The sequence below is a fragment of the Pygocentrus nattereri genome, chromosome 9, assembly GCF_015220715.1.
Source record: "Pygocentrus nattereri isolate fPygNat1 chromosome 9, fPygNat1.pri, whole genome shotgun sequence".
NCBI lineage: Eukaryota > Metazoa > Chordata > Actinopteri > Characiformes > Serrasalmidae > Pygocentrus > Pygocentrus nattereri.
In genome coordinates this window covers 39,865,802-39,936,872 of record NC_051219.1, presented here as the reverse complement: position 1 = coordinate 39,936,872, position 71,071 = coordinate 39,865,802, and the positions used below count along the sequence as shown (strand labels likewise).

General features: G+C 40.5%; 4 protein-coding genes and 2 non-coding genes across 12 annotated transcripts; 5 read left to right on the top strand and 1 right to left on the bottom strand.

Annotated features, from left to right (window-relative positions):
• The first annotated feature begins 5,376 nt into the window (after positions 1-5,376).
• rnd1a (Rho family GTPase 1a) lies at positions 5,377-18,669 on the top strand. The gene is made up of 5 exons (XM_017710926.2): positions 5,377-5,632; positions 5,917-6,004; positions 13,573-13,682; positions 13,783-13,917; positions 14,425-18,669. Exons 1-5 carry the CDS (start codon positions 5,513-5,515, stop codon positions 14,668-14,670), a joined length of 699 nt encoding a protein of 232 aa, XP_017566415.1. The 5' UTR covers positions 5,377-5,512; the 3' UTR covers positions 14,671-18,669.
• Positions 18,670-34,470: 15,801 nt separating this feature from the next.
• Positions 34,471-45,372, top strand: prim1 (DNA primase subunit 1). Its single transcript, XM_017710936.2, has 13 exons — positions 34,471-34,706; positions 38,717-38,874; positions 38,972-39,078; positions 39,790-39,863; positions 40,075-40,211; positions 41,332-41,390; positions 42,637-42,746; positions 42,935-43,026; positions 43,482-43,617; positions 43,789-43,858; positions 44,503-44,609; positions 44,753-44,851; positions 44,966-45,372. Exons 1-13 carry the CDS (start codon positions 34,598-34,600, stop codon positions 44,983-44,985), a joined length of 1,278 nt encoding a protein of 425 aa, XP_017566425.1. The 5' UTR covers positions 34,471-34,597; the 3' UTR covers positions 44,986-45,372.
• A 60-nt stretch (positions 45,373-45,432) lies between these two features.
• tfip11 (tuftelin interacting protein 11) lies at positions 45,433-58,498 on the bottom strand. Of its 2 annotated transcripts, none has more exons than XM_017710934.2 (14): positions 58,412-58,498; positions 57,316-57,525; positions 56,620-56,773; positions 55,556-55,712; positions 55,351-55,478; positions 54,478-54,633; positions 54,013-54,204; positions 51,265-51,579; positions 51,071-51,177; positions 50,143-50,311; positions 48,151-48,394; positions 47,903-48,045; positions 47,240-47,405; positions 45,433-45,985 (listed from the first exon to the last, which is right to left on the bottom strand). In XM_017710934.2, the coding sequence occupies exons 2-14, from the start codon at positions 57,519-57,521 to the stop codon at positions 45,615-45,617; spliced, it is 2,508 nt and encodes an 835-aa protein (XP_017566423.1). In that variant the 5' UTR covers positions 57,522-57,525; positions 58,412-58,498; the 3' UTR covers positions 45,433-45,614. The 2 variants fall into 2 exon arrangements, with proteins under 2 accessions (XP_017566423.1, XP_017566424.1); XM_017710935.2 differs by having other exon boundaries at positions 58,318-58,448.
• On the top strand, positions 58,433-68,465 carry naca (nascent polypeptide associated complex subunit alpha). Of its 6 annotated transcripts, none has more exons than XM_017710930.2 (11): positions 58,433-58,578; positions 59,741-59,817; positions 61,517-61,864; positions 61,979-62,983; positions 64,134-65,897; positions 66,835-66,914; positions 67,190-67,267; positions 67,350-67,496; positions 67,803-67,931; positions 68,065-68,187; positions 68,357-68,465. In XM_017710930.2, the coding sequence occupies exons 2-11, from the start codon at positions 59,748-59,750 to the stop codon at positions 68,369-68,371; spliced, it is 3,759 nt and encodes a 1,252-aa protein (XP_017566419.2). In that variant the 5' UTR covers positions 58,433-58,578; positions 59,741-59,747; the 3' UTR covers positions 68,372-68,465. The 6 variants fall into 6 exon arrangements, with proteins under 6 accessions (XP_017566419.2, XP_017566417.2, XP_017566416.2 ...); XM_017710928.2 differs by having other exon boundaries at positions 61,517-62,983; positions 64,134-64,598; positions 64,668-65,897; XM_017710927.2 differs by having other exon boundaries at positions 61,517-62,983.
• LOC119264116 lies at positions 67,623-67,697 on the top strand. The gene has a single exon (XR_005130778.1). It is a non-coding gene; the product is annotated as a small nucleolar RNA SNORD59 (small nucleolar RNA).
• Positions 68,222-68,288, top strand: LOC119264117. Its single transcript, XR_005130779.1, has one exon. It is a non-coding gene; the product is annotated as a small nucleolar RNA SNORD59 (small nucleolar RNA).
• Positions 68,466-71,071: the final 2,606 nt, after the last annotated feature.

Below are 71,071 nucleotides of genomic sequence, written 5' to 3'. Positions count from 1 at the left end.
CCTGATAACCTACTACTATTCTAAAGATGACTCATAAGGCAAAAGACACTGGGGAGGAGAGAGAGAGAGAGAGAGAGAGAGAGAGAGAGAGAGAAAGAGAGAGAGAGAGAGAGAGAGAGAGAAAGAGAGAGAGAGAGAGAGAGAGAGTGAGAGAGAGAGAGAGAGGTGGGAGGAAAGAGCTGACAAAGGAAATAAATAAAGCTAGTTACATAATCAATTCCCTCCCCTCAGCTTCACACACATAAAAAATGGAACATATTGTACAAAATCGGTGAGACGACGTTACATCCCATGGACTAAATATAACATCACTAACCTAGCTTGGTTCTAATCTCCAGTCACTGATATAACTACACAGGAGAGGAGAAACACTGCAATCAGCTGCAGTGTGATATCCCCAATACTAGCTAAAGCTCAATTTACCGGCATGATAACTTGATTTATTTGTTTATTTGTTTGTTTGTTCTTATTTTTGTCCGGTGTTTACTCCATCTGCACATGTATTTGCGCTCCACTGATCCGCATCACATCCAACTGAAGGAATCAAGCCAGTGTGATAGCAGGGAAAAGGGGTGGGGGGGGGGGGGTACAAGTGTTACACAATGTGCAGTCAATAAAGCCATGGTAACACTTTTCCTCAAAAACAGCGAATATACAGGCTCGAACAGCATTTCTTTAAACTGTAGATATAATTATTTATATATCTATGTTTTATGTAATCCCAAACCTACAGGCTTCATATGGGCTACATCCAAGAACACGTACCATACTATACTATACCATAACATACCATACCATACCATACCATACCATACTACACTATACCATACCGTACCATAACATACTATACTATACTATACTACAGGTGCTGGTCAACGAATTAGAATAATTTGAAATAGTGCAATCATGAAATTCTTTGAATGCATTTTTTGTGCAGAAAGCAAATCAGGTGTTCACCGCACCTGTCCTACTCGTTAGACTAATCACAGAACTCGTTACCTGTAGAAAATTTGCTCAGCTGAGCTTTCCAAAAGGCCCATTTAGGCCATTTAACTGTGACACTGTTGTTTTATTGAATTAGAATAATGGAGAAACCGTTTCATTGAATTAGAATAAATGCTCGAATTTTTGTTTTCTGTGAAGAGTGTTCACTGTGCAGTATAAAGTCAGGGTTGAGTAGAATTTCTAAGTTGTAAAATCAATCATGGGTAAGCAGCGCGACCTCTCAACCGGAATAGTGGCTCAAATTCAAGCCCTTCGCCAACAAGGCTTGACCCAAACTAAAATTGCTGAGCAGCTCGACATCAGCCAGTCTTCCGTCTGCAAAGCTCTCAAGAAAAACTGCAGCAAGCGCACCAACTGTTCCGGCGTCCGAAAAACTTCTGCTCGCGACAACAAGCAGCTGAGAAAGATCGCAGTCAGCAACCGGTTCAAGTCCACTTCCGAGCTCACCGACTTGTGGAACAAGCAGACCGGCGCTGACGTCTCCAGATCAACCACTTACCGTCGTCTGCGCGAACTCGGCTTCAAATCTCGCGTTCCAGCAGTAAAACCGATGCTGAACAAGAAACAAATGGAGAAACGGCTGAAGTGGGCCAAAGAACACAGCGAGTGGACTGCTGAAGACTGGCAGAAAGTGGTCTTCAGTGACGAATCACGCTTCTGCATCTCCTTCGGTGACCAAGGTCCTCGTGTCTGGCGTCGTGGTGGCGAAACCTACAACCACGAGTGCGTGAAAAGATCCGTCAAGTTTCCCCAGAGCGTTATGGTCTGGGGATGCATGTCCGCTCGAGGTGTAGGGATACTCTGCTTCCTCAAGAAGACTGTCAATGCTGCCGTATATCAAGATATTCTGGAAACGTTCCTGATTCCGACTGTTGAGGAACAGTTCGGCGAAGAAGACTTCATATTTCAACAGGATCTTGCACCGGCTCATGCGGCAAAGTCGACCAAAGATTGGTTCACTAAAAAACAGCTTGAAGTTTTGGCATGGCCGGCCAACTCGCCTGACCTCAATGTCATTGAAAACCTTTGGGCCATCGTCAAGCGGAAAATTTGCGATAGAAAGCCTACTACGCTGGACCAACTGAAGCAGAACATCGCCACTGCCTGGGAAGCTGTGAGTGCGGAAACTTGCGACAAGCTGGTCAAATCGATGCCGCGGAGACTTCAGGCAGTCATACAAGCCAAGGGGGCAACCACAAAATACTGAGAAAGTGATGATTGTAATTATAATAAAAATTATTCTAATTCAATGAAACGGTTTCTCCATTATTCTAATTCAATAAAACAACAGTGTCACAGTTAAATGGCCTAAATGGGCCTTTTGGAAAGCTCAGCTGAGCAAATTTTCTACAGGTAACGAGTTCTGTGATTAGTCTAACGAGTAGGACAGGTGCGGTGAACACCTGATTTGCTTTCTGCACAAAAAATGCATTCAAAGAATTTCATGATTGCACTATTTCAAATTATTCTAATTCGTTGACCAGCACCTGTATACTATACTATACTATACTATACTATACTATACTATACTATACTATACTATACTATTCAAATACTAATTTCAAGTGTTTGTTAGTATATATCTATGTTATATGTAATCCCAAACCTACAGGCTTCATATGGGCTACATCCAAGAACACATACCATACCATACCATACTATACCATACCATACCATATCATACAGTGGGTTGCAAAAGTATTCAGCCCCCTTGAACTTTTCAACCTTTTGCCACATTTCAGGCTTCAAACATAAAGATATGAAATTGTAATTTTTTGTGAAGAATCAACAACAAGTGGGACACAATTGTGAAGTGGAACGAAATTTATTGGATATTTTAAACTTTTTTTAGAAATAAAAAACTGAAAAGTGGGGCGTGCAATATTATTCGGCCCCTTTACTTTCAGTGCAGCAAACTCACTCCAGAAGTTCAGTGAGGATCTCTGAATGATCCAATGTTGACCTAAATGACTGATGATGATAAATAGAATCCACCTGTGTGTAATCAAGTCTCCGTATAAATGCACCTGCTCTGTGATAGTCTCAGAGTTCTGTTTAAAGCGCAGAGAGCATCATGAAGACCAAGGAACACACCAGGCAGGTCCGAGATACTGTTGTGGAGAGGTTTAAAGCCGGATTTGGATAGAAAAAGATTTCCCAAGCTTTAAACATCTCAAGGAGCACTGTGCAAGCGATCATATTGAAATGGAAGGAGCATCAGACCACTGCAAATCTACCAAGACCCGGCCGTCCCTCTAAACTTTCAGCTCAAACAAGGAGAAGACTGATCATAGATGCAGCCAAGAGGCCCATGATCACTCTGGATGAACTGCAGAGATCTACAGCTGAGGTGGGAGACTTTGTCCATAGGACAACGATCAGTGGTACACTGCACAAATCTGGGCTTTATGGAAGAGTGGCAAGAAAAAGCCATTTCTCAAAGATATCCATAAAAAGTCTCATTTAATGTTTGCCACAAGCCACCTGGGAGACACACCAAACATGTGGAAGAAGGTGCTCTGGTCAGATGAAACCAAAATCGAACTTATGTTTGGCGTAAAAGCAATACAGCTCATCACCCTGAACACACCATCCCCACTGTCAAACATGGTGGTGGCAGCATCATGGTTTGGGCCTGCTTTTCTTCAGCAGGGACAGGGAAGATGGTTAATATTGATGGGAAGATGGATGGAGCCAAATACAGGACCATTCTGGAAGAAAACCTGTTGGAGTCTGCAAAAGACCTGAGACTGGGACGGAGATTTATCTTCCAACAAGACAATGATCCAAAACATAAAGCAACATCTACAATGGAATGGTTCACAAATAAACGTATCCAGGTGTTAGAATGGCCAAGTCAAAGTCCAGACCTGAATCCAATCGAGAATCTGTGGAAAGAGCTGAAAACTGCTGTTCACAAACGCTCTCCATCCAACTTCACTGAGCTCGAGCTGTTTTGCAAGGAAGAATGGGCAAAAATTTCAGTCTCTCGATGTGCAAGACTGACAGAGACGTACCCCAAGCCACTTGCAGCTGTAATCACAGCAAAAGGTGGCGCTACAAAGTATTAAAGCAAGGGGGCTGAATAATATTGCACGCCCCACTTTTCAGTTTTTTATTTCTAAAAAAAGTTTAAAATATCCAACAAATTTCGTTCCACTTCACGATTGTGTCCCACTTGTTGTTGACTCTTCACAAAAAATGTCAATTTCATATCTTTATGTTTGAAGCCTGAAATGTGGCAAAAGGTTGAAAAGTTCAAGGGGGCTGAATACTTTTGCAACCCACTGTACCATACCATACCATACCATACCATACCATACCACACCATACCATACCATACCATATCATACCATACCATACCATACCATACCATACCATACCATACCATACCATACCATACCATACCATACTATTCAAATACTAATTTCAAGTGTTTGTTAGTATAAGGCATGGTTCTTGTTAGAGCCGTATGCTGTATATAGAATCATTCCATGTCTAAATGGTTCTTCAGATTGAAGGAGAATGCATTGTATATTTTACTTTCTGAAAATGCTTCTATATAGCACCAAAAAGGGTTCTGCTATTGTTGTAGGCTTGACATTGTACCAACAGAAGAACCCTTTTTGGTGCTATATAGAACCATTTTCAAAAAGGTTCTATATAGAACAACATAAAATCACAAAGAACCATTTAGGCATGAAATTGTTCTACACAGAGCTCAAAGTGTTCTAAATAGAACCGTTCACTTGATTTTAAGGAATGGTCTTTAATAGTGTACACTATACCACACAACATATACACCATACATACTGTGCCAAGGATTGCACTACTCCGATCTACTGTTTGGTATAATCATGTGCAGTTCTACAGCCTCTGTTTTTAGAGAGCTCTTTAATTCAGCTTTAATTGAGGATTATGAATTATGAAACAGTTTGTTCGAGCCTTTAAAAATGTTCACTTTTGCTCGAAAAAGTTGTTTAAATGTAGCCTACTTTGCACCTGATCCCCGTCCTGCAGAAATAAAGTATTCAGTGTAAGTATATACTTGAAGTAATGCGTTACTTACTGCCCAGTTTCTAGAACTCTGGACTCATTGAGCCTTTCCCACCCGTTTTCCGTCACGCCCCGCCCTCCTGCGTTATGATTGGTTAATATTTCAGACTCATAGGCGCAATATGTGTGTAACTTACTACCAGCCAATCCTACCCATCCAATAATGCGGACTGCTAGCGGAACTACTAGCCTATACGAATTCACGGGGGCGGAGCTTGTCGGAACACGGGTGGATTAAAAAAAATCCACAACAACGCCTCCGGGACGCGTCTCGTAATTGCGCGCTCTGATTGGACGCCTGGGCCGTATAAAGAGCCGCACTCCCGAAACTCTTCCTAGACAGCTGGCGGCTGATCTCGCGCACACCGATGCTGACCTAACGGGTCTGCTTGAGCACGTGAACGCCAGATCACCCCGAGTCTCTACTCGCCTTCACCCCGCCTCGGCCAACATGAAGGAGCGGAGGGTGAGCCAGCCTCTGGTGGTCCGCTGTAAACTTGTTCTGGTGGGGGATGTCCAGTGCGGGAAAACAGCGATGCTGCAGGTGCTGGCCAAGGACTGTTACCCAGAGGTAAACACACACACACACCGTGCGCGGATGTCACCCGTTTACGTTACGCAGAGTCAGATCAGTGAGTGTCCGCACGTGTTGGCAGCTCGTGCCTGAACTCACTGAAGATCAGGTGATTGTTACATTGGCTGTGCGCGCACGCACGTGAACCGGTCTGTGCGTGGAAACAAACCGTGTGTAAAAGATCAGTTTTAGCGCAGCCTGGCTGGCGCCACAGCGGACACTGCGCTGGTTGCGGTCTTTGGTGTTTGCGTTAGAGTCTGATGTGCTGCTCTTGTCCGCAGACTTACGTCCCCACCGTGTTCGAGAACTACACCGCCGGCCTGGACCTGGAGGAGCAGCGTGTGGAGCTCAGCCTGTGGGACACGTCAGGTGGGAAAGCGGTCTGTTCTACTACTGAACTGCTATATTTAGCCGTCAGTGTAGGGCTGCGCAATACGGCGATGTATCGATGTATCGTCACAGTGATAAGTTTTGGCACAATGCAACACAATATCGAGGTTATATATCCTCGGTACTTGAACACTGACCAGCTGCAGGTTTCATCATAAAGAGAGCAAAAATAGTCCTGTTATCATGGATTGTAGCCCAATATTAAATGAAAAGCCTTGTGTTCCTGATCGTGTTTTAAATGTACCACCTCTGGTCCTTTTTTCTCTGTTCCAAGTGATTGGATGTCCGAGAAACTAACTGTTGTGACATGTCACACGTCGTGAAACTTCTTTTTAGTGTTGTTGTTAGTTATTATGCAGTATTATATTTTTCTCATTTTGCCCACCTCTACTTCAATGAGCTCTGAAGAGCCTATAGACAACAGGCCTATAAGGTGACTGTGGGCAGAAGCCTATAGGCTATAGACCTATTGTCTATTGTATATCTATGTAGCTGTAGTAGTAGTAGTATAATATAGTATATATTATACTACTATTATAGTATAATAGTAGTTATAATAATAATAAATAAATAGATAGATAAATAAAAATAATAATAGTAATAATACAACTACTTGTATTGCGATCATGATGGCTTTTTGGTAGCAAAGAGTGCAGTGTTCTTGAACTTATTACCCGTTGAAGAGGGAAAAAAGATGCAACAAGTCTTATTGTTTTCCTTGGATAGATTGGTTTTGCATTTTACTTGATGGCTGAGAAGTTCTTTTAATTAGATTATAATACATAGTCAATATCAAACTCAATAACAGTCGTATATTGAAAGAAAAATGTATTCTGAATTCAAATTGCTTTTAAATAATTACAGTAAAGTTGCTGTAAATGTATAGTCAATTTGACAGTCATTTGTTCATCATTTTACTGCTAAGTGCCTTAGATTGACAAAAAAGGTGTTTATTTATTTATTTATTTATTTATTTATTTATTTATTTTACATTACTGTTTACTGACGGTGACTTTACAGCATGGCTGTATTTGTGTGAGAATATCAATAAAATGCAAACCGTGCAAACAAAAAATGGTTTACATTTGCATGTAAATGTACTGTAGAATTTTGTCCCACCTGACACGTACGTCACAAAAAGGGTTAATGACTGCAAATTTACAAAAATCCCTTTTTTTTCTAGCACTTTATAATCAAAACCCATGTAATTTCTCTCTCTTGCGCTAAAAAAATGCACAGACCGCAGTAGGTGTGGCGAAAGTATCTAAAATTTCACTAAGCTACAGAAGACCTTGAGATTGAGTCTCAGCAATGCCAGTCCTGGCCAGTAGACGAACAGATCATGTGTTAGCGCAGTGGTGAGATCTAGGAAGTACTAACGAGTAGCTGTGAGTCGACTAAGTTGGGAGGGAAAACTAGGTAAATGGTTTGGTAAGTAAGTGAGTGTTGAGTGGCTATTTTACATTCATTTAGTGTAGAACAATTACATGATATCATGCAGTTTTAATGAGAATCATTTAAAACCCTGTTAAAATGGACCAAAGCAGGCCCAAGTAGACTTGTGTTACTTTCCCACCGTTATCTGTGTATCTATCTCTCAATCCCTCATGCGCTATAACTGCTGACAAGTGACACAGTTATGTAGCTCAGTGTAGTTGCTGTAAATGTATAGTTAATGAGTTTGTCCATCATTTTACTGTTAAGTGCCTTATTGGTCAAAAGATAAGCTTTTTTGTACATTACTGCTAAGTGATGGTGACCTGACAGCATGGTTGTATCTGAGAGCGCTGTTTATCTGATGGTGAGAGTTATTCAGAGTGAGTAACTGAAGTGTGGGCTCACGTGCAGGGCTTAAGGGGTTAACTGTATACATCTGTTTGTGTATGTTTTCCTTGATTGGTAGTAGGGCAGTAGGCCACTTGTGCTCTCGGAGGAATCGGCCGTTTCCCTCACAGAGATTAGCGTACAGAGCACCTGAGGCGTGGGTTTGAGCTCATGATTAGGCCTGTGAAGAGTAAGGAGTAAAGAGTAGCCTACAGGGGAGGGAGAGTCTGATATGGCAGGCTAGCAGAGACAAGCCCACAGCACCTGAGACCCACCTCTGAGGCCGCCTGTACTCTGTGCCTGTTCTTTATTTTTCCGCATCAAGAAAAACATGGAAACATATTTAGCAGAAAATGACACAAATTAAACAACTAAATATAATATATTCCCAGACTGTAGTGTGTTTAACTGCTGCCTCTGTTACAGCTTCTATTCTCTTTGGGTAGCTTTCTGTTTGTTTTTTTTTTTTGTTTTGTTTTTTTTCTTTCTAAATCCACATGGATATTTTTCCACGCCATTGAAGTCTTCGGAGTTGGTTACATTTTTTATTTTATTTTATTTTAGTGCAGGTTTTTTTGGCCACTTCCTTTTCTCAGTAACAACTTCTTGAAAGCTTCACATCCTTCCAGGTCCAAATCCACTGGCGTTTGGTGGACAAACCCCTGTGGATTTTTTTCAGATCCGAAACAAGAGTGGAGCTTGATTTTTCTCTCCATCTCTCAAAGATGAATGCTTTAAGTGCTGTTTATCTGATGGTGGCCTGCCAGGCCTTGCATGGTTGTTAGGAGTCCCAATTTCTCTGCCTCTTTTGATTATTATTACTATTATTATTATTATTATATGATATCCAGTGTTTTTATTTCATTTCCTTTGACAAGTGGAGTGTCTTGCATCTAATCTCCCCAGAAATATACTGAAAACTGAATAACGTAGTTAATGGCTGTTTTGTGTGTGTGTGTGTGTGTGTGTGTGTGTGTGTGTGTGTGTGTGTGTGTGTGTGTGTGTGTGTGTGTGTGTGTGTGTGTGTGTGTGTGTGTGTGTGTGTGTGTGTGTGTGTCTGATTTGGCAAGGAAAATATAGGCCGTAAGAGTCTTGGACGGAGGAGAGCTTTAACTCTATTGTGTGTGTGCCAGTAGGCCTCTCGAACCAGCTATAGGCTTTTATTTAGATCTCTCTCTCTCTCTCTCTCTCTCTCTCTCTCTCTCTCTCTCTCTCTCTCTCTCTCTCTCTCTCTCTCTCTATCTGTTTGATTCAGATTTGTCCAGAATTTGACTACATTTTCTCAGTTGTTGAAGCTGCTCTGTCCGCCCAGTCTGTGTACTGGGGTTCTATGGGGTCGACAGTGCTATGCATTGTGTAATGTCAGTGATTCTGATGAATCGGTGTTAATTATCATGCCTGATTGCTCGAGTGCACTCTTGCTTTCTAGCATGAATGTGTGGGTGTTTTTTCACTGTTGCAGTCAGTCGGTGATGGCTGGGATCGATCTGCCATGCCATTTCTTGTTACGCAAAACTTTCACCACTGTTGTTTTGACTGATATCACATGATTAAACTGGAATTATCACATGACACTTGGACAGTTTGTAACAAAAGATAATTATGGAGTTGGATCGCATGATGAATTGGTGAAGGTATGATGAATCTATGCTCCGCCCAGAAATGTGTTCATGTATAACTTTTGTGAGATTAGACACATGATGCTGAGATTAAAGTCTGAAAAGCTCTGGAACTGGACCATGTAGCTAATTGTAACTAGACAGTAACAATAACGACACGGTACTCTTCACTGGATTACATTACAAAAAACTACACCAACAGAATGGCCTTCCATGCTTACAAAATATCAGATGAAAATAACAAGTTTGTATTTAAATATGTGTTTTCACAGAAGCTGAGTTGTAGGAAGGACAGCCCAGTTCTAGGACTCTGTATAGGACATCCCAGAGCAAGTTTAAGGGGAACCTAGCCACTTATTTCTCCCATTATATATAAGCATGACTGTAAAAACCAGGTTGCCCATGAGGCAATACTCAATGAGTGCGAATGAATGAAGCTAAATGGCTGAAAAAGAAAAATTAAACCTGTTTCTAACCGTTTCTGCCCAGACCTTTCAGTTTTGGAAAGAAGGATATGTAAAAATAAATAAATAAATAAATAAATAAAGGAAAATGTATCAGCATTTCTACAGAAAATGTTTTGTGGGCACTATGATGCTAGCAATACTGCTACGAAGTGCTGAATGTTTGGTGTGCTGATCAGACTCATGCGGTTCACACTCATCGACTACATGAATGTACATGATGCTCTCTTAAAAAGTCCTATAATGTTTAAAAAAAACATATCAGCAGCGTTGAAACATTTTATGCTATTTTGTGTTTAGAAATAAAATGATGAATATTTGTCTATTTAAAAATGATTTAAGCATTTATAAAATAGGATTTTGCACAAAAGCTCAAGGAGCCCTGTCATTTTGGACTAGCTCGTGAGCGCCCTCTAGCATCTGACAAACCCGGAGGACTTTAGGGTCAGTTCTCCACTATACATTCTCTAGACACTCTACCAAAGCTGGAAGTGCTTCCAGCCACTCAGATATACCGGTCTTTATTTATCAAAGTTACATGGAAATGATTGCAGATCTGACCCCCCTGAATGACCCGCAAACCACTCTGCATCTGATTCATTGTACACTGATGAAACAAAGAGGTCATTTGAGCAGATGGAAACAAGTGCCTGCACAGGAGGACTTTATTTACATGCCCAAATCAGCCCTCACACATCATACATGACCTCAAAAGGATAAATAGCAAAGTGTGAAATGAACAAAATGTCATTGCCTTTTATTTCCAGATGTTAGAATGATATGATTGTGAATATTTTCATAAATCACTTGCTGCTTCAGTTATATTATTGCAGTATATGAGGAGCTTAGTAATAGTATTTGTATGTATTCTGTGTTTTTCAGGAGGTGGTTATTTACTGTATCAGCAGTGTGAGGCAAAAGTCTTTACATGGCATATTATTTTCAGTTTTTACTGTTACTGTGACCATTTTGATGATTTAACAGGGTCTGATTATACATGTATGCCAAAAAATGCATGCAATCATTTTACAATCAGATTTGACCATACGCAACTTATCTATATGTCTGCCTCACTTGGATGCACTAAAAAAGAAGAAAGCCTTCATGACCTTTTCTGGATTCTCTCCAGCTTCAGTACTGAACTTTGAGCTGGCCACATACACACCAACACACACACACACACACACACACACTCATTTCCAGATCAATATTTGTCCAGAACATATGAAAGCTGTATTCAGATGCCCTTCCAAGTCTTCAATAAGGCAAAGAGCTTCATTAATTGTGCATTGCTTCATTAAGAGATGATGAACTGGAGGATCTTTGCCAGACTGGTGATCATGTAAACACATGCAGACACGCACTCGCTCACTAATTCTAACTAATTACAAATTCTTAATTGAATTTGCTCTTCTGTCTCGCTCAGCCTTAAACATCTCTCCATAAACCCTCCATATCAAAGTGAATGTAAGATGAGCAGCTGCAGCTTGGGAATGCTTTCATCTGGGCTTAAATCTTGAGAGCAATACATAGTGTTTTAAATCTGTCCACATGTACAATAACTGAAGTCTAATGTTGGGCCAGGCTGATAGCACTTTAGTGACCAATCTTTCTGCAGATTTTCCCCACAGTATAATCAATTTGAACGGCTTGGTGTCCATCTTTAGTTCTGCACTGAACAAAAAGCATTTTTCAACCTAATCTGCATCTGTAGCATATGACTGATTGGCACAAGACTGATTAAATAATAATTGTCCCATATTTCCCTGCGCTTGGAGAAGAGCAGAAAAGCCATTTACTAACACACTTATGATAGAAGCAAATGGGCAGATGCCTATTTATATACTGTCAAAGTATTTCCTGTATTCTGTATGCGATCATCCATGTGGTACAGATGTGTCAGGCAGAGATTAGGTTAAAAATGCTGGTGTACCTTTAGCTACAGGTTAATTATCTTCAATGCATTTTTATTTTTAAACTCATGTTAGTCCCATTTAAATGTTTTTCTATTTTAGTAATGGCTCAAAACTCCAGACTTATTAGTCAATAATTAATCTTATTATCCATGACTTGTATGCATCACACAAACTTATGAAGCACATATGTAAGTTGTGTAGTTAAATCTGTGACAAACTAAATTGTGGACTAAGATTCAAGTACGTTTTTCATTGAAAGGTGTTTGAGGACCACTTTCATGATTTTTTTTTCTTTTTCTGTTCCTCACATAAGTTGTTGGACTTGGGCTTTACATACATGAGAAATATCAATGCTTTATTGTGACGGATATCATCTTTACTGCAGAAATACAAAGACTTTTATAGTTTTTTTTTTTTTTTTTGATGAAGTACCTTTTATACATCATTATTCTTCTCAAACCTCCTTATATCCATTTTTTTCACAATGGACAATGAGACTCCAGTATAACTTCACTTCACTTCACTTGTTTACTCTGTGGTAGGGCTGAAATATTAAGAGTTTTTATATCAAAATCAAAAAATACAGTGCAATTTTTATGAAATTATAGCCTACACTCTTAAAAATAGTTCTTCAAGGTTCTTAAAGATGGTTCTTTAGTAAAGACTGTTACTATATATGGAAGCATGAACATGCCGACCCATTTGCATGTACAAAAAGTTCTCTGCATGGTGAAATGGTTCTTCAGATTGATGGAGAATGTGTGGTATATGGTTCTATGTCGCACCAAAACGGTTCTGCTATTGTTATGATGTCAAGCTTGGAGCAATTAAAGAACATTTTGGTGCAGAATAGAATTCCATACAATAACAGTGCTATATAGAACCCACTCCATCAATCTAAAGAACCATTTCACCATAGTGAGAACTTTTTATGCATGCAAATGGGGAGTGTTTATACATAGAACCAATGCCTTTACTAAGTGTGTAATTGTGTAAGTGTGTAAATTAGTAAATCAATGTTTTAAGAGAGGAAATTGAACCTAATAAGAGCTTGTGAGCTGTTTGTAGATGAGTTGGACCAATCAGTCCTCCATACAATAACATCACAGCTACAACTCAATGGCTGTTTGGCTGTTCAGGGGTCGAGCCTTAAGCCGAAAAAGGTGGATATTCTGGTCTTCTTGGCCAAAAATAAATCGGACCTAAACCTCAATAAAAAAAGTCGCAATTTTAAATGGCAGTCGCAATAATGTTAGAAAAAAATTGCAGTTCGATTATTTTTCCCCTCAAACATTCAGCCCTACTCTGTGGTAGCCTATATTTTACAGCTTATTGGGATTGATGGGGCTGTATGTTTACAAACAAGTGATAGAAAAATAATGTGATGTTTCAAACTATGCTTCTTAATTGGGCTATAATTGCTATGGCTTTTTGCATCTATCATATATATGCAATATGCTTATATGATGCAGCCCTGCAACCTTTTTATAGACTCAAACAAAGTAGCTGGATCTATTACACCCCTTAATATGTATTATTAATGTATCATTAATTCTAGCATAGAGCACCTTTGTCACTGTACTGTGACATTCAGTTTGATTATAATGCTTATGCTTAAAATAAAGAAAAATTTTTTAAAGCATCATTTCAGCAACAGTATCAGATGATTTCGGTGATGCAGAGTATTTTGGTTATTAATGAGTATTGTGGCATTACTCCTACAGGTTCTCCGTATTATGATAATGTCAGGCCACTCTGCTATAGTGACTCAGATGCCGTACTGCTCTGCTTCGACATCAGCCGACCTGACACTGTTGACGGCTCACTGAAAAAGGTAAGAGTTCAAAGCAGCTGTAAGTGGGAATGCCGCCTGTATGCTAACTAACCGTGTTTAATATAAAGGTGTCACTGTGATGCTGTCTATCATTCTGCAGTGGAAGACCGAGATCATGGATTTCTGTCCCAGCACACGCATCCTCCTAGTTGGCTGCAAGACAGACCTGCGCACGGATGTGTGCACGCTGATGGAGCTGTCCAATCAGAAAATGGTGCCCATTTCTCATGAGCAGGTCCGCCAATTGCTCCTATTATAGCATAAAATCTGACCACTCATCTCTTTCTACCCCTAAACACATCAGCAGGTCCAGAGTTCGTGTAGCTACATAGGTTAGGTAGCAGTCTCTTAAAAGTTAAAGAAGTCCTTTCACACATTTTCCTCTTTCCCAACTTGTAATCAGTTTGGACTTGCCTGGTGTTTAGAGTTTGCATTATTACTTTTACACTGAAGGAAAAAAATATATGGAATTCCAAGCTTCACGATGGCTATTACTATTGTTTTTAAACTGTGAAAATCAACAACTTGAGTGCTTTAAGGCAAATGTATGGCAAATTAGGCGTGCACTTACACAAGCTTCCATTAGGCTAACTGCTATGTAGGTCCAGTTTAAAAATAAAACTTTGTAAAGAAAAAAAAAAGGAAACTTTGGACACCAAATGTCTTGCCTAATCAGCTACATAAATATATACCTAAACCTTAAGTTTAAGGGATTAACTACTTTTGGATCTGTCCATTTTAGGGGTCTTCATTAGCGAAGCAGGTCGGAGCAGAGGCGTATCTGGAATGTTCGGCGTTCACATCAGAGAAAAGCATCCACAGTGTTTTTCGCTCAGCTGCGCTCGCTTGCCTCAACAAGCTACAGCCGTCAGTCAAACCCAGCCCGGGCCGACGACTGTCCAAACGCCTGCTGCACCTGCCTAGCAAGGCCGAGCTTCTGAGCTCCTCCCTTGGCAAGGAGAGGACCAAGAGCTGCTGCATCATGTGACTATTTACAGTTGAAACAGACCAACAGAAGGGCAGTTTTGGGGAGAGAAGAGGTTGTGACCTTTGCTGGCTCCTCGTCTCCCCCCACCACACTCACGTTTTGCCTTCTCCGTTTGAGTTACTTTCAACGTCCTCCCTCTTCTGCTTAACGAATGGCAGCTTCTGCTGAACTTTCCCTGTGTGGAGTTTTTTTTTTCCTAGCACATTTCTTGCTTACAGAACTTCATATGAACTTAATTTTGTATTTAAGGAACCTGGTTTGTTCATTTATGACTTATAACTAATTGTTGTGTATGTGTACAAGAATGAGTTTTGAACTGTGAATGCATTTGAACTGTATGCATTTGAACAAAAAGGCTTCCTATACATGGTTTGCACTTTAGGGTGTTTACTGGATCTCTGAGGTACTGCATCATTTTGTATTTTGCAACATGCCCAAATGAGGACTTTGGCTATTTTTGTCTATGGGGAAAAATGAATGGTGCTTTCAAAAATTCTCTTTATATCCAGTTGTAAACAAGCCAATGCATTTTGTCCTGAGTGGTTTCCCCTAAACCTCCCCAAGTCTCAGAATTATGAGACCTTTAAGTGAAAATAGGAGTAATCCAGAAATGAGTATTTCTGTATACCAGTGGTGAACCGTGATCATTAGAGCTAGGTCTTCAATTCAGGTAATAAATGTCAAAACAGGATTTAAAAACCCTAAACAGTGATCTTCATGTACATGTTTGTCAGTTCTAGATTAAAAACAGATGTTTGAAGCTTCTGAAAGACATTCTATGTTTTTCCTGAAGGTTGTGACAGACAAATTAGGATATATTTTACCTTGTAGAGGACTGGGATGGAGCTGCTGCTGCTGCTGCTGATGCTGTTTTCCATTTAGGCTGCTACTGGTATTCAGTCATTGATGTATCTGGGATTTCCAGAAGTGATCACAAAATTGGCCCTGTCTACTGCAAATCAAAAATGATTGGTTAATTCCTCTGTCACTTCTTAAATTATGCAAATGAGCCATCTAATGCCAGGATTTGCTGGCATTAGATACCACGTAGGTATCTAATGGCATACGTAGGTAGATACCACGGAGAAAATCCTAACTGGCCAATTTTCCGCTCAGCATTTCAAAAATAAAATGCTTTTGTTTCCACACAATATTCAACAATGAAACAAATGTAGTGTTCATGCATGGTTTTAAATATGTGCCAGCTCTTTTACTGGCCATCCCAAATGTCACCCCAAAAACTGGCTTCCAGCTCATTATGGGGCAGGCGTTTGTGACTTCAGATGAGAGCTGGTTTATTATCAGCAACTGGCAAAACAACTCTCTCTCCAGTCCTGCACATTTAACTGAGAATCACTAAGCTACACCAACCTATGGCTACTATTGTAACTGTACACTGCAATACTTTCATACAACAACACTAGCTTTTCATATTGTAGCCTAGAATTGCCAAAGCCACTTGGGTACCACAAAGCTTGCTAGTTTGTGTGGGATATTCTGGCGAGATTGTCCGTTTTATGATGCAACTTGAATGCACGAAAGTGTTTGTAGCATACATGTAGCAAAATTCATAACCACTTAACGACTCCACAATTCAAAAAATAGTTCTATTTGGGGGAAACTTAACCAGGACACAATGTATTGTTGGTTAACCACAGCACTTTTTTTTCACTGAGAAAAGAGGCTTAGAGTCAGGGCTTGTCTGGATGCTAAAAGTGAGCTACAAAATGATGATGAATCCTCAGGAGTCTACAGGAAACCAGATCCAGTGATTACTGTGGACTTAATACATGAGACAGGCCAAAGTATGATTGCTGTTTGATTAGAGGACGCCAAAGGGTAAGGGGAGGAGCCGGAGGTTTATCTCCCCTCGAAAAAGGAAAGAGCGGTTATAAATCTGACACCGGATAGAGCATGCAATCACATGTAGGGAGTCAGAACGTGTTTAAAATGCTGACTCGTGTTCTATTTCTCTCTTACTCTCTCACAGATACACGTGTTTCCCTGCTTCATCTCATGTCTGTCCATAAATCTTAGCCAGTGAACCCTTCAGAGAGGGACCAGCCTGGCCGGTTCCTGAAATAACATAAACGAGCTAACAGTTGTTCAATGTGAATGTTGCCTGACCCCACAGCTACTGCGGAGTGCAAAGCCTGTTCGAACAGGCTTAGGACAGAGGAGACGGGTTTAGCTGAGAAGACAGGAGGCCATTTCAGCCCAGCTCAGTCTGATGAGAGGTTAGATAAGAAACAACCACACTTTCGTCCTTTCTCTAAGACCGCCTTCCCTTTGATTTTAAATGACTGATTAACTCCTGAGTTGCTGTCCTTACATCACGCCTGTAATTGGTTGATTGGGACTCTTTTGTTAGAATATGATTATGCTCTTGCCTGGTTTGAACAGCATTACTCCTTATAATTGATTCTGTTTGGAAGGCTGTTTTGAGATCCCTTTCAGGGAAAGAGTTCTGATCCGTCTTTAAACCTTATTTGGATGATCTCTCTCGCTTTAATCCCGCCACAGGATTGCGTAACTCGGAGAAAAGTGAATCTTTTGGTCATGTAGCAATCACTGGAAAGCTCAAAGCACCTCAGTTGACTCTGCGAGATATTGACCATTAATTATTATTATTATTATTATTGTTGTTGTTGTTATTATACCCCACTAACTTAATTCATTCATTGATAATAATAAATATTGTTCAATATAAATCATTATTAAATTAAGGAAAATGGTTCCAATTCTTACCCTTGCTGAGAAATTTTGGATTATATTTACTTTGTGTAAAGATACAATCAGTACATGGTTTGGGATTTATTAGTATTATTATTATTTTTTTGTAGGCTAAGGATTCCATACATATAGACGTATTCTTCTTTCAGATTGAACCTTTAACTTTTTAAAACTTTGACATACAAGAATCTTTCTCCTCCCCAAAGAAGACCTCATTAAACCATGCACAAAGGTAAACGGTAACTGACTGAAACCCATAAAAAAACACAAGTGATTTGACAATTCCCTTTGAAACCTGCTTGTAAACCATATATTGATTTTTCTATCAATTTAACGAGACAAATGGGTTCCCGACTCAGCTTTTGCCAACAGTATCAGATACTGTCAGAATAGCTTGTTGTGGGGTAAGTGTAGGCCCTCCTACTGGATCACGCAAGTGGGCTTCGGTGTATAAATCTAACAGGCTGGTCCTGTCACAGTGTCGCCCCCACCCCCCAACCATCTTTGAACGTGCTGTAATTTTGTTTCTCTTTACTTCGTCATTCTCTCGTGTTGTGTTCCGACTCTGCCTGCCAGCATTCCTGTCTTTTGTCTATTGGCGGGTGGGGAAATGGAGCCTCTGAAGCTGTAGACTGAAGCTGTAGACTTTGTGAGTTTGATATGCACACAGCCTTGTGCATCACCCTACACGCACTGCGCTGGAATTCGACGGTGTTGCCTAGCAACAGCCGATGGGGATGGCATGTTTCAAGGCTGCCAGATGAAGAACAAGAAGTGAGGACAGGTTCCCTCATTGTAGCATTACACATTGTCCTACTGCTGTGGCCTTGGCTATGAAGAAAACTTGTGAAATGAGTTTATAGGCTGCCGGCCTCTCCCGCACACATTCTCACTAAGAACACTGTGTAGTACCACACTGACTTTATTATGGCCCGAATGACAAAATGTTTACATCAGTCAGGCTCTAATTTTACACACACCTACTAATTACCCCCCCCCACTCCCGCTCCTTTGGATACTTGGTCTGGATGTACATATCTCAGTTTTGTATAATAATCTTTGTACAGCCCTCGACGCAATATCTGCAAAAGAGTTAATACCTGCTGGACATTTACGTGTGAAATGCAGCCTTAACGTTGTGTGCTTTGTAATTCTAATTTATTGAACAAATTGATGTTGTGTTTACTTCTGCTTTTGTCCACGTTTTCTCTCCTCTGATAAGCTGTGGTTCTTGACTTCATTAAAAAAACGGTTTTATACTGTAAATTTTTATTGGGCGTTTGTACAGACTGCTGCGGTAGATGAACAGATCCCCCCTCCTCCACCAGCATGGTCTCTGAGAGCACTGTGCACACCCTGGTTTTGCGGGCTGATAGCTTTAGTGCGATCTGCCTCTACGTCTTACTCCTTCAGTATGACATTTCCTCTCTCCCCAATTGCTCCCTGGGGTGCTTTAAAATGGTCCTACTGTTCCCACAATATTACTGAGATTTACAGTTAAAGCCTGCACACACTGAGCTTTAACTGCATTGATAATACAATTTTCAAAGTTATACAGCTTTCTCAGTCATTTCTGGAATAATCCACAGTACTGTTCCCTATTACGCACAAAGCTTGGGTCACATTTTGATGGTTCCTTATAGATGATCTACAGATACTTAAGTTATTAACAAACTTTCTTGCTATAATTGATTACCAACATCATTATGGTTAGAGTTCAATTTAGGAGAAGCTGTAGGTTTTGTATTGAAGTTAAGGTTAGGTTTTATAGAAACCTTCGCGCTCAACCTAACGTTCAACTGTATTTAGTAGATATTTGGGCCGGGCGAATATCGATTCTTAGATGCATCGCGATGTGGACGTGGATGATTCTGAATCGATTCACAAATGTCAAAAAAACGATAAATTTGAATTTAAACTTAATGTTGTCAGAACGCAAAAGGCGGAGCCTGGAAGTGTGGAAGTGCAGCGCCCGGACAGTCTGTGAGGTGCAAATAACAAAAACACACATGGATGTGCGAGAAATCCGACCGGCAGCCTCTGCATTAAAAGCCAGGTTAGGTCAGGAGTCACAACCCAAATGTTAAGAAGAGCCATTTTGTCCTTTCAACAAAAATCAAACCACCTTGGAAGCCACAACATTTAATGTCCAGCATGTTTCAGTGTGTGCCGATGTCCTAGTATAGGCTAAAAAATATAAACGAAAAGACAGACTTACTTTGCTCTGCTTTAAGCTTTAGCTGTAGCCGCTTTCCTCCCATCTCCACCAGGAAACTTTTCCTCAAACGTTGAATAGTTTCTTGTAAAATGTCTCTGAACGTTCGACTGTTTTACGAGGCTCAAATCAATCGAATTCCTTCACCAGCTTCTTGTTCGAATGTTCCCGTTCCACCTTAAATTCTGACCGAGATGCCAAATGTAGATGTGGCGCCATTTAAGGTGGAACGGGAAAATTCAAAAGAGAAGCTTTCAGGATGTCATCTTTGCAACTTTTTAGTGTTTGTAAGTCTCCTATTGCAGATTTCTCTTTGCCTTTCCGTTCGCTACTAGCTAGGCGATTTGTTTTGTGTTACTGTATGCCAGTTTGTTGAGAACCAGAGCTCTTGCGCTCTGTCGCGCATGTCCTGTCTCGAAGATGTTTTACTGATACAGCGATCCCCCAACTCTCTACCACGGGACCAAAACCGAAGTTATAAAATCACTAAAGAAAATTGGATGTTGGATATATTCATTATGAATAATTACAAATACTTTGCTTTAAAAGTACCAAGTCCTCACACACTGAGAAAAAACTAAATCCTTTATAGAAAAAGATGCATCAAGATGCACCAATAATCATTTTATAATCGCATCGCAGCCTCTGAATTGTAATTGAATCTAACCATGAGGTGCCTAGAGAGTCCCACCCCTAGTAGATATGTAGAATGTTAGTTAAAGACAAATGAAGCATCTACAAAGCCTCTACAGAAGACTTACAAAATGTTTCAATGTAAAGAGATTTTATTCTATTGGTCCATGCATCATGAAATTTTCACACAATGTAAAGGATAGCCAGTGTGCTGAAATGATAAATATGTATGTATGTACTGTATATATATATATATATATATATATATATATATATATATATATATATATATAGTATTCATAAATCTTGACTTGCTTACCTAAGAAAACAAAAATTAAATTCACTTCCAGTTTTGTAAACCCTACATATTTCCATCAAAATGTCCATCATTGTTATTGAAGAAAAGAAATGCATAAAAACAAAAATGGAGACCCTCCAAAATAAGACAAAATTGGCCGCTTTAATGAAGGATTTAGGATTGTAGAATTATTTGCAATTGCGATCTGCAATTACACCATTTTTCTATTATTAAAATCATTGACTTCAGACTTCTGGACTGTAAAGTATGCACAGTGAAATGGCAGAAGGTCAGTGGTTTAGTTATGTGAACGTGTTCCTGCATGACTGTGTTATCATGAATATACTTAAACTGCTGAAGTTCACGAGTTTTCCTGGTGCCAAATACAGTGCTTCATAACATCAAGTGCACAGATTTGTTCCTTTTCTTACTATATTATTGACTTAACTTCCCATAAATGTATGTCAGGCTGCTGCTCCTGTTCTGATCTAAGCAGTTCCTGGTGTGAGGCTGTTACCGAAACGGCATTAAAGCCCCTCTTTTTAATCTTCTTTTTTCCTGGTAACACGTGCAAACCACTCGTAACTCACAGTACTCACTCTGATTACAGAGCTGATTTAGTGTCAACAGCAGGCAGGGACTAAAAGGTAAAAGAGTCCCCAAGCATTTTATTTTGAAGCATGGCTGCGATATTCACACCCAGCACACACTCAGAGGCTTTCAGTGGTTTAATGCTGCATCAGTATAAACGGCAAAAAGGGGAAAAAACCTGCACGAAGCATCAGCAGGAGAGAACAGGATACTGTTTGAGAGAGTTGAGATCTTGGTGAATAGAAATGGGAAATAAGAGAAAGAGAGAGCGAGACAGACAGACAGACAGAGAGAGAGCAAGAGGGAGAGTGAGCAAGAGATAGAGTGAAAGAGGGAGAGCAAGAGAGAAAGAAAAAGAGAAAAGAGAGATGGAGAGAGATGGAAAGAGTGAAAGAGAGCAAGAGAGAGCAAGAGAGATAGAGAGTGAAAGAGAGAGAGAGCAAGAGAGAGAAAGAGAGAGCAAGAGAAAAGAGAGATGGAGAGAGTGAAAGAGAGAGACAGAGGAGAGATTTAAGGATTTTTCTAAAATCTCTCTCTCTCTCTCTCTCTCTCTCTCTCTCATGCATGTGCCTCGCTGGTAATGAGTTTGGATGCCACTGCGACTCACCCTGCAGCTTAGAGCGAGAGTGAAAAGGCGGATAAGGAATGACAGAGAGGAGTTATGCTCTCAGCTCACTGATGAGCCATGTAGAGCTGCCCTGTCACTTCACGTGTTTGTGTTCCTGTGTGTTTATGTGTGTTTGTTTTTCTGCATTTTCAGGGTAAATATAAAGAAAAGCATATATAGATATATATAAATACAAACCTGCAAAATGGCGCTGGCTTTATAAAGTGCTTTTATTTACAAAAACTACAGTACTGTGCAAAAGTCAAGCAGCACCTTTTCCCATTAAAATGTTCCCAAAGCTGTCGATGACATCATGTTCCCCTACTAAAGAGACACTCTTGTTCACACAAGCAACTACCCAAACTCACCTTAGCTGCCTTACAAATTCTCTCATGTAAATCTAAAATAGCTAAAGATTTTTCTAAGATTAGATATAAGATAATCTTCTACAACCCCAATTACAATGAAGTTGGGATGTTGTGTAAAATATAAATAAAAACAGAATACGACGATTCACAAGTCATTTTTAAACTTATATTCAATTGAATACACTACAAAGACAAGATATTTAATGTTCAAATGGATAAACTTTGTTGTTTTTTGCAAATATTCACTCATTTTGAATTTGATGCCTGCAACACGTTCCAAAGAAGTTGGGACAGGGGCAACAAAAGACTGGGAAAGTTGAGGAACGCTCAAAATACACCTGTTTGGAACATTCCTCAGGTGAACAGGTTAATTGGAAACAGGTGAGTGTCATGATTGGGTATAAAGGGAGCATCCCTGAAAGGCTTAGTCGTTCACAAGCAAGGACGGGGCCAGGTTCACCACTTTGTGAACAACTGCGTGAGCAAATAGTCCAACAGTTTAAGAACAACGTTTCTCAACATGCAATTGCAAGGAATTTAGGGATTTCATCATCTACAGTCCATAATATCATCAAAAGATTCAGAGAATCTGGAGAAATCTCTGCAAGTAAGCGGCAAGGCAGAAAACCAACACTGAATGCCCGTGACCTTTGATCCCTCAGGCGGCACTGCATTAAAAACTGACATCATTCTGTAATGGATATTATCACATGGGCTCAGGAACACTTCAGAAAACCATTGCCACTAAACACAGTTCGTCGCTCCATCTACAAGTACAAGTTAAAACTCTGCCATACAAAGCGAAAGCCATATATCAACACCACCCAGAAACGCCGCCGGCTTCTCTGGGCCCGAGCTAATCTGAGATGGACTGATGCGAATTGGAAAAGTGTCCTGTGGTCTGACGAGTCCACATTTCAGATTGTTTTTGGAAATCATGGACATCGTGTCCTCCGAGCCAAAGAGGAAAAGGACTGTCCGGATTGTTATCAGTGCAAAGTTCAAAAGCCAGCATCTCTGATGGTGTGGGGGTGTGTTAGTGCCCATGGCAGGGGTAACCTGCACATCTGTGAAGGCCCCATTAATGCTGAAAGGTACATACAGGTTTTGGAGCAACATCTGCTGCCATGCAAGCAGCGTCTTTTTCAGGGACGTCCTGCTTATTTCAGCAAGACAACGCCAAGCCACATCCTGCACGTGTTACAACAGCGTGGCTTCGTAGTAAAAGAGTGCGGGTACTAGACTGACCTGCCTGCAGTCCAGACCTGTCTCCCATTGAAAATTTGTGGAGCATTATGAAGCGCAAAATACGAAAACGGAGACCCCGGACTGTTGAGCAACTGAAGTTGTACATCAAGCAAGAATGGGAAAGAATTCCACCTACAAAGCTTCAACAATTAGTGTCCTTAGTTCCCAAAAGCTTACTGAGTGTTGTTAAAAGGAAAGGTGATGTAACACTGTGGTAAACACGCCCCTGTCCCAACTTCTTTGGTACGTCTTGCAGGCATCAAATTCAAAATGAGTGAATATTTGCAAAAAACAATAAAGTTTATCCGTTTGAACATTAAATATCTTGTCTTTGTAGTGAATTCAGTTGAATATAGGATGAAAAGGATTTGCAAATCATCATATTCTGTTTTTATTTAGGTTTTACACAATGTCCCAACTTCATTGGAATTGGGGTTGTAAAATAAAACGGTATGTGTGTATGTCTATATATATATATATATATATAATGTGTGTGTGTGTGTGTGTGTGTGTGTGTTTATTCTTTCTGTGAATTTCGCTTAAGCACATAGTAACAGCAGTGAGAAGCAGACACACATATATTATCAGAGGGACTCCTCAGTCCAGATCTGTTTTAATGAAATCAGCATGGCGGTCCCAACTGAATCAAACTGTTTACTGGCTGCTCAGCCATGCAGAAAGCTCTGCAGACAACACACACACACAGGGTGTTGCACGTCCAAGAAAGATTAATGTACATAATCATCATAAATAACACAAATTAACACAGATGATTTATAGCCAATCACTGTCTGCAAATTCTGCATAATATCACTATTAACCTGTTCGTGTCCAACCCAACACCAATTTAGGTTAATAAACTTCTAATTGACCTGAAGTGATGACATTTGTGCAGTTATATATTGGATAAAATGTCTAGCAGTATCCAGTTTTTTTTACATGTAATGTTTTTCTATTGTTTTTTTAATATTTTTCTTTTGTTTAGGTAAAAGACTAAATTTTATACACCATATTAAGTGATAAAAGCTCATTTTTAACAATACATTTTAATTAATATGAACATTGTGTTTAGATTTTCACTAAGTAAGTTAGTGAACTTATGGACCAACTTTTTTAAATTTCAGATTCTGCTAAGTTTAAAATCCAAAAATATGTTGACCCTTTTTTGTTGAGGTAATAAAGTTTGTATATTCTTACTGTAACCTGTCTAAATGGAAACGTGAGATAATTAAAATTAAAAACTTTATACAAGGTTTATTTTAATTTTTAGCATTGGAATGTTTTGGGGGTGTTTTGTACAGTTATGCTGTAGATAAATATTTTCTGACAACGGTTTCTATCTCCCTCGTTTCAAGCTCTAGGCTCATGTTATGCGATGGGGACACCTCTGAGCTCCCCCACACTACAGGCACGCCCTTCCCCCAGTACACACACACACACACACACACACACACAGTGCGGGGGCATGTTGATGAAGATGCCTCGGGGGCATGTTGATGATGGATGCTCATGTTTTGGCTGTTTAATTAGCTGTCTGTGGCTACATGGCATCATGGTCTCAGCTGGAGCAGCAGCAATGGGGGGTGGATAGATTAGGAGGTTAGAGGTGTATGTCATGTTGGCAGAATCATTCGGAGAACCTTTTCTTTGATTGTATGGTTTGTTACTGAAGAAACTTGGACGGCTCTGTTTTCGTATCATGCACTTTAAGCATATTGACGAGGCATAACATATTTGAAAACGTTACAATCCAATGTCAGTTTTTTTCCTTTCAATGTCCAATTTCAGGTCAATTTTCAGTTTTCTAAATGAACTATTCTATAGACAGAGACAAACACAATCACATCCAACTCTCATTGATCATGCATGAAACCTATTATTCTGTTAGACAAATGGGAGGAAAATTCAATCAGAATCATCATCTTGTCTTTTCAGTCAAAATCAAATGCTTGTTTAGGTCAATTTTTATTTTTATATCACTATTTTACAGTGGTGGATGAAGTAAACAAATCATGTGCTTGAGTTAAATTAGAGATACCCAAGGTAAAATATTACTCCAGTAAAAGTAAAAGTTCTTCCCTTTAGACCTCCACTTGAGTAAAAGTACTAAAGTATTTACCTTCAAATGTACTTAAGTATAAAGTAAAAGTATTAAAACATTAATTATGACTCTGATGTCCTGTTATCATTGTTGTAACAAGACTCTCTCTGTTCATAAACATGAACTAGCAAAAGCAAATTTACTATAAAATGAAAGTGTTTGTATAAATTCAGAAAATATGTGGACATATTTCTATATTGTGCTCTATTTACACAAAGTTAGGTTAGTTCATCGTTTATGTTGAACAGACTCTCCCAAAGTTTTACGCTGATGCGCTGACTTTGAACCGTGTGCTGCACTGGGTCGGTATGACCAACAGGTCAAAACCAGCTCAAAACAAAGTGACCGCTGTGCCCTGATTGGTGCTCTGGCTTTGCGCTTCTTTCGTTTTGACATGTTACGTTTTTATACACACAGAAACCAAAAGGAACAAGTAAAAAGTCAGATATTTGACTTTGAAATGTAGTGGAGTGAAAGGAAAAAGTCACGCCAAAATGGAAAAACTTCAGTAAAGTACAGACACATGAAACAACTACGTAAGTACAGCAACCAATTACATTTACTTTGTACTGTCCACCACAGCTATTTTACAACCCTAACATTAATATAAACCTCTAAACTGAGATTCTCAATAAAAGGTCATGCAAAGTGTAACGCCAATTGACCATTTCATATGCACACAGTGCATTTATGCCCCCAGACTCACAAAGTCGCTTATGTTCTCCTAATGGGGTGAAGATGGTTAGCACACATTGTAGCATATGGAAAGCAGCTGAGCCTGAAACACTCTTGATTTACACAGGATGGTAAATAACTAATTGGGTCACAGTGCACTGCCAAAGCTTCAGCGTCCTGAATCACAAAGGGGCAGTGGCTTATTCTTTTAATGTAGTTCAACATACACTTCATTTAATGTTTTACACCCCAGGTTTATTAAATCAGTTATTCAGCTTAAGACTTTCTATGATTTGGTAAGTTCTATGAATTTAATAGGGAAGATTTCAGTAATGAGATCAAGGAACTGTAGTGTGGTTTAAGGGGTTTAACAGCTGGATAAACAGACAACTAACATTTGTGTATCTTGCAAATGACAGTTTTTGCCTTCACTTAAGTACTGAAAGCCAACTGAAAACTATAATCTCAAAATCCCCATTTTCATACCCTCTACCAGCATGATCACTGTGCAAATCTAAATTACACCACTTTCAAAATCCCAATTACTGTCCTTTCTATGTGGACTCACTTTCTGTGAAAAATATTGGATGACAACCAACAATTTGCGCCAACGCAGACACTAATTTTGTTAGGCTGGTGCACACAGAGTGAATCAGGCCAGGTTTGTGTTGAGAGAAATGGTGTTTAGTAACACAAACTGACTCAAAAAGCACTCTTTTTAAACTGTAGAGCTCAGCAGAAAGCTACTCCCAGTGCTATCAGGCATTTTTCATTATCCTGCTCCATGATCATGAGGCAGGGGATGATCTAATAGATCAATATTGGACATTATTATGTATTACTAATTCTCCTATTACCTCTCAGGAGATTTCAGCTGACTCATATACTGAGAACGGTGTAATCGTTCCTAAAAACTGGAGAAACAGTGTGGCATCCTGTCGGCAGGGAAAAGGCAGGAAAAGAAAGAAAACATAATGAATGTCATTATTTGTACAAATTGGTAATCTATTCCCATGGCCAGGAAAACAAATGTATGCTATGTGGAAGGGGCATCATGAATAAATGACACTCGTTGTTTTGTTTTTTTTTTTTCTCTCACTGAAACAATATTATTGTTATCATAAGGTAAATGAATATATTAGCACTTAATGCTTTTATTCGCATTATACGCCATATAATATAATGATGTGTGCACTCTGTGCAGCCTGTTGGCTTCTATTATAAAGGTATTTTGAGAGAAGGGGTTTCCTGTTCTTTTCTAAGTACACGGACACTCATCAGAATGACTGTCTATCACAGTCCACTGAATGTTACAGATGCTGCAGATCCTGGCAGCATTCCACGGAAAACCATCCGTGAAAAGAGTCAAACAAAAGTGGTTATTCTACAGCACTGCTCCAAAGAACCCTTGTAGTTCATTTTTAAAGAGCGTAGTGTTGAGACTAACATTACATACAAAATTTGAATAAGGCTGTGACTTTTAAAGGGGACCTTCTTTTCTACCTGGGGAAAATGCATTGCGGTTGGTCTCCAGATGCCATGGTAATACATGTAATATCTGGACTACTCAGACTATTGTGAAGCTGCCAGTGTTAACCAACAGGCCATTCAGAGTGTGGACTACTCTAACAAACCTGTCTCAAGGTCAGAGAGCCCTTACTGAGATCACAACTACCCTGCAGAGAGAGAGAGAGTGAGAGAGAGAGACATGAAAACATGAGTATTCTCTTTCTTCTTTCAGTGTCAGACAATGCCCTTATGGCAGGAGGAATGTAGTCATAGCAACAGTCTAAGTGTCTCTAAGCGTGTATGTGTGTGTGTATATGAAGTATGAATACAGATTTACTTTTGTGGATTGTAAAGAGAAGAGCATGCCAAATTAAATATTTAATGGACACCTCTCTGGTTTGTACACAGTCTCTCTCTCTCTCTCTCTCTCTCTCAGGATTGGTCGACTCTCTATGTGGAGATGAAAGCATTTCAGAGCAAACACTTATCTATTGCTGCAGAATTACAAAAGCTCCATCTCTGACCCTCAACACAGCCGTTTTCAACAGCGCCTTCACTCCGTCTTAATAGTCACGCTGCATCATAACTATGCAACTAAATTATCCAAGAGTCTCTCTTCCTTTGACTTGACTTCTTGGCTTGATGTAGTAATGCAGTTTTGCACATATGTTAACCTTTTCAATTCCTTGTACCTGTTGCAAGTCTGGCCTTCAATTTCTCATGCTCATAAGTGACTTACATACTGGTTACCAAATAAATCACACCTGCCTAGTTACTATACACCAAGCGTTAAAGACCTGCTGCACCAATGACGTGATTTTTTAAAATGGGTTCTAAACTTGGACGGCTCATTGCTCAATACATCTGGATATCGTTGGCTAGAATTAAAAGGTTCTACCTAAAATGACATACCCAGAATTAATAAGTTAGTGCTGTTTATTGCAAAAAAAAACAGTGTTGTATAGTCTGTCATTTAAAAATATCCACATATATGTAGTGTACATAGTACGATACATTTTCCCAGAGTAAAGAATTCTCATACTGATGTAGAACAATAGATTTATACCATAAAATGAACCATTGCTGATGCTTATTTCTTAATATTAGGTCATAATTCACATCTGGATATGATTTGGTGAACAGGCTCATGAGATTGCTGTAGCTCATGAAACCTGAACCAAAGTCTAAAAATAAAATGAACGTAAGGCGGATTAGCTACAACAACACGGTACTGTAGCAAAACACTGTAGTGTAGTGCTGTTTAGCGTCTGTGCATAACAAAGACTCCAGTAAATTATAATCATTGAATATGATTTTTCCAATGTAATGGAAAAATCCAGCAGTTGCTATTGGCAGAGCATGGATAGGTCAGATGGATTGGACTGGAAATGACCAACACAAAAGTATTAACTCAAAAATCTAATCATGTCAGTTTCTCATTTCCAAAAACCTGGACAGGAGTTTGCCTGGTCAAGCTTTTCATAGCTTTTCAGAGGCAGTGCTTGCTGCTGCTGTAGGAAGTCCAGGGGGCAAACTCCGGCAGCTCTTTTTCAAGGAAGCTTCGTTGCTTCATCCTACGGAAGGGCTCGTAAAGGAAAAGCCTTGCTCCGGGATTTTCCACTGAGGAAGAGACAGTTCCGCCCCCACACCGAGGATGCCACTGCAGGAGCAGGAAGGCTGAACAATAGAGGCTTGCAGGCCAGGGGGTGGGGGGCGAGGGGGCTCCAGGGGGGGGATGCTTTGGCCCCTGCCACACTAGCACTCGGATAACCTTCAGTCCCCTAACTGCACCTCTGTCCTGTCCATTGTTAGAGACCCTGACATTATTGCACTATTTTCTATAGTGCACTATATAAAGGTCCATCAAGTAAACAAGCCAGTGCTAAACATGCTACCTTTAACACTGCCATCACATAAAGACCGGGGCTTTGATTATTTTCTCCTTCACAAACAAAGCAAGATAATATTTTCCACTCACTGGCCATTGTGAGAGCAAAGAATAAATTGTCTCAGGCTATTTCAATCTGTTATTGCTGCTAATAAGGAGGTCATATAAATAACACTTGGCATTCCTTTAATGATTTTTATATAAGAAGAGCTGTTTTACTATATCCACATCCATATTTGCTGACCATCATTGCAGCTGACCTTTTCAGTCCTGTATATGTGCTTTGCCAATTACGTTTAGTTTTATATAAAGCTATAATGAAAAAATAATAAGCTAAATTTTTATTTGATACAAAGATGTACATCATTTGGACATTCATTTAAATATATTGCATCAACACAGTTAAGTTGATTTAAAATTACATGGCCAAAAGTATGTGGACGCTATGTGTGACCATTACAACCGAAAACATCTCTTTCCAAAACCATGGGCAATTTGAACAAGGTCTACTCTTACTATAACGCTATAACACTTTTTCGAGAAGAGTGGACTCTTCTGGAAAGGCATTCCTCTAGATCTTGCAACATGGGTGCATGGATTTGTCTCCGTTCAGCCACAAGAGCATTAATGAGGTCATGCACTGACATAGGGTGATAAGACCTGGCTCACAGCTGGCATTCCAAGTCCTTCCAGAGGTGTTCAGTGAGATTGAGGTCAAGGCTCTTTGCAAGCTAGTCAAGCTCACACCAGAGGGATTGTCATGCTTATACAGAAAAACTGTTGCCAGTAGACAGTGCTCTGCTGGCATCCACCAAATCCAGAAATGATACCACTGCCAGATAGTGAAGTGTGCTTTACAGCACTCCAGCCAATATTTAGCATGACTGCACATGATCACATGTGCTGCTGTTTAGGTATTTAATCTCTTAGAATCTCTTATTACAAACTAAGGCTCATTATTCAGTAACTACAGGAAGTTCGGTGTAAACTACTTAAGCTACTCTTAGGATATAGTAGTGTGTAATAAAACATTGGGCCTTCCAATGGAACCTGGTCATGTAAGGGGTTAAACCCAATCCAAAGAGCTTTCAATGAGGAGTTCTTGTACAGTCCGGAGCTTGGTAGTCAGTATCACATCCAAGGACAGATTACTTTTTACATATTATACACTTCAGTACCCTGAATTTGCGTGGTCAACTGCTTCACAAATGAGTGGGCCTTACTCCGAGACATTTCTACTGCATAACAACAGGTCTTACAGCTGGCTAGGGCAGCTCTAGCAAAGTAGAAACATGAGCTGACGTGTTGGGAAAGTGGTCTCCTCTGATAGTGCCACAATTAAAGTCACAGACCTCCTCAGTACAGCCCATTCTACTGCTATTCTACTTGACTATGAAGTTGCATGGCTTAAGCACCTTATAGCAATGCATGCGGCTGAAATATCCAAAACTTGCTAATTGGAATGTGTGTTATACTATACATACTTTTGCCATTTAGTATATTTTATTGTATGGACATGTTAACTTATACCTACTGTAGAGTTTCATGGCTGACCAAACCAAACTAGTTAATTATCAAAGGCATCTATTAGAGACAGATCTTCAGTGAGTGGTGAAAATGTGCTCGCAGTTCTCAGTCACAAGAGCTCTCACTGAGGTCCTCTTTGGGAGTGTGAGGGAGGACTCTTATTGGATGAGAGCCACTAGGAGCAGAGTGTTCAGGGAAACTGAACACTAAGCACCACTTTATGAAGGTTCATTCTCAGTCCCTCTCTTGAGACATGTGACCCTTTGACTCCTGTGTTACACCACATTACAACACGCTGCACTGTGAAATGATTAGTACAATGATCAATACAGTACTGACTGTATTGATTTCATCATAATATATAGAATTGGTTGAAAGTCCCAAATGTGATATTTCATTGCAATATATGTACAATAATATTATCCAGCTGTATTCTGTAACAACTGTATTCAATGCAATCTATGTAGTGCAATGCTTATACTGTACTGCAATGTATATAATGTAATGCATGTACTGTAATGCAGTGTATATAATGCAATGCATGCACTGTAAAGCATTGTCTAATGCACTGCATGTACTGTAATGCAAAGCATGCACTGTAATGCAGTGTATATAATGCAATGCATGCACTGTAAAGCACTGTATATAATGCGGTGCATGTATTTTAATGCTATTTACATAATGCAATGCATGTACTGTAATGCAATGTTCATTATGCAATGCATGTACTATAATGCAGTGTATATAATGCAATGCATGCACTGTAATGCAATGTACATGATGCAATGCATGTACTGTAGTGCAGTGTATATAATGCAATGCATGCACTGTAATGCACTGTAAATAATGCAAAGCATGTACTGTAATGCAGTGTATATAATGCAATACATGCACTATATATATATATATATATATATATATATATATATATATATATATATATATATATATATATATATATAATGCAACGCATGTATTTTAATGCAATGTACATAATGCAATGCATGTCCTGTAATGCAATGTACATAATGCAAAGCATTCACTGTAAAGCACTGTATATAATGCGGTGCATGTATTCTAATGCTATTTACATAATGCAATGCATGTACTGTAATGCAATGTACATGATGCAATGCATGTACTGTAGTGCAGTGTACATAATGCAATGCATGCACTGTAATGCACTGTAAATAATGCAAAGCGTGTACTGTAATCCAGTGTATATAATGCAATGCATGCACTATATATATATAATGCAATGCATGTACTGTAATGCAATGTACATAATGCAACGCATGCACTGCACAACCAACAAGGATGAGTAATAACCTCAATCTTCAAGCTCATCATTTATCTGGGATTGCAAATACTATGGAATGAATTGCTGCAAAGGAAATAATTAGTATAGTAGCTTTATGGCCACTGAACAGAGGAGTGAATGGAATAAACTAGAGGTCAAAATTGGGCAATGAAAATAGTCAGATGTTTCAGGACCACACTGTATTTCTGAACAGTGAAAAACAGATGTGTTTGTTTCTTTAATTGGGTCCGCCTTGGCCCCCATCGGTACAGAGCGGTAAGAGGGAAGCAGTGTTTACTGTGTGAGAAATGAAGGCGGTGTATGATCCCTATGGAAACGTATGACTCATCTCTCCACACACGCACACAAACACAAACACACACACCGAGAGTGAGACTCACTCACAAAGAGCCACAAACGTCCAAACTGCTGAAGCTACTCTTATGATGCTCAACACCACTGCACTGCAGGCGGGCAGAAGTGAGAAGGCGGTGAAGTAGGGCAGGAGGAGTCTTATTTGGAGAAACTAGGACCTCTAGTGGATAAAATGTAGAGTTACACAGACACAAATTGCAGTATTAGCACTATTCTAATAATATACTCTTTCTGGATAATGCAGGTACATAGGCCTGAGAACAAAATCACTCCTGGTGGAGAAGATGCAGGGTTTCGTGTTAAACACTACGTTGGCTTATTTTTATTTTCTGGTCGTCTCTCAGCTCAAAGATAGTTTGGACCTATTTGTAGTAAGAAGGACACGTTCTCTGAGCGGACAACAAAGCACTGTGCTAAGCCATTGTGGATAAGAGTGCCTGTTAAATGTCATTAACGTAAATGCATAAGAACAATTCTCATAATAAAAAGAAAAAAAGAGAGTAAGATTAAACATTTTACATTAACGTTAAAAAAGTATCAGCACTCAGATGCAAAAGAACGACCGCAGAAGTGAAGGAGGGATTCCAAAGGCCATGAGGATATTGCAAATTCTATGGAAAAAAATCTCTGACTATATGAACTGAAGCAAAGACAGCCAAAATGCAACTGACAATGAGTAGTTTAAGAGCTCATTTGCTACATTCTGGATGTTTTTTTTTTAACCCAACGTCCACTTGTGATGGTTGTGTGGATTTATGTACTAAACAATCAGAATTCATTTCACATAACCATAAAACTCTCTTTATCCCTTCGGCTGTTTTTGCTGCCATTCCTCTAAGACCAAGATAAACTGTGTGTTCCTGTCCTGCATTGAGCCTCATTCAAAAAGCAGCTGGGGCTGAAACACTCCTTATGACGTCAGTGTGAATGGGCGGAGCCGAACTGCTCTCTTTTGTGACATCACAATAACAATGAATTAAGACTAAAATTAAAATCAACCTCTTATTCTCCAGGGCATATTTTGTTTTATCCATCTGACCTTTCACGACCAAATCGTAAGGGAAATTATTCGGTAACTGCATGAAATAAACGCTTGTTTTTATTTTATTTGTTTATTTATTTTAAAAGCTCCAATCAAATTAACAGAACATGTGTTTTATGATCACATATCGCCATATGCTTACAATTTACGTCTGAAAGCCAAAAATCGGAGACGCTGTTTGTGTTATTTTATAAAAATGTATCACTGAAGAGACGCCGTCTGTTTATAGTCTATAGCTCAGATTTGTGGGGACCTTTTCGACTTTCAGTAGAAAAGTTCAGGTTCTTTTATTATGAGGGTTTAAAATGACATCACCACCTATTTGACTGGAAAGAAGAGTCACAGCCTCATAAGAACAAGACGAAGTGCATTTTGGAAGCTCCGGTGGTCCCAAGGAGTTGAAGGGGCTACAAAAGGCGGATTTTGCAGCTTATGTTCTCTATATAGACTCTATGGGTTGGAGAGTTCAACAACTTTTATATATGACATCAAACTCATAAAAGGGTTTTATTTTGATACGGGCCCAACAAGAGACTGAACATCTTCAGAAAACCTGAGATCGACTTCATTCTTACTGTTTTCTTTATTTTATTTAAACCGTTTGGCACTAAACCTCAGAAAGAGCCGCTGCTGTAATGTGTGTGCACCCCATCGCATCACCCACGACTGTAGATGGCAGTAAAGCAGCAAAAATGGAAAGACCAGCGCGAAGAACCGACGACTAAGGCCGCTCGTCACTTCCCCAGATTTCCCGCGCTGGGCTCGGATGCGGTTCTGGGGTGTCAGCAGGAGCCGCAGTGTTTTCAGACGGTGAATAATGTCGACCTCCGACTATGATCCAGCCTGCTTACCGGACCTGCTGCCCCTCTATTACCGACGACTCTTCCCTTTCTCGCAGTACTACCGATGGCTGAGCTACGGCGGCGGTGAGTAGCTGAAGTTAGGCTCTCTCTCAGTCAGAAACAGCAGGTGAGGAGACTCCTGGTTACTCAGGGAGGCGTGTGGAGAAGTTGACCCAGCTAACCTGACTGTTAATCCCTGGAAACGATACGTGACACCGAGTCAGGGGTGTATTTACTCCATAAAGGTCTCTTATCCTGCCGCGTCTTGTGTTTACTACTAACCGCCGCGCAACCCAGAAGGACAGGCGTGTTTTTGTTTGCGGGTTCTTGTACTGCTATACTTGTGAGGACCATACGTCCTCACTACGACAGGACTAACGTTATATGGAATTTTTGTGTTTTCATCACAATTACTTTTTTAATTGAAAACGAAAAAAAAAACGTTTTGGATACTGAGGTTAAGTTTAGGTTTAGTGTTATTTAGTTACAGTAGCACAAATCAGTAGAAGTCTATGGGTGTCCTCGTATGTATAGCAAGACAAACGTGCGTGTGTGTTTATTACTAAAGAAAGTCGGAGATGTTGCTCCTCTGGTTTACTAGTTAGCTTCATTTATAGTCTGTCATCATCAAAGACGCGTTTTGTGTAACTTTGTTGTTTTGAACAGTATTAACCTTGCAGCTCTCACCTCAAAGCTGTTCAGTCGCTGTGTAACTTCCTTTCATCCGTCTGTGAGATTTTGGAAAGCTAAGATATTTATTTTCTCCTGTCTTTTCTCATGTAACGTTAGCATATTAACAGCCAGACACCGTCAATATTTAGTTACTAGGGTTACGGTTAAGCAGCCAGACACCGACGAAATTCAGTTACTAGGGTTACGGTTAAACAGCCGCACACAGTCGAAATTCCGTTACTATGGTTACGGTTAAGCAGCCGCACACCGTCGAAATTCAGTTACTAGGGTTACGGTTAAGCAGCCACACACAGTCGAAATTCCGTTACTATGGTTACGGTTAAACAGCCGCACACAGTCGAAATTCCGTTACTATGGTTACGGTTAAGCAGCCGCACACCGTCGAAATTCAGTTACTAGGGTTACGGTTAAGCAGCCATACACAGTCGAAATTCAGTTACTATGGTTACGGTTAAACAGCCGCACACAGTCGAAATTCCGTTACTATGGTTACGGTTAAGCAGCCGCACACCGTCGAAATTCAGTTACTAGGGTTACGGTTAAGCAGCCACACACAGTCGAAATTCCGTTACTATGGTTACGGTTAAACAGCCACACACCATCAAAATTCAGTTACTATGGTTACGGTTAAGCAGCCGCACACTGTCGAAATTCAGTTACTAGGGTTACGGTTAAGCAGCCACACACAGTCGAAATTCCGTTACTATGGTTACGGTTAAGCAGCCGCACACCGTCGAAATTCAGTTACTATGGTTACGGTTAAGCAGCCGCACACTGTCGAAAATCAGTTACTAGGGTTACGGTTAAACAGCCGCACACCGTCGAAATTCAGTTACTAGGGTTACGGTTAAACAGCCGCACACCGTCGAAATTCAGTTACTAGGGTTACGGTTAAACAGCCGCACACCATCAAAATTCAGTTACTATGGTTACGGTTAAGCAGCCGCACACTGTCGAAATTCAGTTACTAGGGTTACGGTTAAGCAGCCACACACAGTCGAAATTCCGTTACTATGGTTACGGTTAAGCAGCCGCACACCGTCGAAATTCAGTTACTATGGTTACGGTTAAGCAGCCGCACACTGTCGAAATTCAGTTACTAGGGTTACGGTTAAACAGCCGCACACCGTCGAAATTCAGTTACTAGGGTTACGGTTAAACAGCCGCACACCGTCGAAATTCAGTTACTAGGGTTACGGTTAAACAGCCGCACACCATCAAAATTCAGTTACTATGGTTACGGTTAAGCAGCCGCACACTGTCGAAATTCAGTTACTAGGGTTACGGTTAAGCAGCCGCACACAGTCGAAATTCCGTTACTATGGTTACGGTTAAGCAGCCGCACACCGTCGAAATTCAGTTACTAGGGTTACGGTTAAGCAGCCACACACAGTCGAAATTCAGTTACTATGGTTACGGTTAAACAGCCGCACACAGTCGAAATTCAGTTACTATGGTTACGGTTAAACAGCCGCACACAGTCGAAATTCCGTTACTATGGTTACGGTTAAGCAGCCGCACACCGTCGAAATTCAGTTACTAGGGTTACGGTTAAGCAGCCACACACAGTCGAAATTCAGTTACTATGGTTACGGTTAAACAGCCACACACCATCAAAATTCAGTTACTATGGTTACGGTTAAGCAGCCGCACACTGTCGAAATTCAGTTACTAGGGTTACGGTTAAACAGCCGCACACCGTCGAAATTCAGTTACTAGGGTTACGGTTAAACAGCCGCACACCGTCGAAATTCAGTTACTAGGGTTACGGTTAAACAGCCGCACACCGTCAAAATTCAGTTACTAGGGTTACGGTTAAACAGCCAGACACCGTCAAAATTCAGTTACTATGGTTACGGTTAAACAGCCAGACACCGTCAAAATTCAGTTACTAGGGTTACGGTTAAGCAGCCGGACACCGTTGAAATTCCGTTACTATGGTTACGGTTAAACAGCCACACACCGTCAAAATTCAGTTACTATGGTTACGGTTAAACAGCCGGAAACCTAGTAACTGAATTTCACTGGTAGGTAAAAGTGGCCCAAATCCGATCTTTTTCCTCATATGTGACCCAGACGTGTGTCAGTGTGAACAGCAAAAAATGCACTGAATCTGACATTTTCAATTCCAACTTGAGACGCTTTCATATGTGGTACTGAAATCCGATCCGTATCCGATCTGCGGCAATGCGACTTGGGCTGAACAGCCAGATTGGAATTCTTGCGACTTTTACGTCAGTACAACTCGACATTCGCCATCATTTTGTGCTGCTGAGACTCATAAACTTTGAAACACCACATCTGCATCTTAATCTTTTTGCTTTGTGCATCATTTCTTATTTGAAGTTTGCACAGCTGTTTTAGTGCGTTATTGGTCTGAGCCTCTTCTCAGAGTGCCAAGGGCATCAGGGGAAATTCTTGACCAAAAACGCAGTGCCTATAAAGACTTAAAAATAAATAAATTAATTAAAAAATGCTGTGCCATAGCCAGCAGACAGAAATCACCATAACGTATAACCATCAACACATTTTCGCTATTAAAAATTGCATTCAGAACTGTACATGTATGTAAAATGTACTATAAAAGTATTGTAGATATTGTAAACTGTGATAAAGGCTTATGTAGTTATCGTGATGTAAAATGTTTACAGTGCATGTCTATAATACATTGGTCAAAAACACGACCCAGCACCAGACAATCTGGCAACGCTGATGTCTGATCACTCACACTTTTATGGGTCTGTCATCAAAGCCTCTTGAGCCACGTTGAGTTATGCCAGACAATGTGTATTTAGAGGAACTGCCAGATATCTTATTGCTTTTATGTTTGTTTTTGTGAATGCTAGAGGGCAAAATGAATGGGTTCTGTGGAGATTTTCTGGAAAAAGTCATGGTTTGTAAATGCTTAAGCATTTTATATAGAAAAGCGCACTCATTTTCTGAGCACAGAACAGCATAAAATGTAAACACTGCTGTTTTTGCCACTTTCAAATTCAAATGATAGTTATTAGAAAACTATAGGTTGGTGAAAGTGAACTGACTCACTCAGCCTATGATGCCGGTTTTCCTTGTTTTTATATTTTTTTAACGGAATACATTCATTTTCTTTCCAAAATTAAAAGGTCCTAAATGGATCCAAATGGATAAAATAGAAACATTTAATATTTGGTTTACAGCCATTTAGCTCCATATACTCCCATTCGTCAAGGACTCGCTCATGGGTGCCATCTAGTGTCTGAGTCGTGTTTCTGACATCATAGTGGAAATAGAAAGTGGCCAGGCTCCCCTTGAACTCGCTCTGCCTATTAGAGTAGCCGAGTCGCATGTTAGGCAAGCACTCCGTTTCATTAACTACAAGCGTTCACTACTAACCAGATCTTTCTACATGTTGTCCTCACCAGTGACCAAGAACTACTTCCTGAACCGCGAGTTCTCTTTCACCCTCAAAGATGACATCTACGTCCGATATCAGTCTTTCAGCACACAGAACGAACTGGAGAAGGAGATGCAAAAGATGAACCCATACAAGATCGACATTGGAGCAGTCTACAGCCACAGGGTGATCAGTCTTATAAAGTCATCAACTATGTTATAGATAAAACCTTAAGAAATCTCTACTTTAAGTATGTGACCGTGTCTGTGTCTATACCTGACAGCCCAGTCAGCACAACACAGTGAAGTCCGGGACGTTCCAGGCCCTGGAGAAGGAACTGGTGTTTGATATTGATATGACTGACTATGATGATGTCAGAAGCTGCTGCAGGTACTTCGTGACCTCGTTTGCATTATGTCTTGGTGTGTGCAAATTAGTGACATAAGAAAATCTGTTTACAAGGACCAAAAGAAAACTTTCAGCCTTTGTAGCCTTTTATGCTCCTTGGAACCTCCGGTGGTTCCAAAATGTACTTCGTCATATTCTTCATAACTTTCATATTTCATAAGCTACTTTTAAAAAGTGGGTGTAAGATGCTGTAAGTGTCTTCTTTCCAGTCAAATAGATGATGTAATTTTAAACCCTTGTAATAAAAGAAGCTAAACTCACAGTTTTCTGTTTTACTGAAAGTCGATCCATTTTTCCACAAATTGGGCTATAAACTATAAACAGATGGTGTCTCTTCAGCGATGAACTCTGTAAACGTTAATTTTATGAAATAATAAAAAGCGTCATAGATTTTTGGCTTTTAGCAGTGAATTGTAAATCTATAGTAATATGTATGTGATCGTAAAACACATTTTCTGTTAATCTGAGAGCTTTTAGAAATGAATAAATAAATAAATACAAATTGGCATTTATTTCATGCAGTTACTGAAGAATTTGCCTTAAGATTAGGTCATTCAGGTGGTCAAACCAAAATATACCCTAGAGCATAAGAGGTTAAAGGTACAAATGTTAAGAACACCCTTTTCCTTTTATAGTTTCAGATATATGGGGTTTTCTTATGACAGCAGTGCTGTTTACTCTTTTTATTTTCAGTGCTGCAGATATTTGCTCTAAATGTTGGACTCTGATGACCATTGCAATTCGAATTCTAGATCGGGCACTGAGAGGTAGGAATTAACAATGTACACAATCTGCACAATTGTTGTTGTTGCTCAATCAGCCTGTTTCTGGGCAGCTTTTCAGTAGTTTCTGACCATCACTACACTATTATTACCTTGCACACTGTATTGTAAGTAAAGCTGATTCTGGACTAGTTTGACTGTGATGCCACTCACTGTGTGGAAAAGTAACTGCATGATGCTTGTGTTTGTGGATCAGATGACTTTGGCTTCCAGCACCTTCTGTGGGTCTACTCGGGGAGGAGAGGCGTTCACTGCTGGGTGTGTGATGAAGCTGCCAGGAAACTCTCGGTGGCTGCTCGTTCAGCTGTGGCCGAGTATCTCAGTTTAGTCAAGGTGAATGTCACTTCTACACCTCAGAACCATATCCGTTATACCCATCCTAATCATTACCACAAGATAGAAATAATAATGAAAACCAAAATAAATAAAACTAAATAACAAGTATGTTACATTGATTTTACCAGAGTAAAATGTGTTCCTGGGAATGAAGCAGTTTTTAATGAATAATTGCACTAAACTGTTGTTTGTTAATAGTCGGCTATGGTTGCCAAGCATAGTTGTTCAACATTATTCCATATACAGCACAATTACGATTAACAACTTGGTTTATTAGTACAGGATTCAGCTGGTGCATGATCAGATGCAAGGTTTAACGTTGACTTTGAATGTCTGGCTGAGATTTAATGGGCATGGACATTTCACATGGTCACTTTGTTAGTATTATAGAATAGAATAAAATTCAGAACCATTAGCCAACAGCGTTTTGCACACAGAGGAATTAGACCTCCGCATTTAACCCACTTGTGCAGTGAAACACCCACATACGTGCACACTGGTGAACACACACTAGGGGGCAATGAGCACACTTGCCCGGAGCGGTGAGCAGCCCTATCCGCGGGGTTCTGTGCCTTGCTCAAGGGCACTTCAGTCACATATTGTTGGCTGAGGGGATAGAACCGGCGACCTTCCAGTCACAAGGCTGGTTCCCTGACCTCCAGCCCACAACTGCCCCCTACCACAATAACACAGTCACTTTAAAATTACATATATGTTTTCAGATTATCCCTTGTTAATATATTTGCACATAGCGATTTTTTTTCTTATATAGGTTGCCCTGTTTCTATATTTTGTGTATATTTCACAAAAATAGATTTGTTTTAGTATTTTCCTTTGTATTTTTAATTTGTTTTGCCTGCTCTGTTTTTAGTATGTATATAATGCTGCCCTGCTGTAGATGTGATTACCTGAGCCTCACCACAAGCATATCAATGCATGAATGTCCTGACATGTTGTGCAAATGACAACTAAACTTGAAACTTGATTTTAGTACATTTTTTTTTGATAAAAGCAAGATTGTGGGACAGAAGAAGCAGGTAGATGTTTGCTTGCTGATATTTCCGCTTGCTGTTTTTTTTCTTCATTAAATCAAATGGCCCTTGTTTGGTATGTTTAGGGTGGTGAAGAGACTGTGAAGAAAGTTGTGCTGTCAGACCCAATTCATCCCTTTATCAGGTAAAGTATCACACAACCTTTCAGTAGAGTGGCTTTCTTGTAGTCGTATTGTAAAGAGGAATTCCACAGACTTTTCCAAATCTCTGCATAATTCAGTTAATTTGGTATTTCAGAGTGTTTTGATGTGAAACGGTTTTGTAGAGGAATTTTAATTTCTTCACAATGGTGGTGATGGGAACCAGGGGTTGCAATATTGCTAACACAAATACAGCCAAGTGAATCATTGGAAAGCAGGAAATTCTGTCATTTTTATGTGCATATTCTGTCTGTCAGAATAGTCATACTGTCTCTAAGGGCTTAATACTGTGTCTAGTCTATTCTCAATAACTTCTACGACTCCAAAAAGTCAGTGGAACTTAATGGGTCATATGAGTTTTTATATGTAAAATATACATCTTGGGCTAAAACCTTCACAAACTATTGTAAAATATCAAGCAGTGTATTCATAGCCATTCCATGTAGTAGCGTTCTGTGAGGCGTTATACTTTAAACTATTATATAATTAATTATGCCATATTATAGGCATTAAAGTCTTCAGGTGACTGGTTGCTGTCACCACCACTGTGAACCTTTAAAGTCGGCGAGTCTCTCTATGGAGCATTTCACATCAAAGCACTGAATGCACATCTTGACCACTTAATTATAAAGAAATTGAGAAATTCCTGTTTAACAAATTGACTTGAACTTGAGGCTTTTTTACACCTCGCATCGTTGTATGTTTTGACGATCGGATCACATTCAGATTTCACTTGGCCGCATGAAAAGCCAGGTGTGCTTGGACACGAAGCGTGAAACAACTTTTTATAATAAATAATAAATAAACAGTAATTTGTTTATTAATAATAATTGCACTAAACACTTTTCACCAAGCAATGCAGTTTGTTAACAGTAGGTTATGGTTGTCAAGCATAATTGTTCACAATTATGCCACATACAACACAATAGTGATTAACGACTTAATACAGTATTCAACTGACGTGTGATCAAATGCAAGATTTTGCATTGGCCGCGTCACATTCAAAGCAAATCAGATTGTAGAACTGGATCTAACCATAGTTACTGAGATTTTATTACATGATACCTTTTTTTGACCACTTTCGTTTTGCATTTTACCCATTTTCTGATAAAAAGCAAGTGCACGGGACAGAAAGTGTATAGAGGTCTCCTTGCTGAAAAACAGCTTTCAGGCTCATCACTAATTAGCGATCCTGGCTTTTAAATTTAACTGTGGATCTCTGTTTCACAGCCAGTCTCTCTCTGTGGTGGAGCGCTACTTCCCACAGTATGCCCTTGTGGGACAGGACCTGCTGAGCAGTAAAGAGAGTGTGGACAAGGTGCTCAGTCTGCTTCCAGAAGATATCCTTTGTCACAGTCTACATGCTTTTTCAACTCTTGTCTGAAGTATAACTACTAATATACAGTATTGTATAAAAAACGCCATGTTCAAGTTGTTACATATATTGATTTTTCTCATTTTCTAAGAATAGTAGCATAAAGCGAAAAAGAAATCTGTTTCTTGTGCTGTTCTTTAACTCTGGATGTACATATCAGGAAGGACCTGCTTAATCTTTATCAGACTGAGAAGAACCCATTGAAGCGCTGGGACAAACTGAAGGCTGTGGTGCATCACAAAAGGGTAAATTCAGGGGGAGGTCTCCCAAATAGTGCACTTCTTTTTGCCCTAAAGCAGTAAGAGAAAAAAATGCCAGGAGAAAAAAATGTAGGTATGGATTTCTTTTTTCTGAAGTAATTATTTTCCAAATAGAGCTTGATTGAGAGATTGGTCACACTTTATGTGGATGGCCCTCCTATAGATGCTCTACAGATACCTGTATTATGATACTCAGTTGATTAACAACAGCATTATGGTTATGGTTAGGAGAAGGTGTAGGTTTTGCCTTGAGGTTAAGGTTAGGAATAGATTTAATATAATCTTTCATACTGAACTTAAGGTTTAATTACATTTAATAGATATTTATTACTGTTACTTAAAGACAGAGTGAGCATATACAAAGCATCTACAGTGGACCATCCAAATAAAGTGTCAGCAAGAGATGATATAGTCTTGTATGTCTGGTTCTTATGGTACAGGCCACCAGTAAGAAAGGCGGTCAGTACTTTGAAAAGGAGATCATGCTGCAGTACTGTTACCCACGCTTGGATGTCAACGTCAGCAAAGGAGTCAACCATTTACTGAAGAGTCCGTTTAGTGTCCATCCTAAAACGGGTGAGGAAATGGTCTTGTTGGTAGAGTTTAAAAATGGGGCATTTGTAATTGTTCCAGATTTGTACACATGCAGTGACGGCACACAGATTCCTTTTTTTCTTTTATTTATTTATTTATTTTTAATAACTTTGACGGCACTTATGTTATATTTATATGTGAATCCGTCTCCAGGTCGAATTTCTGTACCAATTGACCTAAGAAATCTGGACAAATTCGACCCTTTCGAGGTGCCTACAATAAGGTAAGCATCTATATCTAAAACACAGTACAGGAGGTGTAAACTTCAGATCCAGAAAGTAAAAATCCTTCCTGGGATTTTGTTCCAACTGCCTGGACAGCTCAGCTGGTAGTTTGATCTAACTAGAGAAGCCAGGCTGTTGGAACAAAATCCTGGGAAGGATTTTTACTTTCTGGATCTGAAGTTTACACTTCTGCACAGTACTAATCTTTTCATTTCCAAAATTCTGTGTTGACAGTGATTTCTACAAAAAAAGAACTTTAGAAATACTTATTGCTTATTTCGGGATATTAATCTAGAGAATAAATTTACATTATGCAAAACTTGTTTCATGAGATAACAAAACGTGTTGGTGCAAGCAGAAGTATGCTTCTGTAGCTTTTCACTGATGGTGATAATGTAAAGAGATTATACTCAAACAACTAGGCGTTGTACAAATTCCATACTTAATTCATCACACACTTGCTTCAGACTAGCCATGCTGCTATAGATAACAGTACAAAAAAACGATAGAAATTTGATTTGTTCTGTTGTACTGTTTTCAGTGGTAGTGTTCAATGTTAGTAAAGCAGAAATGAGGATGGACACATGAGCTTCAGTAAAAAGAAACTCCGGTCAGTCAGATTACCCTCTCTCAATGTCTACAGCCTTATATGTGAGGAGCTGGACAAGCCCAGAGCTGGGGAGGAAGAGGAGGATGATACAAAGGATAAAGAGAATGAAACGGATCCTGGTGAACGGCGTAAAATCCGAGGTGAGCACAGACTCTGTCTTCACGTTTACACAAAGAATCGTTCAAACAATCAGGGCTTAAACATGCAGTCTTTGGCAAGCTTTGTATTGGGTTTTTGCAGTGGTTTACTGTAGTCGACTACATACCTACTCTTTTCTTTACAGACTATAAGCGTACTAGTCTTGCCAAGTACATAAAGATGTTCGATCAGTTTCTGGATGCGATGGCTCGCTCTAGGAAAGGAGAGATGCTGAAAAAAAGTGGTATGTTCAGAATCAACCACTCAAATATACCTTTGACTCAAAGGTTTAATGGAGCATAGCGTTCAGGAGATTTATGACCTGACAAAGCCTTATGTATTCTTTTATTTGTTGCAGATCTCCAGAAAGAATTTTAACTTGTCAGTGGCACCTGATGACCATCATAGCAATGTCGAATCAGCAGAAGAAGAATTAAGGAGGATTTTGGATTGTCAGCTCTAAATCACTCTCCTGTGTTTGACCCTAACTGTTTTCCCTGCCTGTGCAATTTAGTGGTGAATGGAAACACCACTTGTTAAGAGGCAAGCTCTAGAAGGACCACAGAAAGGTGGGCACAAAGGTTTTTCCAAGAGATACATTACTTATTTTCTTATTTTATCACTGGTCCGATTCTGTATTACATATATTGTAATTCTTGAGCCCTGGAAGACTTAAATCTTTTACTTTTTGTACCTGTTGACAAAAGCACTGTATATTTACTTTGAACTTTTCAATATTGTTAATAAAAAAGGGTTGTTTTGCAATTGGAGTCGAAATTCCTGTATACTTCAGGATACATTTAGTTGCAAGCAGTCAAGCTATGATTAATTTCCAAAAAATATGTTTATTTCTCATTCAAGGACTGAAAGGTTTACAAATGTATAAAACAACCTGCTGTACAGTCATAGAATAACACATCCACCAAACTACATTACACCTGAAGAAGTGTTCCAAAGTATTCCACAACCCCTGGCAGGTTGTTGTCCTTCCCCCTTCTCTTAGTCTCTTACTTGGCCATATCAATGAGACTCTGTAGTGACGTAGGAACCCAAGTCTTTTTGCCCTGGACGAAAACCACCCCCCGCTCGATGTAGATCATAATCCTGCCGAATGTGTACAGCTGCTTGCCCATGTGCCGTTTGCCCACTAGAGGCATGAAGACGATGCCGTTCTCCTCTGCCTTGGCCTGGATCAAGTCTTTAAAGTTGGTGGGCATTGATGTGGAGACAGGGGTGGTGCCAGGAGGTCGTGGGACACTGCTTTCCACCTCACGCCGCTCCTGCTGCTGTGCTGGAACCTCATACTGGAAGTCCTTCCTCCTCTCTGTCTGAGTCAAATACGCAATGTTCTCCCTCGCGCCAGGCTGCATGTAGCCTCCTGTGGGGCAGAGAAATTAGCACTCTTAGTGTTTTCATTGTCAAAGTTTGACTTTTCACTGAAAGACAAATGTGCACACTATAAACCAGCAATAGCTTTGCAAAGAGATAGTAAGCATTAATCATTGTTCTTCTTTTTAAGGACTTTGGGGGACTCTAGAACGACTGATGAACTGAATCAACTAAAAAAAAGTCAATCCCCTACATTTAACTAGTCATTAACAAAGGCCACACACAAACCAGGTAGTACAGTAAACTAAGAACAGTGGAATGTTTTGATAAATTGTATGTGCTGCGTATAAAGCCGTTGTAAAATCTATGATACACCCACACTTATGGCTGCTTCACGACTGAACAGCCTACACAACATCATCAATACCACCAGTTTGATTTAAAGTACTTATGGCCTGATTAACTAAAATTGCATTATAGAAGTCTAAAAATATCACTTCAATGACTTGCGAATTCAAACGCTCGTGTTTCGGTCAGGAGCCACGTCAAATCCAGGCCGAATCCCAAATGGCTCCGTACTCCCTGAATAGTTTGCTAGCTATGAAAGTTTAGAAATTCTAGCCTCTACAGCCAAGTGCATCAAGACACATTCACACTCAATAAATGATGCACTGAGTCCCAATCGACTGTTTCTTAGCTATTTTCTGCACATTTGGGCTTCCAGCATTAAAAGCTCCAGTAATTAAATTCCTACATAGGGCACTTTGTAGGGAGAAGGGAGCCATTTGAGATTCAGCCCCTGCACGAGAAGAGGGGAGCCGCTAGATTGGTGCTAAGTAAGATTTATGGTGGTAATCTGGTGACCAAAAAGTACTTAGAAAGTGAACTTTTTTTGGTATTAAACAGCTGTGTTATATTATTATGACAAAAAAATGTTTTAAATGTCAAATGATCAATATACAGCAATGGTCGACCAAACGTTCTCCTTATTTAACGGTCCGTGGTTGCTTAGCAACAATGCCACGGTCTAAAGGAACTTCATTTTTTCGCGGAATACTTGATAAGTTATTATTATTAATAATCGACATGTTAATGAATATTTTTTTCTTAAAAAGTGTGTATTTAATCTGCTTTGTGTCATTTTTTCCGTGTGTATTTTATACGCCGCTTTGTGTCGTGCCTTCCCGTGATCGAATCACAGCAAACCAATGTATCATCAAAAACTGTTTACCTCTATACCTTATTTATGTAAGTGATTTTTGAACATTACATAGCGCATCATGCGTGTGTCTAGCTGACTTACCTAGCCCAGAGGCCACAGCTCTGTTCATGATGTCGAGAGCCTCGTTGAGCTTCTCCTTAATGACTGGGTGACTGAGCAGTGCCTCTGAAAGCATGCTCTTCCAGCCCAAATACCACTTGGTGATCTCCTCATAGTTAGGACTGTTACTCAGCCAAGAACACAACACCTGCAACATAATACACAATCAGAAAGGAGAATATAACAATAGCATGAAACGTTCTACTGTTGATTGAAGTTCAACAGTTCAATGCGGTTGTAGGCCTGTCCCGATCATGACGTTTTAGCTGATCGCACCATATAAATAGTTCAAACTTCCCAAAGCCCTGGCAAGTGTGCGTTTTCTTTCTTTTGCACATATTTCACAGATAAAAATATATTTGTAAACATAAAACACGATTCTGAAAGCTAACTGCTAAAGTCAACTCAAATAATTGTGGTCTGTTGATTATTTAATACCTGTGACAGGAATACTACTTGTAGGCATCTACAAATAATTTATTTGTAAATCAAAAGGAAACACCAATATTAGGGACATTTCCCATTTACCGTCACCCACACGTCAAGACATTTCAAGCCTTGTGTGCACAAAATCACTGTAATAGAATAAGCATAATACATCTTCACTTGTTGATAAAAACCATATAAGCCTGTAGCCATGCCCACCTGTAGCCATTTGTTGAAGAAGTGCTTGTCAAGTAATCCCACCATGGTTGACAGAGACAGCATGCCCTCCCAGTCCATCACCCATGTGAATGGTTCAACCAGCTGCTGATGTGGATTCACCACCAGCTCCCCAAGACACAGAGCTGTAACATACACAGACATTTGAATATAGCAGAAAATAAGCAACAGCGAAGGATTCAATTTAGTAGATACAATGCACTGAGCTTTACAGGTAGACACACACACACCTAGCTTAGGGACAATGTTTTTGACCATGAAGGCCTCCCAGGCTCCTGGAGTGAAGACATCTTTCCAGGGCTGCAGGATGAGTCTGGCAGAGGCATCACTAGGATGCCAGCGTTGTAGAGCATGGGCCAGTTTACTGCGGATAGGCGGGTACAGTGGCTCCAGGCGCGCCTGCATAAGTGGCAGCCATGGGTGTATCCAGGAATGGATGGGCACTGTATCCGTCAGCGGGTTCCAATTATCCACCTGAGGAATGAGATGAAGGTAGGTTAAACACGGTGACGGTGTTAAAACACAACTACAGTTATGCACAGAACAGCACGAAATTACGTGCACTGCAATCATTGCTCCTACACGTCACACTAAAAAAAAAAAAAAGAGCAGAGAGTTCCGCATCTAAAATTGCACACAAGCATTTAGACAAAACCTTCTTTTAGAACAATGTACTCAGATAAAACAAAAATACAAAAAAAATCAGCTCTGCATCTTTGGAGAAAGAATGGTTGCCTGGAGAGTTTTAAGAATATCAAACATACAGTGAAGTTGTGAGTATCATGATTATGATGAAAGTAAACAGGAATGGAGCGATCTACCGGGATTCAATAGAGGAAATTTTCATCTCTTTTTCCAAGAAAGGGGAGAAGATGGACTTCTCAAAAAGACAGCAACCAAACATACAGCCAAAATAACTCAAGACTGGTTTCTACAAAATTTAGCAGCCAATCTTCTGACTTGAATCACATAAAAAATTTACGGTGATTTTGAGTCCAAAAACAGCTTTGGAGAATTGAAGGCAGTTTTTCATGAGGAATAAGCCAAAACTGAATCACAATGCTGCAAAAAAGCTAATTACATACCACAGTCTTTCGGGAGCTATGGCTGCCAACGGCTTAACAAAAGAAAGAACTTAATGTTATCAATTTGTGGTGCCTGAATCTTTTTTTTCTGCCCTACCAAGTTTAGTTACTTTAAACCTGTATTTGTTTGTGCTTGTGAATGCATACTTTTTGTCCATATATTTATAAGTTGCAAAGTAAAAATACACTGGCTCTTATTCAGGGTTGCATATGGTCAAATCTGATCGTAAAATGAAAGCATGCAATTTTTTTTACTCATTAGTTTCATCTCTCGCATATCTGGACGACTAGTAAGTGTGCTTGTGAACGTGAACGGTGTAAAAAAAAATGCTTGATCTGGAGATAACTAACTGAAACCATTATCGATATCATCTATAATAGAAATAATAATAGAAAGTAACAGCACTACTAATAATTTGTGCACATGGCAGTCCACTACAAAAGTGCATGTGCTTATTTTACATCCACACTGCTGTAAAAAAAAGCTGCAACTACTCCACGTTCCAACTAAAGACTGTCAACATTAGACAGTGCTTTTGTTTTCCATGATCAACACTGCAGAAACATCCCAGGGTTTAATGTTATTTTAGAAAAAATAATCACACTACATAATAATTCTACCAATCTAAAGCTAAAACATTTTATTTATTTCACATTTTAATCTTTTCAGCACTTGTACTTTTAACACTATAAAGACAGGTCAGCAGGGGGAGCAGTGCGCTTACTGTTCAACTTCAAACTCTGCCTATGAGCACAGCCACTGGCTTAAAGCTGTGGAACGCTTAAATTTTATTGGCTTCCTACCTAGATCAGCATGAATTACAGCATGCTTTATGTTAGTCAACTGTAAATTAAGTTCTAGCTGGCCAGTGCTTGATTTCACAGTTAAGCTGATTCTTCATTTGCACTCAAATCTCTACTCCTTTCCACACCATACAAAAGTTATGAGCCACTATGCGTGTAAATTTAAAGGGGATATATGCAATGAAAGTATATTTAAAAAACAAGAACAAAAACATCTGAACATTTTTCCTCCTCACTTTAGAAATCAGAGGGTCTACTTCAAGAGAGAGACGTGACAATGCATTATGGATGTGTGCATCTCTATGATTCGGTTTTTATAACACGAAAAGTGACCTCTTTCTGTAGCCTTGGGAAGATGAGCTGCTCCAGCACGTAGTCCAAGATCCAGAGAGGCAGCACAGGAGCCCAGCAGTCCACACAGTCCACCATCGGCCCAACGTTCCTGGGCTGCCACTGAGCCACGCAGCCCCTCAGCACTGGAACCCATACCTCCCATATCAATCTGTACACAAACAGTTCTTTTATGAAATCTCTATTAAATCACATCTAAATTATCCCTGGAAAACAATCAAATACAACATTTAAAGCAGCCACAAATGGAACACACGGAAAACCAAATACTTGAATTCGGCAAGGTTGTTTTACGCAACCCTTATTCAGCTTATGAGTGTTTTAGGGGCAGACAGTTGTAATGGTTATCTGACTGTGCTGCTCCTGTCTGACAGTAAGCAAACAGCAAATGTGTCACTGTAACCTTTCGAAGGATCCAAGCATCCAAAAAGGTGTGACTTAAATTGACTTTTTATCTAATGCCCTGAGGATTTCAAACATAATACTTTGCTCTGCGCATTTCAAACTTGCAGCTTATTTGTGAAGGAATCAGCAAATCTGAGCAAGAGTCACTTCTTTATACATTAGTCTTTAAAAGTACAGTAACTAAAACGGTCCGTTTAATTCTAGGGGATTTTTTCATCATCGTTAACCGTTCAGTCCAGATAGGGTTGCGGTACCAGTTGAGAGAGCAGAGCATCCCAGATGACCCTGTCCCCTGCAACTTCCTCCAGCTCATTCCTGGGGACCCCAAGCCACTCCCAGGCCAACTTGAGGATATAATCCCTCCAGCGGGTCCTAGGACGACCCCGGGGTCTTGGCCCGGTAGGCCGTGCCTGGTACACCCCCACTGAGAGGATCAGATCCCCGAACCAGGACCTTTAATATATCCTCAGAAAAAAAAACAGAAAATAGTTTCAATACGGTTTACCTGTGGTAGGGATCCATACTGCTCGTATCTGGAGCGGCGTGTTGAAGTTGCGTGCCTTCTAGAATGGCCCTCCACTGACCCACTTCTTCTAAACCATATGAACAGTCCTACAGAAAAATATTAAATATAAATTACATATGAATGACATCTGGAAATGTTATCTGCCCTAACAAATGTTCTGCATGCGTATTTACCTTCAGAGGATCCCAGTTTTTGAGTTTTTCGTTCAGCAGTGGATGCACTGCAGATACAGCGAGGTCGGCAAGCCCCATACTCTTGTATTCCTGGTAGAAGTTGGACTGCAGCTGTTGAAAGGCCTCCGCACACTCCTGGAGGCTGAGCGGGGGTCCACCCCCCTCTCCAGCTGCCTCCAGCCGCTCCACCAGCTCCAGCACCCGCTCTAGCCGCTCCACAGCCTCTGCCTCCTCGCTCAGCCTTGTCTGCAGGGCGGAGCTCTCGTGCGTCAGAGACACTACTGTGTCTCGCTCATGCTGCAGACGTCGCGCACTCTACAGACACATACCCAGGAACACAGATGTCACTCAAGGTCAAACAAGAGAATATTAGGTCAACATATCTTAGGAATGCTAAATCACTAAGGGGGCTGTATTAAAACATCTCAACAAATCTGTGGGTCTCATTTTTAAATGTTGTGCTATAACTCAAACTGGCCACTGTTTATTTAAAATACGCAAAAACTTCAGTAAAAATATAGGCACTTATAAACTGGGCAGTGAACACGACATTTTGATATGTTTTAAGGTTCGCAGTTCCTTCCGCCAGATTATAGTTCCTTAACAAGCAGCTTGTTGCTACGTCAGAGTAACGAGCTCCGCCCACTCGCTGCACAGCCGGCAGTTCGTTCTCCAGCTCCACACAGACCAGCTGACAGTTTGGGAATTTAGCGTCATCTCATCTTCAGAGTCTGACCAAATCGGCGGTCGGTCAAATGTGATCTTAAAAGCATCTTTTTTTTGTTTGTGGCAAAGTAAGAAATAAAAACGTTTAAATGGCTCGGGCATCTCCTATCAAAGTCGTTGCTTGGCAACAGCATCTCAGCGGAGTGTTTGTGAAAAACCTGTGATGTTATGGTGAAATAACAGCACGGTTAGAACGCCTCTCAACCAATCAGCTTGCGTGGCCAGAACTAACTGTTGTATAACTTGAAATATTACATGAATACTTGAAATATTAAAAACTGTAAAGGTTCCTTGGAGCTCTGTCTTTTAAACCTACCTATTTGCTTGTACTAGATACCTGGCATCTTCTCTTTGCTCTTTTCATTTTTACTTCGGTTCAGTTTTGAGCTGCTGAGCTAACGTTAAGCGTTGGTTGAACTGGAGCTGAAATGCAACTACTGCGTTTAGTGATATGACTGGGGTGGAATTGCGTAGAATTGTGTAGATTTGAGGTCTAACTGCTGTCCCATAGACTGAGAATGAGACAATTGTTTACCAGGCTAAAGTACTTGCAATCTCTGCACAGCAATGAGCCTTTCAGCATAAGATAAAGTTAAATGCAAAGATTTGGGTCATGTTTTGTTTAATTTTGCACATTTTACAGACATCCCAAGTCTCCCGGAAGTTTTTTCGTGATCGGGAAAAAAAAGTCTTGTCGCCTACGTGTGCGTTTTTGTGCGCTCTTGGCCACTCGTTCTAGATTCCAGGAGATTTTATCTGGCTTGTGGGCATCAGGGAGCCGCTATGTATAATCGTATAATATGCGGGAGACTCCCAGAGCTTCCGGGACACTTGGGATGTCTGCATTTTATTGCACAATTACAGTTTATTTGCTGAATTTAACCTGGCCTGTTCAAACATGATGGCCCTTTCTTTTTTTTGGTTTTTTCCCTCAATCTGTTATATAAATAAATAGAAATTGTACACTAAAATTAGCAGACAAAGGCCATATTTTCACTCTGTTCCTTGTAGAGGATCTTATTATAGTCAAGAAAACATAATTTACCTTACCCCAGGGGTATTCAAACTTCGGTGACTGTAGTCATTGGACTGAAAACGGTTTGGGAAGTGTCTGAGAGCTTTTCAAAACCTATTTTGAAGTCAATGGTGGCAAATAAATGGAAGGTATATTACACAGATTTGTTTTCACTGTGGAAACATCAAGTTAAATGGTCTGTGATTAGATGCTTTTCATGTCAGTCAAACGATTGTTTTCTTTTCAAAGCTGGTAGTTCCTGAAACTTCCACAGTCTAGTTTAGGACGCTGTATTTCAGCATGGTTTACACAGTTTGAATTAGAAGTGATTTAATCTTGTGAAGTATTTCCACATTGCAACTGTTGAACAGTGCAATACTAGTATATATTGCATGTGAGTGAGTGAAAATCGTAGGTACGTAGCCTCTTTGTAGGTTTTGAATGCAAATATCTAAGAAGAAAAAGTATGTGTGTGTGTGTGTGTGTGTGTGTGTGTGTGTGTGTGTGTGTGTTTATATATATATAAAACACACACACACACACACACACACACACACACACACACACATACTTTTTCTTCTTAGATATTTGCATTCAAAACCTACAAAGAGGCTACGTACCTACGATTTTCACTCACTTTCCACTTGTGTAAATGTGATGTGACAAATGTGATTTGATTAATAAAAGCACTTTAGGGTTTTTATTTAGTAGAAACCTTTTCTGTAATCTCCGTCAGGGTGTTCACTGTGCACCCCCTCCTGTATGAACAGTTCCTCCAATCCAATGTGTGTATGCAGTGTATAATTAGAAAGAATTCTAGATCATACCAAAATTTCAAATCAACCACTGAAATGAACTATGGAGATTATGATGCACCAATTTCCAAAAGAATCAACATAAAGGAATTTACACCTGTAATGATTATGGTAAGTTATGAATTGTGTTGGTTTTGAGTTCCAGCCTTAAGAAAAATCTATTAATTTTGGGAGAATATATGAAGCACGTACCTGCAAAATGTCCTGCTCTGTGAGCTCAATGAGCAGTTTGAGGTTGTGTTCGAGCTCAGGCAAAGAAAAAACTGTGCTCTTCTGCTCTCGTACAGTTGCACTCAATGGAGCCTCCTCAGGAACGCTGTGCTTCTGACTCATCTGGCTGTAGCTGTAATACACCTTCTGCTCCCTGCCCGTCATATCTATCACCTAGAGAGAGAGAAAGAGGGAACATCATACATTTATGAGACTAATTCTTTCAAAGAAGACTTTAATCATTAGTCAACTTGCTGACACAGAAATATTGTAGGAAAAAGGCTTAAAACCCGTTAGAATGGTCAATACAGACAAGAATGGCAAAGCCTGAGGGAAAGTGGAGCGGCATGTGGATAATTCGGTACCAGTATTAACATATAAAATAACAGTTTTGTGGGCAGAGCACTGATCAGTTTTGTACTGATAGTAAGTCTTCTGCTGTCTCACCTTGACCTGAGCGAGTTCTCCAGCTGGTTTGCTCATGCCCTTGTTGGTAAGTTTCCCATGAGCCTTTAGCTCCTCCACAGTTTTGTAGGAATATTTTGGCTTTTTCTTTCCTGCTCCAGGCTCTTTACGCCACTGACCCAATTCCCGCTGAAATTCCTGTTGACAAAGATAGAGAAAGAATGCAAAAGTTTGTCTCTGATCCTGAGCAAAATTTAAAGAGATGCATTTGACTTCAGTGTAAAAGTGTGCTTTTACACTTGATCCGAGTACTTCAGCGTTCATTCGAGCGACGGGCTGACCACCCTTCAGTTTTCACCCTTCCAAACTATGGATAGTCTGCGTAATGTAATGCATGATATTTGTGTGGACAGATTTAGCAGTTTCATAGATAATAAGTTAATTTCTTCATTGTTTTTGAAATGTTCCTTTGGCGCCAAAGTTCAAGCTGCAATCAACAGTAAACTTAACAGTAAATTTATCATCATGCAAGAGCACCTGCAAACCTTTATTGCTACAGAAGAGATGTGCTTTTTGTGCAATGCCCACATCAATCTATATTTAATAAAACAAAACTGCTATTAACTGGGATATTGTGCACATACTGAACAATTATTGGGATCACTTTATATGAACAAAGCAAAAGAAAAAATAAAACAGCATGTGTGATATGATGAACCAATCATGTTATTGGATGGTCAACATTGGGAGCAGACAGCTCTCACATATGATGTGAACTGTGCCAGAGTTCATTGAAAGCAACCTCCAGACTACCATTTTTAAACGGATCAGAGATCGCTTCTCTAAACTGCACCCTCGCTCTTGAGTTTTTATTTAAGAGAGCAAATAAGAGTCTCAGAACAACTCAGATCTCACCTTTTCCTCTTCCTCCTCTGAGTCTATAACAGGGAAGTCCTGCAGGGACTGCTGTGTCCTCTCATTGCCATATGCCCCCACAGCTCCTTTGCCCTTCCGCACTTTAGCCTCAATCGGGTTTACAATACCTGCAAAGACATCCACACATCAGGACACGTTCAGTAAACCCTAGATTAACCTGTACTGAGACAGAGAGATACTCTACCCTGAGCGTTTTTGCCGAGGCCTTTGCCCGGAACGTAGCCCATCTTCTGCAGAAGCTTCTGACCAATCCCTCTTGTGTGTTTCTCCCAGCTACCGATGTCCTGCCCTGGCCGGATATTTCCCGCAAACGTCTTTTGAGAAGTCTTGAAATTCCCACCCTGTAGAGTGTAAACCACATGCACAGTTACTAAAAAAACACACTTATTAATCCATAATGTTTGACTATTTAATTCAGACATGCAACTTTAGCTGCAACCACAAGCCTGGAAATGAGCCAATGTGAGAATACTACTCTAAACTGCTAACCTCTAATGCACAGGGTATATTTTGGTTTGTCCATCTGAGTTTACGTGACCAAATCGTAAGGCAAATTATTCAGTAACTGCATGAAATAAGTGGAATTCTTTTTTATTTTAATTATTCATTCATTTTTTTGTAAAAGCTCAAATTAACAGAAAACATGTTTTATGATCTACATATACTGCTATATGCTTACAATTTACAGCTGAAAGCCAAAAATCTTAAGACGCAAGATGCATCTTAAGCTCTGTATTATTTCATAAAAATAATTTATACAGAGTAGATCACTGAAGAGACGCCGTTTATAGTTCATAGCCCAGTGGAAAAATGGGTCAATTTTCAGTAGACAAAAAAAAATGTAAGCTAGCTTCTTCTATTATAACGTTTAAACATTACATCACCATCTATTTGACTGGAAAGAAGACAGTCACAGCCTCATACGACACCCACCTTTTGAATGTAGCTTATGAAATATGAAAGTTATGAAAGAACATGACGTTTGCCAAGACAATATTGTGTGCAAGACAGATGTACAACACTCAGTGCAGTATTCACTCCACCAAACGTAAGTAACGTATGTGGCAACAGTTCTACATGAGTACCTCCTAAGAAAAAAGGATCAATATTAGCTCTACACACTAAACAAGCACATACCATGGAACATACATAACAATGCTAAACAATATCATAATTTCAATGAAATTTGTTGTGAAAGCTTAAACATCCACAAGAAAAGACAAACAGCACAGAAGTGTGTCTTTGTACCGTCTGAAGCTTTCTGGGTGCAGATGCGCGGGGTGGTGGAGGCGCTTCTTCGCCCTCATCTGAGTCATCAGAGACCCCCCGCTCCTTCTCCTTGGCTGCATTCTTCTGCAGGCCACCACTCACAAAGTTCACGGGTGCTGTGTAGTCTTTTGCTCTGTAAAGTTTTTACACACATAACTTAGCATCCTCCCACCAATAACCCCTAGGTATGGACAGACTGTAACAATTCTCACAGCCATAGCCTGTTAATCACTCCAGTTATGCCTACACAGAAATGTGAAAACGAGTGGTTTAATCTGATGATGAATGGGATGAATAAGATATCGCTGTTGTCGAAAGAAAACCCTATATCTCCAAAATGACTTTACAGGAGAAAGAAAAAAAAATACTTTACTTTTAATGTAAGTAAATGTAACCAGACTTTTTCCCACGTTATTCTGGGTCATTTCTCTTAGTCCATTCATCGTTAAATTTACATACAATGCAAAGGACAACAGGTATTTTCAATTTATGTCAAAAACTGAAAAACATCAAAAAATGGAGAGGCGTACTTTACATATTTATCATCTCTAATATGTTGACTGTTCAGTTCGCAAGTGCATGAATTGGCTTCTCTGCCGTTGTTGGTAACTGTAAACAGGACAAGTGCCTGACAGAGCTGACTCTAGCAAAGCCAGTGCTGACCAGATTAGGTACCTCTTGCCTCCAAAGCTGGGCCTCTCATCATCAGAGTCATGCTCAGCCCATATGCCGTAAGTAGCCTCCTCTTTGGTCTGTCTGTGCCGTCGTCTGTCTGGGTTAAACTCATTGGCCAAATCCCATTCAGACACCTCGAACTTCTCAATCTCGACTCCTTCATCCTCCTCGTCTCCTCTACGCCCATACAAATGGGACATAGACATGATTCTGGGAATAAAAATAGCACAGACAGCATCTCAACACCCTACAGAGCCCTGCTGGTGACACCCTGTAGAAATAAAAAAATAATGCGTGGCCACGACTTAGTAAAGCATGGGAATGAGATGATTACGAAGTCATGTCCACGACTTAGTAATCATCTCACTCCCACGTCGGAACGAGATCCTAATGTGCGGCCACGACTTAGTAAGCCCCGATCTCGTGGCCATGACTTAGTAAAGCGTAGGAACAGGATCCTAATGTGTGGCCACGACTTAGTAAGCCATGATCTCATGGCTATGACTTAGTAAAGCGTAGAACGGGATCCTAATGTGTAGGCGTGGGAATGAGATGATTCTCTCATCTGATTATCTCAGATGATTACCCCACGCCTTACTAAGTCGTGGCCACGCATTATTTTTATTTCTACAGGTTGTCCCCAGCGGGGCTCCGTACAATACAGCTGGTATACGTATAAGACGTGAAGCTGAAGTTTGCTTCTTTTCGAAAGAGCTGTTCCACCTTAAATGCTGCAGCAGTTACATTCTAACTGCTGCAACATTTAAGGTGGAACGAAAAATTCGAATTAGCAACTAGCTAATTTCAACCTAAAAAAATAGCTAACTTATATTTACATTTTTTCCTCCTAAAACGTGTGAACTATGTTTTGTGATCTTTGTCAAAATCCATAAAATCTGAGCGCGACCGTCAGTCTAACGTTTCCGTTAGCATTAGCCAGCTACCGTTAATGTAGCTAAGCTAAGCTAAGCTAAGCTAGCTAGACAGCCGAGCTCTACTCACCGTTGGCTGGCAGGCGAGCTGCGCCGTGAAGGGATTTTAACGTGTAAACCGACGGCTGTGAAATGAAATGGCCACGAGAAACACAAAGACCCACCTGACTAGAAAGGCTGCCTTCTTGCGCGGCGACCACAGACCTTCATAACCAGAGCGGCTCCTTCCTGCCGGCGCAACGGTGAACAGGAAGAGCGGCGCTGATGTCAAAGTGACGCAAAGGTCGAAATCCCTCTCTCACAGCCATCTTGGACCCCGAGCCCAGACCTAGTAAGTGTTTCTGTCTTCAATCGTGTAACATCCAACGTTTCTAGGCGTATTCGCTCGGTCAAACTCAACCGGCCCTCTCGCCTTAAAGGTCTCCTGTAATAAGTGGTAAATATTGACGAGAATCGACATTCCGAATAGGAGTTATTTCAGCTCAAATGCAGCCGGCAGGCGCTCCAAAATGGGGGAGCGGTGGCAGCGCCTTCTGCTTGGCTAGCTCAGTCGGCAGTGCCTCATTTCTTACCGCTACCTTTTGTGAAGCTTATTATTAGGGCCGGTGAACAGTCGCGTTTGTTTTGGGGTTTTGTAAGCTGTATGTCTTAGTGTCCGTTCACCTTATCGAGCCCTGGTAGTGAACTGTGTGCATCGGCTTGGTTTAGCACAGAAACCTCGAAGCTGAAAGTTAACCTAGCCAGTTAGCTGTGTGGCTAATTGTATATCTAGCACGCGTTGAGGGTTTGAGCTCTTAAAAGTCCTCCTCTTAACCCTCCAACGTTAACTATCGTCCACAGAAAACGCGCGTTTACTATCCGTAAAATCACTGAGTAGCGTAAACTTATTAACGGACTTAAAACAGCTTGGCTAGATAAACATGACTTAGCCAGTACGGCTAACGCCCGTTATTAGTTAACGTTTGCTGGCGAGGGTTTGAGCCATGAGTCTGGTGGCAAACTAGTAGCTAAAGTTGGGGTTTTCATTCGATTAAACGTCTTGAGCTGCTTTAGCTTTGAAAAAATGTGTTCAGTCTTTCCTTGTTTTGGTTTTTTAAACTGATGTTTGTTTATATTCCAACACTATTAGTTATCAGATTGACCCGTCGTTACTGTAACAGTTTTTCAAAAAAAACAAGTCGAGTTTCCTTAAACTCAGATTGTGAATCTGAAGTTTGCTTTAGTTTTACTCCGGAGCTGAAACCCCAATGTAGCTAAACCGTGTCCGTCACCCATAAACTAGTATCACAGTAATTGTCACATGGCCTTATGTTTCGCCTGCAGCTTGATTAGGCTTACTTTATAGCGCCACTGTTAGAAGATAACTAGGCAAACCTGTGAACAATGAAGTCTAAAGTGCTTCAGCAGGTAACATGTAGTTAAGCACTACCAATCGTTTTGCTTTTGGAGGGGATGAAAGGCAAGTTTGTAATATTTGATCTGTTTTGTTGTAGCTAAGAAATGCCAGGCGAAGCCACAGAAACTGTCCCAGTGACAGAACAGGAGATGCAGCAGCCCCAAGTGGAGACGGGTATGTAATGCTCTTGTTGCACTTGTTTGAGACCATGCTCTGTGTAGAGGGGTCCTGGAGAGCGGTCTTATTCTTTAGCATCTTGGGCCAACGTTTCAAACGTAAGGTGAAAAGTCTTGTGGAGAAGAAAAAGTAGTGATCAGCATAAAATTTGCCGTTTGTATTTGGTGCTGTTAACACCTGTGTCTGACAATCAGTCCTTTTTCACTCAGTCACCAGCTGTTGTGGATGCTATTCATGCAGCAGGTTTTGCTTGGTGGGGTAAAAATGGTGTCGGATTTTTCCGGATGAAAGAGCCAGGTTGGTAGGGTTAAGGTTATGGGAAAAAATGGAAATAAATGGTAAATAAAGGTGATCCAGGACCTCCTTTTCCAGAAACCAGCATGGTTGCCTGCAATGCCTGTCATTTTTGGGAGAATAAAGCTGTTTGGTGGTGTGTAAAGCATGTATTCACTCTTGACCTTGTGCACGGGCTATGGATAAAACACCCATGCATGAATATTTTGTCTGTGGTCTGTTTCTAACCCCTACATGGTGAAAGTATATTGTTTTTATAGTCATGCAGAGGTTCTCAGTTTGCATTGCACAGACAGCTGTTCTTACCCCTGTTTTCTGTGCATATTACTAAGAAAGTTAAGGTGTTAAAAGGTAAATATTTCATTACTTGTGGAAGTTGCTGAAGGCCAATGTTCGGTTTACCTGACTTGTATAACCTATAACCTGTAAATTCTGCTTTTCTTCTGATTTGGGACTTATTTTGCCTTTTGTATATTCTTTAAGGTTTGGTTTCACTTTTAAACTTTTGTAGTTTATTTTGTGGTGGATGTAATTACATAATCATCTTTTCTTTTCACTCTTTCCTTTTGAAACCTGAAACATTTTAAAGTGATAGTAGAGAAATTATGTAATTAAAAAGAGAAGACAAAACTCAGAATTAGCTAAATGCTATTTTCTCTAGTAGCCATTTGTTAGCACAGGCCTTTGTCAAGTTAATGCTTTGAGTGCCTAGGAAATCTGTTGTTTGAAAGTGAACGGGTGCTGCAGACATACTGCAGGGAGGTCAGCTTGGGAAAAAGACTGAAGCTATGAATGGGAAACGCATCAGATAAGATCTCATTTTAGTAGTGTCATGTGGCAAACATTAAGCTACCGATTTAGGGTAAAGTAGTAAAGGTTTTTTTCCGTAAAGCTGTTTTGGTTCATTTGCGAGCTGAATGTTGGAATACCTTCTTCCTCAGAGAACCTTTCTCATGGCATCTGATATGCTGCCAGCAGGTGTTAGACTTTCAATATATTGGACTGTGGGCACTGCATGGTAGATGTGAGAAGTAGGCACTGTTGATATTTTTTTCCTTACACTGGGACACTGGCACCAACTAACATTTCACTGATGCCAAACACAATTTTTTATTTTTATTTATTTTTTTTATTTTTTTTTTAATATTATTAAAAACATGTTTTTCTTGGGTAGGAAAAGTTATCTGTTGCATATAATAAATTGAGAACTCCTTTTTTTTGTGGCATTACACCTGACCATCCATTGGAGTTTTGTCATGGTGGGGGTAAGGTACGTTGTCACCGGTCAGTTCTTTTGGTTATATGCAACAGAAAATCTTGGTGAGATTTCTTAAGCTGCTGCTGATGCCTTCACTGTGACTGCCCTTCCTCCTGCTGTCCTTGCTCCTCTCCACCCTCTTAGCTCCAGGGGTAGTGAGCACACCTGCCTGTTCTGAGGCAGCGGCTCCTGAAATTACCAAACCCACTCCAGTGCAGAGTGCTGTTCCTGAGGCCTCTACTGTTATTCTGGAAACCCAGAATAATGCTGAGACTGTAGTGTGTTCTGCAGAGGAAGCAATTCCAACTAAAACAGAGATGGCACAGTCCAATGGTGAAGTGGTGAAACTTGTTGCTGAGGAACAGGCTGTAGCCCAAGCAGCTACTCCCCTTGATAAATTTGTTTCTGTAAGTGAAAACTCCAAAGAAACAGCAGGACTTACCCAAGAAGATGATGTCCAAAGACAAGAAGATGATGTCCAAAGACAAGCAGATGATGTTGAAGACCTGAAAGAAACTTTGGTGGAGCCTGAAGCCCAAGAGGCAGGAAAACCTGCCACTGAAACAGCAGGACCTGCCCAAGAAGATGCTGTCCAAGGACAAGCAGATGATGTTGAAGACCTGAAAGAAACTTTGGTGGAGCCTGAAGCCCAAGAGCCAGAAAAACTTGCCACTGAACCAGCAGGACCTGCCCAAGAAGATGCTGTCCAAGGACAAGCAGATGATGTTGAAGACCTGAAAGAAACTTTGGTGGAGCCTGAAGCCCAAGAGGCAGAAAAACTTGCCACTGAAACAGCAGGACCTGCCCAAGAAGATGCTGTCCAAGGACAAGCAGATGATGTTGAAGACCTGAAAGAAACTTTGGTGAAGCCTGAAGCCCAAGAGCCAGAAAAACTTGCCACTGAACCAGCAGGACCTGCCCAAGAAGATGCTGTCCAAGGACAAGCAGATGATGTTGAAGACCTGAAAGAAAATTTGGTGGAGCCTGAAGCCCAAGAGGCAGAAAAACCTGCCACTGAAACAGCAGGACCTGCCCAAGAAGATGCTGTCCAAGGACAAGCAGATGATGTTGAAGACCTGAAAGAAACTTTGGTGGAGCCTGAAGCCCAAGAGGCAGAAAAACCTGCCACTGAACCAGCAGGACCTGCCCAAGAAGATGCTGTCCAAGGACAAGCAGATGATGTTGAAGACCTGAAAGAAACTTTGGTAGAGCCCACAACTCAAGAGCCAGAAAAAGTTGCCACTGAAGAGCAGGCACTAATTACTGAGACAGACCCAGTGCAGAGATTTGTAGCTGAGGAACCTGTTCTTGAAGGAGACGCAGTAGATGGTCTGCCAGTTTTTCAAGAAAACTTTACTGAACCCCAGGGAGAGGTTGCATTAACTGATGACTTGAAGTCTATGAGTCTGGAGGCCACCATTGAACATGCAAAAGAAGAGTTTAGTGAAGCAGCCAATGCAGTGGAAATAAAGCCTCTTGATCATGCTGTAGATCCAGCTGTTCAGAATGAAGTAGTAACCGTGAAAGAAGTCAAAGCCCTTTCTGAGGCTGTCCAGGCGAAGGTGCAGGCTAATCGTGCTGGCCCTTCTCGCTCCTCTCAGCACCTGTCAGGTGGGTCAATTTGTGTGAAGTCTGACCCACTGCTTGTCTTGTCAGAGCAGAAATTCTATATCCACTGCACGTTTGGGGTCTTAATCTTCACAGTGAATCACTAAACGAATACTAGTTCATTTGTACTACAACTAACTTGAAGTTCTGCTGACATCCTGTCAGTAATAGTTTTTTCTTAATTTCTTCTCAACTTTGATCTGTGGTGTGTAGATCATTACAGTACGGTGTAGATCTGTGGAACTTTCCGTGGTTTTTGAAAGATGAAACAGGCCAGATGTGAAGGTTACCCAGATCTTGTAACATACTTCACTTGTGACTTTCCTGTCTGCCTTGTGTTTAACTGAGTGGACATACACAAATTGTGCTTCTAACATTTGAAATATGTGAGCAAGCAGTCTTTAAGTCCAGGTTCAGGAGTACCAATGCCAATCAACTTTTTGAAAAAAAAATTCACGCTGGCGATCCCATAACATCAGTTGTAAAGAGAATTAAAATTTTAGTGCTTTGGACACCTGCAATTTTTGAGCAATGGCTTGCATACGTTTTAAAAAGCAATAACTATGCATGTGTAACATGATTAAACCTTTTTAGCTTTTCTAAGTTTAGGAGTGATTGTGAAACAGAATTGATCTTTGTGTGATGCCTCTTGTCAGCTGTTGTGGGTGTGCTGTGTTTACTAACACTGTTTAGTAAATGTTCAATTTATTGCATATTGTACCAAATCAACTCATTAGACATAGTTATACTTAAGATACACGTTAATTGTAGTAGATGCCAGCATTTCCAATGCTTGGAGAATGATCTGTTGACCCATAATACAGAGGAGGGATCTAAGAATAGTGGTTTTGGTATTATCGGAGGGTGTGTGTGTGTGTGTGTGTGTGTGTGTGTGTGTGTTGCACACAACTTAGTGCTTGTGGTCCATGTGGGAAGATCCCATATTATAATAGATGCTGTGGTGCCTTTGATTTGTCTGAATGCTAGTAGTGGCAAAATAGGTTGCTTGATGTGACATTTTGAAAGCTTTGTTGTGACTTAACACCTTCTGTGCTTGGAGTGAGAGGAGTTCTGCCCTTCACCCTAACCTGCATGGATATGGGTGCTGTCAACACAGTTGTCAGAAAAAACTCAAGCCCTTTATTTTCCTCAGCTATGCCAGCTGTCCCTGCTGCTGCAGCACCTGCTGCCTCCCAGCCAAAGGCTAAAGGGTCTAAGGCTGACTCCTCTCCGCAAGCTTCTGCACCTAAACCTGTGCCTGTGGGCAGAAGGAAGCGTTCCTCCCTCTCAGCCTCTTCCTCTTCCCCCACATCCCCAAAATCAGCTTCTGGTCCTAGAGCCACCCCACCACGTTCCCCACTTGCATCTCATTCGGCTGACTGTGCTGGTGCAGGAAAAGCTGAGACAACTGCTCCTAAGGTTGTAAAGGCTGGTAAACAGGCAAAACCCAAGAAAGGAGATGCTTTTAAACTTGCTGAACCTCAGCAGGTAGCCCCAGCTTCCCCTGCTCCTGAGCCTGTTGCTGTTCCAGAGACGGCTAAACCTGCTGCTAGTCCAGTGGCCACTTCAACTTCACTTTCTCCATCAGTGGAGAATGCAGCCCCTGCCTCCCCTAAAGTTGCTGTTCCAATTCCAGTACAGGTCAAGTCAGCAAAAGGTGCATCACCTGCCCCTGCCTCCCCTAAAGTTGCTGTTCCAATTCCAGTACAGGTCAAGTCAGCAAAAGGTGCATCACCTGCCCCTGCCTCCCCTAAAGTTGCTGTTCCAATTCCAGTACAGGTCAAGTCAGCAAAAGGTGCATCACCTGCCCCTGCCTCCCCTAAATCTGCTGCTCCAACTCCAGTAGAGGCAAAGCCAATGAAAGGTGCATCACCAGCCCCTGCCTCCCCTAAAGCTGCTGCTCCTACCCCAGTAGAGGCGAAGCTTGCAAGAGGTGCCCCACCTGCCCCTGCCTCCCCTAAAGCTGCTGCTCCAACCCCAGCAGAGGTGAAGCCAGCAAAAGGTGCACCTGCCTCCCCTAAAGCTGCTGTTCCAACCCCAGTAGAGGCAAAGCCAGCAAAAGGTGCCCCACCTGCCCCTACCTCCCCTAAAGCTGCTGCTCCAACCCCAGTAGAGGCAAAGCCAGCAAAAGGTGCCCCACCTGCTGCTGCCTCCCCTAAAGCTGCTGCTCCAACCCCAGTAGAGGCAAAGCCAGCAAAAGGTGCCCCACCTACCCCTGCGTCCCCTAAAGTTGATGTCCCAGTTACAGTGGAGGCAAATCAAGTGAAGGGTGCATCAGTTGCTCCAACCGCCCCAAAGGTTGCTGCCTCAGCTCCAGTGGAAGCAAAGCCAGTGGAAGGTGCTCCTGCCCCCAAATCTAATGCTGCTGTGTCCCCTGTAGCTTTTAAAGTAGCTTCTAAACCTAATGCCCCAGCACCAAAATCATATTCAGAAGTTGTGGCTTGTAGTCCTCCGAAGGTACCAGATGTACCAAAGGCAGTCTCTGAGGCTCAAAAGGTGTCTGAAACCCCCAAAACAGTCCCAGCAACTGTTCCAGAAACCGTGAAGGTTGCTGAAGTGCCTGTAGCCCCTGCTGCTGCTTCTAAGGCTAAGGCAGAGGCTCCCAAAAAGAAACCAGAGGTGACTCCTGCTGTTGTAGCAGTACCACCTCCTCAGGTCCCTCCAGCTCAAGACGAGGATGATGACCTGCCGCCACTCATTCCGCCTGAGAAACCTTTAACAATGCCTGTTTTCCAACCACAACCTGTGGCAGCAGCTCCACCTAAAGTAGCCCCTGTAATTACCTCTGTTGCACCCCCAGCTGCCCCCACTGCAGCCTCAAAAGCCCCCACTACGGCCACTAAAGTTCAGCCTGCCCCTGCCCCTACAGCAGTCAAAACCCCATCCAAACCGGAACCAGCTATCAAGAACGACAAGGGTATCTCTTTCTCTGTGTCTTGTTCTGTCTGCTGATTTTGTTTAATGGTGTGTAGCTTTGCGGTTTTTGCTTTTTCTATATGCTTTAGGTTTTTAGTTGAGCTTTATTAACGTTGGTGTAGACTAGAGAATTGCCCTAGTAAAAGTCTCAACTGGATGTCCTCCACCAGTTACTGGCCTGTTTCAGCAAGGAAATCGGACACCTATACGGATATGAAACATTTAGGTGTTTAAGTGAGTTAACATTTTCCAAGAAAAATCAGCACTTGTTATTAAAACATCGTTGAAGCCATTTAATTGGATTAATGAATGGAGAATAGGGAGGACTTGTTTAAATTTAATTCTATTTGTGCACAGCTTTTTCTAATAGATGCCTTTTTTCACTTAGTTGTTTGCCTATGGTAATTTATCACCACAATTTATTGAATACTTCTGATGCAATTATTCTGTTTCCAGTCTTGTATTTTATAATTACTGGTAGTTAACTGAACTGTTGATGTAGTAGATTGCTGACTTGGTATCATGCCTACCAGTACAAAATCCTGCATCAGAAACTGGATTCAAGGTCTGGATTTGAAGACCCCTGGTCTAAACCACGTGTGTACATAGCACAGATTGATTTCTCATGATCAGTATCTGTTCCGTGTAGTCCAAGCTTTTTACTTCTCGTTTGAAGCCACACATTTAAGTGCATAGATTGAAGCGTGATGGCTTTGCTTCTCATGAAAATGCTTTAATTTTTATAAAATCTCATATGTTTTTTGAGAACAATACATTTCAACAAAATTGCATGTATGTTGTGATCATGACAACTCATGAGAAGATAATAATAATCACTGGAAGTTGGAATACATAAATTAATTGTGACCTTTTAGGACTTCTGTGGCTTTGTATGGACTGTCAGTGCTGTACCTTAGTTGCTTGTTTTGTATTTTAAGGGTCCGGCACTGAATCCGACAGTGATGAGTCCGTTCCTGAACTGGAGGAGCAGGATTCTGCACAGACACAGCAGGCACAGGTAAGATTGGCTGTCTCCCATGTAGTGCAGCTTAATTAAAAGTTAAGCTTTCACTCTATACATATGTGATGGTTGCCAATTCTTCGTAAATAAAGAAGGGTCATCAAACACAATTATTTTTTATTTATTTGGTAGTGAGCTGTAGTATGTCAACCGTGTTAGTTGTAGTAAACCGTGTAGTAAAAAAACTACAAATTAGCCCAGTTCTCAGATTATTTGGGTAAAAATTATTTATGATCAGAGATGTTTTGGTGTAAACCTTCTCTTCTCCACAGCTTGCAGCTGCTGCTGAAATCGACGAGGAGCCTGTTAGCAAAGCCAAACAAAGCAGAAGCGAAAAGAAAGCAAGAAAGGTGTGAACCTATAGTTTTATTATAGTGGTGCATTGTTGTCGTATTGTTACCTGAATGTAAAATCTCTTTTGTGCTTTACCAGGCAATGTCCAAACTGGGCCTCAGACAAGTGACGGGAGTTACCAGGGTCACAATTCGCAAGTCTAAGAACATTCTGTTTGTCATCACCAAACCAGACGTATACAAAAGTCCCGCTTCAGACACTTACATTGTCTTTGGTGAGGCTAAGGTGAGAATCTTCTCATTTAATTGAAGTTGCCAGGATTGTTCGGTGTTTGTGTACAGCAAAGGATGCAGTGCAGGGCGTTAGTATGTCTGATTTGCACAGCTTCTGCTTTTTGACCATGTTAAGCCTCCTTCATTAAGATTTAAAGTGTATGACTTTCGTTCTTCTGAGTCTGATGAAGCCAAACTTCCTGTTCTGAGAGGGGAGTTTTCACTCAGTCTTTCAATTTTTCTTTTCTCTGCCCTATTCAGGGCATTTATAACCAAACTCATGAGGACCGTTATTAATGTTTTTGCTTTTGTGCCTTAGATCGAGGACCTGTCTCAGCAAGCACAGTTGGCTGCTGCCGAGAAGTTCAAGGTCCAGGGAGAAGCAGCTTCAAACATCCAAGAAAACACACAGACGCCCACAGTACAGGAGGAGAGCGAAGAGGAGGAGGTAAACACCCATTTTCATACTATATGTACACTGTAGGTTTTAGCAAGGCACGTGTTCATGTTCATACTAGAAATATCCAACTGGCTAATTTACTTCAATTTTCATTCTCTACTTTAATCCATTTCATTTCAAGGTTGATGAGACCGGGGTGGAGGTTAAGGACATTGAGCTCGTCATGTCACAAGCCAATGTGTCACGGGCAAAGGCTGTACGCGCACTGAAGAATAACAACAACGATATTGTCAATGCCATCATGGTGAGTGTACACAATCTTGATATACTCTGCAGTGCTTCTGTGATTCAACAGTGACTTTAATTCTTCTGAGTCTACTGAAGCCAATGTCTGTTCTGAGAAAAGCTTGGCATTAAGAAAATAGTTTCGTACAGCTTAATTACCATCCTGTTTGTTTTCTCTCATCCTACAGGAATTGACGATGTAGGCGGAGATCAGAACGGGTCAAAATGGGATGTTGCTGAATTAATCTACACTATTTGTACAATTTATACCCGAGAAAAATAAAGTTGTGGCTTGAAGATGATGTCTGTGGTTTGTTTAGTATACTAGAGCCATAAAACACACAGCGTGTAGCAGTCCAACATCATTTTGTTTATTGTAAATTCGTTTACATTTAGAATTGACTTCATACTGAAAACCTGAAATCAGTGGAAATGGTGGAACTAGTTCATTCGCACAAAGTTGGATGTTTAACCTGGCCTCAAAGTTAGCCTAACCCTATTTGTTTACCCAACAAGAGAGCACAAATATAGAACTTATTCAGGTCTGTTTCGTTTTAAAATTGCATTTCTTTTAAGTAATTTACTAGAAAAATATACAATGTTATATGACGCATTGTTAATAGCTTGACTGGAGACCTTCCTACCGTCTTTATTTGTATGTTCTGTCAATTTGTGTTTGTTATTGGCCTCAAACTCTTGAAAAGGTTTGAGGCAGTCGCACACTTAACCATAAAATGTGTAAAAGCACAGGCATTCTTTTTATAATCTGCTGATTTAGTAGGCGGCTTTATGGAAGTTACATTCATATCAAATGTCACTACTTTGCACTGCGGAATATTTATATTTTAATATAGTACCATGTAGAACTGAAAATGTGTGTTAGAAGCATGACACCATAACAATAGAACCATGTTTTACCATGCAGAGAACCATTTAAGCATGAATTGGTTCTTTATAGAGTCATTACTAAAGAAACTGAGTGTGTAGCTCGGGGCGTGGTAGCAGCCCAGGTCGCTGAAGACCTTTATTTTGAAAATGTGTGGTACAGTCAGAGGGAATGGACGTCCTACTCATAAATGGTGCTGACCTGCCGCCTGTCGTGTATTATGGACAGAGAGAGGGAGAGATGGTGGACGGGCCTGTCTGTAATTAAGATGTGTAACTGAGCACGGCGACAGCAGGGCTATTTAATCTTCCCTTTCTGGTGAGGACCGTGTTAAAGTGTAATATCGGCATGGCTGCCTCAGCGCTGTGTCCGCTCGACGGTCAGGGTGAGGATGCGAAACCAATTTCAAGGATATTTTGAAGTCCGTTGAACCGGGGAGGAAGGTTCTGACCGCAGAGCCGCAGACTGACTGGTGGTTTAACGCATGCGCAGTAGGACAGCGCGATTGTGCCATGTAAACAAAGTCAGGAAAGTTGAGTTAAGTGATCCTTTTTTAATCCCACAAACGGGGAAATTCCACCTCACTTGAACCCATCCGTGAAGTGAAACACACACACATACACACACACACACACACTCTCTTGCCAACTTTTCTTTCATGAAAAGTATTTCTTCAATAGCACTGCTCACACAACCCTATGTGGTTTTCTTTCTTTTCTTTAAGTGTGGGGCTCATATAATTTGGCCTCATTGAAAAGATTCGCACTGTTAAAAATGAAGGTTCTTAAATGGTTCTTGAAAAAGACCTTTTCATTCATATAGAAATTTACTGAACGTGTAAGGTTTGTTTTTCTAGTTTGAAAAAGAACTTCACACTCTTTAAATGACCATCATTTGAAAGACTGTTTAGGGTAATGAAGGTGTGAGGCCTTTATTATTAAGATTTCAAACCAACTAAGAGACCCTGTTGAACAATAAATAAATAAATTATTAAATTATGTGTGCTCCTCTCTGTTGAAATATCATGTTGTGACGCTTGTATCATGGTACAAATCATATCGTGCAGTAGCTGCCCAGCCCAAGATAAGATGGATCTGTATCTGAGTATGTGAACCGTACAATCTTAGGCATGTAATATTGCAAAGGTGACAAGTGTCCAACTTTAGCAACTAGGGTGGGACTGCACTTTTTTCAGCATAATTAAATGGTTAAGATGTAAACACATTCAGATGTAGTTTTAGGCACCCAAGACACATTTTCAAAATCTATTTATTTGTGTAGTTTGTGTTTATTTTTGCTGAGAAAAGTGTTCATATTTGAATAAATAACATTTATCGAATATTAATTAATAAATATATATATAAATAATATAAATAATCAATAGTGATTTTGTGGATGTGAGTGTGTTTGTGTGTTTGTTTAACCATCTCCAAGCCTCTCCTCGAGGAAGCCCAGTATTATATGTAGTTAAAAAGCAGCTCCTGGTTTGACCAATCAGTGCTTCAGTAAATTGAGCTCATGATGTCATTGATGATATTAACGAGTCTCTGTGGCGGCTGTGAAGGTGTCCAGGAAAAATATGGACCCAAGAAATTCTTGATACTTTGTATTGTTTTTTTGTTTATTTGAATTATGAATGTGACTTTATTCTAATGTATATTGTGATAAACTCACTGCTGAGGTCAACTGTTTAAAAACAGTGCTTCAGTAAATTGAGCTCATGATGTAATTGATGATATTAACAAGTCTCTGTGGCAGCTGTGAAGGTGTCCAGGAAAATATCTTGTTACTTTTTATTGGTTTCATGTTTATTTTACTTTCTGCTCTGCAATAGACTGGTGACCTGTCCAGGATGTATCCTGCCTTCTGCCCAATTACCGCTGAGATAGGCTACAGCTCCCCCCACAACCTAGAAGGATATGCAGTTTAGAAATTGTGTGTGTGTGTAAGTGTGTGTGTGTGTAAGTGTGTGTCTGTGTGTGTGTGTGTAAGCAAATTCATTCAGAGTGGTGTGAAC

Coding starts and splice junctions, on each gene's coding strand:
- rnd1a (XM_017710926.2), top strand. CDS start 5,513: ATGAAGGAGCGGAGGGTGAGCCAGCCTCTGGTGGTCCGCTGTAAACTT. Junction 5,633..5,916: donor CCAAGGACTGTTACCCAGAG/GTAAACACACAC, acceptor TCTTGTCCGCAG/ACTTACGTCCCCACCGTGTT. Junction 13,918..14,424: donor TGCCCATTTCTCATGAGCAG/GTCCGCCAATTG, acceptor TGTCCATTTTAG/GGGTCTTCATTAGCGAAGCA.
- prim1 (XM_017710936.2), top strand. CDS start 34,598: ATGTCGACCTCCGACTATGATCCAGCCTGCTTACCGGACCTGCTGCCC. Junction 39,079..39,789: donor GATGTCAGAAGCTGCTGCAG/GTACTTCGTGAC, acceptor TTTTATTTTCAG/TGCTGCAGATATTTGCTCTA. Junction 43,618..43,788: donor TAGTGTCCATCCTAAAACGG/GTGAGGAAATGG, acceptor ATCCGTCTCCAG/GTCGAATTTCTGTACCAATT.
- tfip11 (XM_017710934.2), bottom strand. CDS start 57,521: ATGTCTATGTCCCATTTGTATGGGCGTAGAGGAGACGAGGAGGATGAA. Junction 55,479..55,555: donor CCTCGGCAAAAACGCTCAGG/GTAGAGTATCTC, acceptor ATGTCTTTGCAG/GTATTGTAAACCCGATTGAG. Junction 54,205..54,477: donor GAGAACTCGCTCAGGTCAAG/GTGAGACAGCAG, acceptor CTCTCTCTCTAG/GTGATAGATATGACGGGCAG.
- naca (XM_017710927.2), top strand. CDS start 59,748: ATGCCAGGCGAAGCCACAGAAACTGTCCCAGTGACAGAACAGGAGATG. Junction 59,818..61,516: donor GCAGCCCCAAGTGGAGACGG/GTATGTAATGCT, acceptor CCACCCTCTTAG/CTCCAGGGGTAGTGAGCACA. Junction 66,915..67,189: donor CACAGACACAGCAGGCACAG/GTAAGATTGGCT, acceptor TCTTCTCCACAG/CTTGCAGCTGCTGCTGAAAT.